The sequence below is a fragment of the Ostrea edulis genome, chromosome 3, assembly GCF_947568905.1.
Source record: "Ostrea edulis chromosome 3, xbOstEdul1.1, whole genome shotgun sequence".
NCBI classification, from domain to species: domain Eukaryota; kingdom Metazoa; phylum Mollusca; class Bivalvia; order Ostreida; family Ostreidae; genus Ostrea; species Ostrea edulis.
The window spans coordinates 14375282-14447370 of record NC_079166.1 but is presented as its reverse complement, the minus strand read 5'-3'; the positions used below and the strand labels follow the sequence as shown (position 1 = coordinate 14447370).

Sequence of the window (72089 nt, the reverse complement as noted above, 5' to 3'; positions counted from 1 at the left end):
CCTGCTCCTGTTGTTTACTATGTCCTTCTAAATTTCCCATTGCAGTGGGAGTCACCTGTACGTCATGTCTCTTTGCAGACAACACATCCAACCTAAAAGGACAACGTTATTTCGATTTGTACACATTTACATATATATAAGATCTTTTCATATCTATAATGTATGTAAAACTTATACGGTACCAATTTTGATGCACCAGATGCGCATTTCGACAAATTATGTCTCTTCAGTGATGCGCAACCGAAATGTTTGAAATCCGAAATAACTATGACGTTTTAGAGATATTATAGGCAAAAACAGTGTGCCAAAAAGGTGGAGTCAAATTCGTTCAAGGATAAGAGCTATGCGTGAGGGAGATAATCCTTAATTTTGAAATGAATTTCTAAATTTTGCAACAGCAATTAAATATTTTCAAGCTAGTAACGAAGTACTTAGCTACTGGGCTGTAGAGACCCAGGGGTCATAATGTAAAACTTGAATTTTGGTACCAATATATATATATATCCTTTATTACATTTTTCCAAATATCGAATGATATCAAACTAGTTTAGTGTAAGTTTTCCGATAGAAATGTTGTCATCTCTTGAAAGTAGACAACGTAACTTAGATCATTAAAGTCGCAAGTAAAAATAAACATTGTTTTAAGACCGTGGTGAGGAACATAACGATATATAAAGAATTTAGTATACATTATGATTAAGGAATAAAACACAGGATAGAAGACAAAGTCACACTATTTCGGCCGGAGTCTTTTGGACAGACATGTAAATATACACCTTTCTGTATGCATTAATGATGACATATTTCTGATATTGACATTTCATGTACTGCTACTTACGTTGAAGAACTGTTGTCACTTTTTACTGAAAATAAACCATATTTAGTTGAGGCATATGTGGTATGCAAGGTGACGATAACGAACAGTGATCAATCTCATAACTCCTACAAGCAATACAAAATAGATAGTTGGGCAAACACGGACCCCTGGACACACCAGAGGTGGGATCAGGTGCCTAGGAGGAGTAAGCATCCCCTGTTGACCGGTCACACCCGCCGTGAGCCCCATGTCCTGATCAGGTAAACGGAGTTATCCGCAGTCAAATCAGTGTGCCAAGAACGGCTTAACAATCGGTATGAAACACGTCAGACAACATTTGACCCAATGCGAGGTTGTATTGACGAACTAGATGGTATACAATTCATTTCAAGTATTTACAATGCAAAGCATCGGAAATCTAATGTACATCTTTATCGCGATTTGAACACTTGTTGTAATATGTAGTTAAAACATGATCACTAATGGAATTATCACATCTTATTTACAAGGACGTTACATTAATCAATTTTGAATATAGGTTTTAATTATATATAAAAGGGTACGGCTCTTTACGTCCAGCACTGGATGAAAAGAAGTATTGAGGATGTCATTTAATTTTGATAATCACTGATATTGCGTATTTTTGGTACTGATAACTTCTTACAATAACATATTTCTACAGTTGGTAGCAATGATAGTAATTTCTGTTGATACTGCGAGATGTTGATATTTACTGATAAGTACTCGGTAAAATACTGACGCTACCGATAAGTGTAAATCAATGCTACAGCTATTAATTCCCTAATAGTAGATACAAAAATATGCCAGGAACAACGCCGCTATGATATAAGCGGTGTTGTAGAAATACATTTTCCTTTAAAAACATCAGAGAGAGAGAGAGAGAGAGAGAGAGAGAGAGAGAGAGAGAGAGAGAGAGAGAGAGAGAGAGAGAGATACAGATATAAATCTTGCATACAGCTATTTCTCATAGTCTTAGATTTTTCTACCGCATCTTATGTTGTTGTTTGTGTTTTTTTAAAAATTTGATACAAAGTACTTACCTCTTTGTTTTACCTTACAACAGGCAATAACACCCGCTATGAGACTGGCTACACCAACAACCATCATAGCAGTCGCAACATACACATAAGAAACATCACATACAACGTCTGCAGCAGCTGCTAAAATCAAATCATAAAAAGCAAAGTAAATTTTCACTCATTTCTTCAATTACGCCTACTTAAAAATACAATTCACTTAATCAACATTGCTTAATAAACAGTATTAATAATGGTCACTTCATAATCGGTCCAGTCCTACTAAGACACACTCAAGAGTTACTGAACTAAAATGTTTGAAACGTTGATTTGATGTGGTAAAATGTAATCATTTATTGAATCAAAATCAGCAAAGAAAATTTAAGGTTTTAAAGTAAACAAAACAAACAAATAAAAACTCTGATTTCAAAAGCTTCAAAAACCTTTGATTTACTATCTGACGTGTTTCATACCGATTGTTAGGCCGTTCGTGGCACATTGTTTTTGACTACGGATAACTCCGTTTACCTGATCAAGATATAGGGCTCACGGCAGGTGTGACCGGTCGACAGGGGATCCTTACTCCTCCTAGGCACCTGATTCCACCTCTGGTGTTTCCAGGGGTCCGTGTTTGCCCGACTATCTATTTTGCATTATTTATAGGAGTTATGAGATTGATCACTGTTCGTTACCTTCACCTTTCACTGTGTTAAATTCTTTGAGAGAGCAATATTTTGATGCTACAGTTTTGTAGAGTAAAAGTGTCATTACTTTCATTACATGAAAAATTCAACACAAGGAACAACGCCTAATCTCACAATTCCCTTAAAGAATACAAAATTAAGAGTAGAGTAACCACGGACCCCTAGACGCACCAGAGGTGGAATCAGGTGCGAAGGAGGAGAAAGAATCCCTTGTTCACTGGTGACACCCGCCGTTTACCCTATTCCACTGGTGACACCCGCCGTTTACCCTATTTAAACGGAGTAATCCGCAGTCAAGATTGATATGGAAAGCAGAGCCGAACAATGGGACTGAAATACGTCAGAGAGCATTTCATCTAATGGCAGACTGTATTTTAAATCATTATAACGGCCATATAATTTATACAAATCCTGGCATTAGGCGAGACTATTGAAACCCCAGTGGCATAACTTGTTTGTCAGTTGCCAGCCTCAATTTAAAATCTGATCATACGCAGGAAATTTCTTGATGAGAGACATAAACACTATCTGTTGAATATGGAGAAGATGAAGTCTCCCCGTAAGTCATAAAGTTGTTGTTTATTTTTTCATTTATTTTAATAAAATATCTAAGTATGAAGCATAGTGTAGGCCTCTGTAGTATCTATTATTTCTTGTTCACTGGAATATATCGAATCGACCTATAAATGAAATGAGTATAGTTAGTATATAAAATGTAGTCGATATGTTTAAATGTCGAGTTGAAGGTCGTGGCAAGAGATTTATTTTTTCCCATGCAGAAGCTTTTTGATAATTAATGCCTCGTATAAATAAAGTAACAGGTCAAAATTGGACCACAATGGGAATTCCAACAGACTGTTGGAAGATCTGATCACAAAGGCTAGACTACGTAGGTATTTATGTTGCTGATTTGGGAGAGGTTTTATGTTCTCAAATTTCTAAATGCTCTTTGACTTTTTTTAAAAGGTTAGTTTTACCTGGCTAAAGTTTGTTATCTCCATATATTTAGCAAAAGAAATTTCCTCTAAAAAGTATATAGAAATAACCTCAATCATTTCAACTCCACTCAGGTGAGATGTACTTTTGTAGAATACTTACATGTGATCGAATTAAAACTAGTGTTTGTCATCTTTTCCATCGGGTCTTCATTAAAGACAGCAGAACCGCGAAGAGCTCCAGATCCACATGTTTCGGAATAGTTTGTTTCGCAGATAATTTCTACATTTCTATCACTTTTCAGCAATTGATAGAGAACGACACTCGTCAGCTTCCTGCCTAATGATGTGTTGAAAGCCTCACCATTCGGTCTCTCTTGAAGAGGGAGGCTGACATATCGTGTGTCATTTTCTTTTCTGATGCACCATCGTATATCCTGAAACATGTCTTGATTAATAGGACAGTCAAACGATAATTTTTCATATTACCATGACTTGTGTAGTTTACCAATTTCCAAATGCAAGTTTTAAACCTGTATTTACTAATTTTGTTTTTTCCATGGTTCTGTGTGACGATTTTATTCTATTTTGTAAATTACATATATTTAAATCTAGATTAGAGCCTCGTGGGAATGCCACTTGTTATATGTATCTGTACCTTCGCTAAGAAGATTAACATTTATGTTCTGTTGCACGTGTAAGAATAAAGAAGAGAAGCTTTTCCTTATATTGATTTCAATTTTTTTTTACATTATTTAAAAGATCATTAGAGTTAGTTTCATGATAGATATATCTAGCTTATACAACATACATCAAGGAATTTGTCAGATTTGTCGACCATATCGACTATATCATTTTCTTTTAAATGAATAATTGCAAATGTCACAGTCCTGATTGCACATCAAAAGACGATTGTTGCTCATACGCGTTTCGACAAAATCGCATTCGATCTTCTCTGTTGACCATTTTTAACGTTGTGCGATATGGAGCAAACGAAACGAACGACATATATGATCTATTGTTCATGAATTGTGTTCATATTTACTGGTATACATAGTAGTATCATAAGCTTTGAAATTTCTTCATCTTCTTAAAATAACCAGTCATCATGAAATTAGAAAAAAGCTATAAAGATACCAAAGAAACATTGTTTTGACTGCGACATTGTACTAAATGTACAAAAAATGTATTTCATTTTGGGAGCTTCTTCATATGAATGACAAATTCTCAAGAGGGACGTTAAACAATATACAATCCATCAACTAATCATTTATGGGGAAACATTAGCTTGATGTCAAAACTATCGTAACCATTGTATTTGTTTATGTTGTTGCTTGTTAGCATGTTGGATTCTTTTGACTTCAGATACAAAAATTTAGACTTTTTGGTTTTTCGGGCATCTGATCAATATGGATATTTTCTTCTTCGTGTAACCTATAGATACATGTATGTAGTCGCCAATTTCTCATTGCAATTTGTAATCCATTTCCTTTTTTGTATACAATAACATGTATTCATGTATATAGTCAGGTTTTTACATAGCCCTTGCAACCCGACCTGACCAGGAGGTACAGGGTTTTAAGAATTCCAGTTCTTTTACTCACATATTCACACGGACAAACTTTCATGCTAAACAAAGGCTAGAAGTAAAGAAAGTAGAAAAAATTGACAATATACTCTGGCTGAGTTCAGAAATATCATGCTATAATAATCAACAATCTGATGTATGTAGTAATGCCTAGGTTGGTATCCAAAAATACTTCTTTATACAAATTTTGATCATTTACCTCACTTCTTAAGAATTTGTTTCTAACAAATACATATAATACTAAAAGGAAACATTTTAGCATATTTTGTTGCAACATAGTTTACGTTATATTTGAATTAATGTTTCAAATAATTTCCACTTCTTTTCAAACTGATCTGTACAAATATTTTTCTTTGTAATTTATTTTTCTACTTTTTATACATTAGTCCAGATGGCTTTAACTTTATTCAATGACAATTGTCTTTACATTTGAAGAAGTCTATACAATGTTTCAAATGGTAATTTAGAAAGTTTACCATTTCAATTTTTAACATCCAAGGATAAAAGTTTTTTTTATCAGTTATGATATTAAATGAAAATATTTCATTAGACCAACGTTGCATATTTCTTTAATAAATACTGACTTTTTCCACAATCATACATAATGTGTTCCAATGATTCTATCTCCTTTAAACAAAAGTGCATAGATCGTTGTCTGATTTCTCAATCATTTTCAAAAAGGTATTTGTAATTAAAATTATATGATTCACTCGATATAAGTGTTTCATACCGATCGTTAGGCCGTTCTTGGCACACTGATTTTGACTACGGATACCTTCGTTTACCTGATCAGGATATAGGGCTCACGGCGGGTGTGACCGGTCGACAGGGGATCCTTACTCCTACTAGGCACCTGATCCCACCTCTGGTGTGTCCAGGGGTCCGTGTTTGCCCAACTATCTATTTTGTATTGCTTGTAGGAGTTATGAGATTGTTCACTGTTCGTTATCTTCACCTTTCATATTGTAACCAATGTAATTTACTATATTTCGTTTTCATAAAAAACATCCTTATGAATTGCTCTCCATTCTTGATATTGTTATCAGATTGATCACTGTTCGTTATCTTCACCTTGCATTTCAAATTGTTTATCCCATTTTTTGTTCAGTTGGTTTATCTTTGCTAGAATTCAATAATCTGTAAATTTTTCTATTGTTGGTTTTATTGCCTAGTCATGTTATAATGTGTAAGGGAACAATCAGTTCTTCTTTAATCAGTCGATCATTATTAAGATATCTCATCATTTTCTTTACTGCTTGTGTTACTCCAAGAAAGTTTTAATGTTATAATATTTTGAATTGAGCATAAGTCATTATATTCCCTTCCTCATCCAGTAACGAGCTTGTTAAATGAATATTGTTTTTACAGAATTTTTTCTCTTTTCTTGAAAACTCAAACCTTGGTAACTTACTGATAAAATGTTACCTCATTCATTGTAGATGTAAGTTATACCGTACAGATACAAGTTAACAAACAATTAAAACTTCAGTCGGAGTACGAAAGACACACACAGAAACACAGAAAAAAAGTTTCCAAAACATAACCAAGAAACAAAAATAAACAGTGTGGTGGTTGATTTTGATGTGCAAAAATTATTTGTAATCCATTTCAACATTCATAGCAATTAATATCGCAATAAAAATGTTGGCGTCCTTTTCGTAAAACAGAAAACTACAGTAGAGAACAATTAACAATGCCGTATGATATTTACCGCAACATCTGTTGAATTGTCTAGATTAGTCATTGCATCACAAGTCATGGAAAGGAGTACTCTATCTTCTGACTCATCGGTTGTGACAGTCTCTGGACCATGGATATAGCTTTCTGCTTTAATTAGTTAAAATAGATAAATAAACTAGAAACATATCTACCAGTCATCAACATCTAGACATACTGAAGCGTACTACTATACCCCTAAAGCATTCATCGCTCCGTGAAACGTACTACTATACTCCTAAAGCATTCATCGCTCCGTGAGACGTACTACTATACTCCTAAAGCATTCATCGCTCCATGAAGCGTACTACTATACTCTCAAAGCATTCATCGCTCCGTGAAGCGTACTACTATACTCCCAAAGCATTCATCGCTCCGTGAGGCGTACTACTATACTCCCAAAGCATTCATCGCTCCGTGCAAACCATTAAATATGTCATGCAAACTGTCCACGGTTCCGTGAAAGCCGTTTCGTGAATTTTTACCATTTCTATCAGGGGTTATTTTTGATAGTTTGCTTTTATATTTTCATATTTATTTCAAATACAGATATAACGAATCACCTTCTGCTCTCTTGGGCATGTGGGTGACCATATCATATATATTACAGAAAATGAGATGTGTAAAATTAATGATAAACTAGACGTCCATTTCTTACGTTTTAGTGAGATTTGTAAAGTGAATACAATATCTTGTCACATTTATTACCAGGGCAAAAAAGCGTAATCAGATCCCACAAAAGACGTATATGTATAACCCGCATGCTTACATTATATTTTTTAAATGTTAATGCTATATATGTACATTTAGTAATTAATTGGACATAACCTTAGGAATATAAAGCATTGAACTTTGTCTATTAACAATGATAACTTTCATTCATATGTCGATTCCATATATCCCTGTGGGCTTGAAATAAAAGACACCACAGAGTTGTCCACTTCTGCTTTATACTTAGATATTTTATTGAAAGCAGACATTAACGGCAAACTGACATTTGTATTTGAATACTTGGTTTGTGAATGGTCTGTGAACAGTAAGTCTATATTCTTGCCAGTGACGCATCCTTTCGAACACAGATATGTGAAGTTCCAAATATTTGCTCAGTTTGTCTGGTTATTTTCACATTAAATGATCACAATCTAAACATTCGTGTCCCTGAGGTATACACTGTGACCTTCAATTCGACATTTCGATATATTGATGACGTTTTGTCTTTTAACAATTATATTAATTTTCATTCATATGTCGATTTGATATATCCCTGTGAGCTCGAAATAAAGGACACCACAGAGTCGACCACTTCTGCTTCATACTTAGATATTGTATTGAAAGTAGACATTAACGGCAAACTGACAACTCAACTGTATGGCAAACAGGATGATTTCAGCTTCTCCATCGTCAACTTCCCATATTCATGTAGCAATGTTCCATTATCACCTGCATATGGTGTTTATATATCTCAACTGATTCGATACGCAAGAGCTTGTTCTGGGCATAGTCAGTTTTTAAATCGAGGCAAGCTACTGACAAACAAGTTGATGGTACAGCGGTTTCAACAGTCTTGATTGGAGTCAGCATTTCACAAATTCAATGGTCGTTATAACGATCTATTCATCAATACAACCTCTCAGTGAGTCAAATGCTGTCTTACATGTTTCATACCGATTGTTAGGCCGTTCCTGGCACACTAGTTTTGACTACGTATAACTCCGTTTACCTGATTAAGATATAGGGCTCGCGGCGGATGTGACCGGTCGACAGGGGATGCTTACTTCTCATAGACAGCTGATCCCACCTCTGGTGTGCCCAGGGGTCCAGGTTTGCCCAACTATCTGTTTTGTATTGCTTATAAGAGTTATGAGATTGATCACTGTTCGTTACCTTCACCTTTCATTGGTTATAAGTTATACACTTTCTACCAATACAAATTGCGACTTCAGACCGAAATTTCTGGAAACTAACTTCGATTTAAGTCTGAGATTTTGCTAAAATTTTGACTACTCAAATAAAAGAAAACTAAAACTCGAGTTTGAGACTTTTTGGGAAAACCAAGCCAGCTTTGTTTGATAAATGCAGGCCGGAACACATTTGTTTGTATATTATGCTACAATAACAAAAACACTGTAATCCTTCCGTGTTATTTCCGCTGTAGAAATAATTGGCTTTCGAATTAAAATGTTTCTCACAAACAACGGTCAAATATAGGTCAATACAAAATAATGAGCAAACCATTTCAAACTATAGCTTACGTTTTATAGAGATTCATAGTATGAAGCCCGTATACGTCCTTTGTCAAAATCAAAAACATTAAAACGGAAAAAATACTGATTCTATGCTTTTTGTGCTATAAGTCAATTAATGAAATACAGTGTATATTGATTTACATTTTTAAAAATTCAATCAAAGTTACAGGTGGAAATAATCACATCATTTAAAGAATCCTACAATCTAAACTTTTGAGGCTATTTGACTTTATGATTTCTTTCAACAGAATTTTTCTATAGTTGGCTGTACAACAGCAATAACTAGGTTCAAATCAAATCCATTCATATTGAACAGGTGTTATTGCATGTAAATACATATATGTTAATCTAGTTGCTATCATGCCATACTATAAAAATCAATTGGAATGAAATACCTTGCATGCGGAAAATAGTTGAATGCAAGGTGAAGATAACGAACAGTGATCAATCTCATAATTCCTACAAGCAATACAAAATAGATAGCTGGGCAAACACGGACCCCTGGACACACCAGAGGTGGGATCAGGTGCCTAGGAGGAGTAAGCATCCCCTGTTGACCGGTCACACCCGCCGTGAGCCCTATATCTTGATCAGGTAAACGGAGTTATCCGCAGTCAAAATCAGTGCGCCAAGAACGGCTTAACAATCGGTATGAAACACGTCAAACAGCATTTGACCCAATGCGAGGTTGTATTGACGAACTAGATCGTTATAATGACCATAGAATTTGCGAAATGCTGACTTCAATCGAGACTGTTGAAACCCCTGTATCTAACGAGTTGATATGGTGTATTTATTCGCGAGGCTTGCAATTATATATGTTCTATTTATCTCATACGTCTTCTCGCTTGATTTTGAGATGATTCCCATGTGAGAAGTGAAGTCCATGTCCTAATTTCAAAATAAGTTTAATTTCTATCACTAATAATTGTAGCCTTAAACAAGCCATCGTTAGGGGAAAAAATAACAGCCTTTTACCAAACATATAATCGTGTGGGAATAATTCTTATTCAATGGTCCAGCAACATCCCCCATGTATATTAAAATGTTGAGTTCTATGATGGACCATATGTTGCGCGTTGTTGCTGTCGGAAGTTCCGATCGTGAAATTCATTATGATATTTCGTAATATCAAATGGGAACTGTGATCGGGATTTCTGAAATTAGAATATTTACCTGTACATTTGTACATTTTTTGCAGCTATGCCATCTCTCATCAACCTAGCATGTATAATAAGGTCATAATAAGTAATCTACATAAGAAATTTAGAAATCCATCTATTTTTTATGCTTCTAATGTGTGATCTGTGATTTTGTTTTTTCTGTGTAATTATTAGTTTTCTCCTTAGAACATTTGTGCCAATAGCGTTTTAACTTATTATTTTTTCATGTTGTTTTAGAAATCTGATATTTTATGTGTGTTTACTAACCGGAGAGTTTGATGTTTGTATTTTTAATAATCTATGAAAAGTATCTAAAAAGCAATAAAAAATATTTGAAAAGGATGCGTTTTCAAACATTGTTGAGTGCTTTTTAGATACTTTTCATAGAGCTCTACAAATAAAAAACAACTTTAGGTATCGATTTTAATAATAATGTTTGATTTTGATAATTTTACAGATGTAAGATTTTACTGTCATTCCATCTGTGTTTTATTGGACATTCCTCATCTCTACCCCTGTAAAGCGCCATAGAGTAATTTGTTTTATATAAGGTGCTATATCAATTTTATTTATTTATCATTATTATTATTACATACCCTTTTCTGTTTTTAATCTGATATATTTTCGAGGCGTTTTCCCTCTCCAACGTATGTATCTACGCTCTGTTCCACATCGGAATTCTGAGTACGAATGCTCCTCTTCCTTCAAGTATAGGAAAACAGAAACCTGTTGCTGGACGGTGCATTCATTGTCCCAGTTCTTCAATACGTTCACCGTTGGGAGATTTTGTAAATGAAGGATTCCATTCCTTCGGGATAATGTTAATTTCTACAACAAGCCCAACAACAAAACAAACGTTTAAAACATACATCAAAGGACAATTCTTTATTTATTTTTTTATCAAGCGTTGTCTTCAATTCCTAGATCTTGATTTCTGTTCCATCATCTTTGTGGATGTATTTAATAAATATTATCAGCAGTATAATGCATTTTCTCCACAACACTAAGACGTTTTCATGAAAAAAGTAAAATTTATGAATAGAGATTAATCCCATAAATCCCATAATGAAATTCAATACAGAATTGAAAATAGGGCAAACACGGAAACCTGGAAACACCAGAGGTGGGATTGGGGGCTTGGGGGGTGTAAACATCCTTGTTGAAATGTCTTATCGCGAGGCATATTCACTGAACAGGTAAACGGACTAATCCGTAGTGAAAATCAGTGTGTAATCGACTTTAACAATTGGTATGAAACATTTCAGACAACATTCTGCCTAATGACAGGTTGTATATATTTTTATTAATTGAAATCAAATTAAGCTTAATACTAACGTTTTGTGTCTTCTGAGCACATAGTGTTGAGAAGCATATGACATTTCTCTGACAATATCAGCTGTACGATGTACCGCCTAAATTTGGACACTGAATAAGGAGACGTCTATAAAACATGTTTTAAAAGATCAGAGCTTCATAAGTTACATGAAATACCTTAAAGGATCGTCCTGTCACCATAGAAACGTTCCCAATGCATATCAATTTAACCAAAGCTCCAGGAAGAAATGTCTGAGTAGAACTGTAGTTATCAGCTCCCTTATAGCGAGTGTAGAATGACCCCACAGATGTTGTATCTGTAACGTATTTAAAGATACAGAGTACGCTCTCTCTCTCTCTCTCTCTCTCTCTCTCTCTCTCTCTCTCTCTCTTTCTTTCTTTCTTTCTTTATGTGTGTGTGTTTGCGCATCCCATGTCTTTATCAAAAGACATATATTACATGGAAGGTGAAGATTACGAACAGTATCAATCTCATACCTCCTAAAACAATACAGAATAGAAAGCAGCCTACTGACAAACAAGTTAATGGTGCAGGGGTTCCAAAAGTCTCGTTTAAAGTCAGCATTTCGCAAATTCTATGGTCGTTATAACGATCTAGTTTGCCAATACAACCTATCATTGGGTCAAATGCTGTCTGACGTGTTTCATACCGATTGTTAGGTCGTTCTTGGCACATTGATTTTGACTACGTATAACTCCGTTTACCTGATCAATGTATAGGGCTTACGGCGGGTGTGACCGGTCGACAGGGGATGCTTACTCCTCCTAGGCACCTTATCCCGCCTCTGGTATATCCAGGGGTTCGTGTTTATCCAACTCTCTATTTTGCATTGCTTATAGGAGTTATGAGATTGATCACTGTTCGTTACCTTCACCTTTCATCTTTACACATTTAACTTGTTTGTGTTAATTATTCATAACACAAGCAGTCATGTAACTTACATATTGTATATATTTCATGGGATGGTAACTTTTGTTACGATGTGGAACAATTAAGAATGTCATGGTGTTATGAGGTGATGAATGATTACAATGTATTATTAAACATGATGTAATATACATGTAATGTTCCTGAAACCTAGTTCCTGAGTACCTACTATTGTTGTCTAGGCTTTTATATAAATATCTTTATCATACATACTTTTACATGTTTTACTGTTTACACTATGCCTATCGGGGCCATTGAATGGCAGCAAATCATCTGTATCTTTTAATGCCCATACTTCGCTAAACAATTCTTATTTATAACTTCCAAGCTTATATTGTTCCTATCTAATGCTACTATAAAAAATAGTTCGGGGGGGGGGGGGGTGACCGTCACGAAATAACAAATAATGGTCGTTGTCAAAAAAAGTTAGGACCATGCTCCCGTATTCATTCTGATTGGTCCCGTGGGGATGCAGGTTAGAATAGGTTCTCAGTACCCGTTGCTTGTCCTAGAAGCCGACTGAATGGGGCGGTAAACGAGGCCCTGTGTTACAGCAGGTATGGCACGACAATGATCCCTCCCTGCTCAAAGGCCATAAGCGCTGAGCATAGGCCGAAATTTTGCAGCTCTTCACCGGCAGTGGTGGCGTCTCCATATGAGTGAAATAGTCTCGAGAGGGACGTTAAACAATATTCAATCAATCAATCAATCATTCTGATTGTACATGCCTGTATATACATATATAACTTATTTAGAGTTTTAAAAATAAGAGCACATATAAATAAAGCTTTCAAATTGACCGATGCATTAAATAAATACAGTAAAAATAATCATAGAGACATTTTTACCATCATCGGCACTGAATTTACAATACTTGTGAAGAAATATGATTTGATCAACAACCGTTAAGGAATGACGGCGAAAACGATCTATATTGTATGAAATACTTACCAAGAAATCTTATTTGCATCCCTCTGGATTCAGTTGCATTGTTTAGAAAGTCTATAACTGAACACGTAAGTCTCGCAGTTCCTTTACATTCCAAGTTTACAAGTATTGCACTACATGTAGAATCGTCTAATTCACTATCCACTGGACATGTAGTTAGATCCACCTGTGTTCCGTTGGTCAAGTGTTGACGAATAACAATGTTTGCAGAGACGAGTCCCATCTTTAGTAAGAACAATGGACCACGTGAACGAACAATACATGTTATTACGTCATTTTGGTAAACGTATGGTCTGCTGGTCCGGAAATGTATCACTAAATCAAAGAAGAAATATGAATTTTTGATAGTGTATTTCTACGAGTTTATAACTACCGAAAAGGTGGATTTGTTCGCAAGTGTAAGTGGCGATTTCTTAGCTATTAGGTATACAATTAATTATAATGGAATATATTTTGACGGGCATGGGATTCCAAAACATAAAAAGTGATAAGCAGTGTAACGTTAAAACTTTTATGTGAAACAATGATATAAAAAAAACCTGTAATTTATTTATCTCAAAGCTGATGGGTGCGACACGAGTTCCTTTGACATAAAACAATTGCTATATAGAGTGATTTTTCTTGCAAATATTCTTAATGTGATTGCATAGACATTTGGGTGCTAACTTAACTATCAAGAGTTTGACGGCATGATACCAAACTGCTAATATCAGCCATAATTATCAATCTTGAAGTTAAAAAAAAAAAGCCATGCAGTATAATTTGTTAGACCAAAAATCATGATTCTTGCCTTACATACATGTACAATGTAATAAAATATGCCTACAAAACTTACGGAATTGTCCATATAGGCCGGTCATTAATGCGAAAGTAATCACAACGGTGGATGATATACTGAACATGGTGTACAGAATACCAACTAATCACAACAAGAAACATGAACAATCTATTTCTGAAAGTTTCTATTAATCACTTCATATGACACATACATGTAGGAAGTGAGTGTAGGTCATGTATGACATTAAGTACTACTGTTACGTTGGAGGCTTGCGTCGCTATTTATTGCACATATGGCGGAACATTCGCCAGGCATTGCGTCGCTATTTATTGCACATATGGCGGAACATTCGCCAGGCATTGCGTCGCTATTTATTGCACATATGGCGGAACATTCGCCAGGCATTGCGTCGCTATTTATTGCACATATGGCGGAACATTCCCCAGGCATTGCGTCGCTATTTATTGCACATATGGCGAAACATTCGCCAGGCATTGCGTCGCTATTTATTGCACATATGGCGGAACATTCGCCAGGCATTGCGTCGCTATTTATTGCACATATGGTGGAACATTCCCCAGGCATTGCGTCGCTATTTATTGCACATATGGCGGAACATTCGCCAGGCATTGCGTCGCTATTTATTGCACATATGGCGGAACATTCCCCAGGCATTGCGTCGCTATTTATTGCACATATGGCGGAACATTCGCCAGGCATTGCGTCGCTATTTATTGCACATATGGCGGAACATTCCCCAGGCATTGCGTCGCTATTTATTGCACACATGGCGGAACATTCGCCAGGCATTGCGTCGTTATTTATTGCACATATGGCGGAACATTCGCCAGGCATTGCGTCGTTGTCTATTGCACATATGGCGGAACATTCGCCAGGCATTGCGTCGCTATTTATTGCACATATGGCGGAACATTCCCCAAACATTTCTGCATAGCCTGATTTGCCCAATGCGTCGTAGGTGTGAAGAATGCATTGGTGCAAATGGCGGTCACACGCTATTAAACTTGTCAAACTTTTTTGCAACCCCATTATTTTCAATTGCTGTTCATGTCAACCATAATGGACATAATCCGTGATTTGATGTTTGAATTGAAAGACAATGCATTAATGATATACATAATAAATAAAATAAATGTTTATTCGGTATATACATACATACAGAAATATCAAGGATGATCCATGAAAGCTCGAAAGCTTATTTCCAATGGGGTCCTTTAATACCACATAATATTTTGTATATGAATCTATAAATAAAATTATTAAACTACAGTTTCTTTCGTTTTTTCCTTTTTCTGCTAGCATTATATGGATGAAATTATATAACGTTATATGCTATTTTATCCATATGGATCATTTCATCTGTCGAAAAAAGACACTCACCTGAGGTACATTATTGGGACGATGGCGCGTATGTCATACCCATTGTTAGGCTATTCTTTATTTACTGATTTTGACTACAGATTACGGATTGGGACGATGGCGTGTGTCAACCCATTGTTAGGCTATTCTTTATTTACTGATTTGGACTACGGATTACCCAGATCAAAGTATAGGATCATGGCACGGGAAATGCTAGTCCGAAAAATCTGACGTTTTCCTGGCTTTTGTTTTATGATTTTGATATTTACCGTGCCGGGAAAACGTCAGAACCGGCGCCATTACGTCAACTGGAAATTCGCCGCCTCCAGTTGGAGGCGGTATTCTCGGGCCGATTTTAAATACTTGCGAGCCAAATTCAATGTTAAACTCTTAATTAATCAATAAAACGATGTTTCTTGTACTTATAAATATCGATTTTATGGTTTCTTTCATCAGATAAATAGCCTCATGAAAACATTTTAACAAACTGTCGAGCTTTGTTTTAAGTCACGCTCAAATGACAACGAAAATTCAGTTGACTGCAATTGTGTGCTTCTGTTATCGAATTCTCAGGTGATATTTTCTTTTGATCGATATTAGTGAGAACAAGAGGCATCGTTTTATTGATTAATTATGATTTTAACATTGAGTTCGACTCCAAAGTATTTAAAGTCGGCCCGAGAATGCTGCCTCCAACTGGAAGCGGCGAATTTCCAGTTTACGTAATGGCGCCGGTTCTGACGTTTCCCGGCACGGTAAATATCAAAATCATAAGAAACGTCAGATAATTAGGACTAGGGAAATGCGTACTGCGCATGGACATCTGATCCTCCTGCTGGTGGTTTCTGGTGTCCATGTCTTATTTTCGTATTCTTTATAGAAATTATGAGATTGATCTTTATGGGGTTTTTTTTTTTTTTTTTGTATCTCGTCTCCTTTTGTTTCTTTATTGTTGATTGCATGATATTTCTCTACAGAATGAATGTCATATAAAGGACATATTTGAATTTCATTTCGTGTTTCTTTTTATCAGCTAGAGTTGGACCGAGGAAAAATTAAGTTTCCGCGAGGCGTGAAATACGGTTGCTTGATATTGTTGTTTCGTATGAACGCTATTTCTAGAGCACTTGAGTTTCACATTAAATATCAAGTGATTATGAGTCACACTCAGAAAATTTCTCATTGTTTTGAAACTTCCTGGTCTACAATCAGTGTTACAAATCTGTTAACAAATATGAAATATGCCATTCTTATTCACTGCAAATTACCATCCGTATCTTGCAGTCTCCTATATCCCAATTATAAAAAATAAACTAACCTATACCAATCCTCCATACGTTATAATGATAATTATCATAAAGTGCAAGGATTGCTCTTCAAACTACACATTGTCCTAAGTGGAGATATTTTTCATAGAAAAAGTACAAACATTCAAAGTAAACGAATGCTAACTTCCGCCCCGGGTTAATGCTACATGCAACAAGGAAAGTGAACATCACATCAGTACCGGAAGTGAGTCTAGAGAATTATAACGATACTGTTCTCATCCCATAACCTGGGAGTCGCACACAGTACTTGTACTTAGTTTTGCATTTCATTTCCCGAAAATCGTTCTTCTTCTTCCGCAATCAAGAAAAGACGTCCTCATAATTGTAATGAAAATCGTACGGAAGCATATTAGGGCCGCGGCAGAATCTTTTTTTAGTTTGTTATAACAAATTAATCATTTGCTATAACAAATCATTGATTTGTTATTTCAAATTACTAATTTGTTATTTAAGGAATGACTTTAATTCTGGGGCAAGTTATACGAGTATAACCTGGTTTGGGTTAGTTTACGCTTTTTTATAAACCGTATACTGACCCCAACCAGGTCATACTCGTATAACTTTCCCCAGAATTAAAGTCATTCCTTATAATTTAATGCAGGAGACAAAGATGCTAACCTTCGTTTATCAAAATGTACATAAACTCGGAAAAATACAAGTCAACTGAGCCGCGCAATGATTCACTTAGCAACGACGAAGCGTCTACATGTAGCTATAGAAGGTCGCCATCTTAACTCGTTGTCAATTTGTCTTAGTTCAACAGAGCCTTGCCTATTTATTGAATTATTGTATCGAAAGTGAAGTTTGTCATGACAGAATGTATGTGTAGACTATGCATGCCATGCGTATTTCGCTGCCCTTTAGAGATCAACTTTGAAGTCGCTCATCTCCGACAGATTGAGAAAATACGGGAAATTGCATTGTTAAGGCCTAGATCTACCCAAAGTAACTTTTCAAATATCAGAAAATGCAATAATTTGCGGCTTTTAACTCCGAAAATTTCTACTACATGAAAATTTACCCTTTCATACAAAGTTGTCACTAATAGTACAATCCAACACAAGAAAATATGTAAGCAAGTGACAAATCGCGATCCACATGTCAATGTGACTGACGTCATGTGGTAAAATGTGACATATGATGTTTTTGTTTGCTTTGTTGAAAGGCGGATCAGCAATCAACCCCCCCCAGGACAATTCTTACTTGGTAAATCATTAATTTGAATATAGTATCTTTGTTTTAATGTATTTTAAAATTATTCGATCACCATACAGAAATCTGTAACTTTTCTTTCCTGTGAATCTGTGAGTAAAAGTATTTCATAACCCGAAAACTTACCAAATCATAGTTTGATTATTCCAATGGAAGTTCACAGAAAAATAAAGTAAAATAAAACCTAAACTGTGAATCTACGAGTACCAAAATCATTCATGATCTGGGATTTGTCAAGCTAAAGTGGATGCAATATACATTGTCGTACAATGAATTAAAAATACAGCAACCCAAAAACAAGATTCCATTAATTTATTTACATCAAACAGCCACCATGGTCACTGATTTCACACTTTGGTCTATACACTGACTGACGTAAGAAAATATTCTGTTCTCATCAGTTACTCTGCTCGGGCTCAAAGGTATAGTGAATAGTTCTTTTAATTTCTGATGGATCCTTGTATGTAGATCTACTTATGTCATAGGTGTAAGGGTATTGTTTTGGCATCTGTAAAATAAAATTGAATTTCTTTGTCAATATCTGGATTGCAAGTGTGTCAAAAAATTGTATAATACGGTAATACCACATCATATATATAAACGTCTACATGTATATCTGTGCCTTGTAAACTTTTAATTCCGAGATAAATTCACTGTATACCTACATGTATTTATACACTTATTCATTAGGATTTCTTCAGAATTTGCTCCGGTAAATGTGGCCTGAGTTACAAAGTAGCTATTTGTAACTGAACCTATGATTTTAATGAAAACTAAGTCACTCTAGCATGGTGCGAAAAAGCACAGAGATTAGTTACTTGATGGCATTGCTAAGTCAGAAAAAATTCCAAGAAGCATGACTCTATTTTACAGTCAGCATACCCTACACTTCATGTACTGGTTCAGAAAAACCATAGATTCCCAATGATGGACTCTCATCTACACTGTAGAATTACAAACTATGAAGAGTTTCCCTCTCCCTCATCAAATGTGTTTTTATAACAAGCAATGAGAGTATCTATATAGAAAATGGTGGAACCAGAATGCAAAATTTTGAAATAATGATAAATAGGGATATATACACTAGACAACATATCACCATGTAATCAATACAGAAATATACTACATACCACCATGTAATACATACAGAAATATCCTACATACCACCATGTGATCAATACAAAAATATACTACACACCGCCATGTGATAAATACAGAAATATCCTACATACCACCATGTAATACATACAGAAATATCCTACATACCACCATGTGATCAATACAAAAATATACTACACACCGCCATGTGATAAATACAGAAATATACTACATACCACCATGTGATCAATACAAAAATATACTACACACCACCATGTGATAAATACAGAAGTATACTACATACCACCATGTGATACATACAGAAATATCCTACATACCACCATGTGATAAATACAGAAATATCCTACATACCACAATGTGATAAATACAGAAATACACTACATACCACCATGAGATAAATACAGAAATATCCAACATACTGTCATGTGATCAATACAGAAATATCTTACATACCACCATGTGATCAATACAGAAATATCCTACATACCACCATGTGATCAATACAGAAATATCTTACATACCACCATGTGATTAATACAGAAATATCCTACATACCACCATGTGATTAATACAGAAATATCTTACATACCACCATGTGATTAATACAGAAATATCCTACATACCACCATGTGATTAATACAGAAATATCCTACATACCACCATGTGATCAATACAGAAATACACTACATACCGCCATGTGATAAATACAGAAATATCCTACATATCACCATGTAATCAATACAGAAATATCCTACATACCACCATGTGATCAATACAGAAATATCTTACATACCACCATGTGATAAATACAGAAATACACTACACACCACCATGTGATAAATACAGAAATACACTACATACCGCCATGTGATAAATACAGAAATATCCTACATATCACCATGTAATCAATACAGAAATATCCTACATACCACCATGTAATAAATACAGAAATATCCTACATACCACCATGTGATAAATACAGAAATACACTACACACCACCATGTGATCAATACAGAAATACACTACATACCGCCATGTGATAAATACAGAAATATCCTACATATCACCATGTAATCAATACAGAAATATCCTACATACCACCATGAAATAAATACAGAAATATCCTACATACCACAATGTGATAAATACAGAAATATCTTACATACCACCATGTAATAAATACAGAAATATCCTACATACCACCATGTGATCAATACAGAAATATCTTACATACCACCATGTGATAAATACAGAAATACACTACACACCACCATGTGATCAATACAGAAATATCCTACAAACCACCATGTGATCAATACAGAAATATCCTACATACCACAATGTGATAAATACAGAAATATCTTACAAACCACCATGTGATAAATACAAAAATATACTACATACCACCATGTGATCAATACAGAAATATCCTACATATCACCATGTGATCAATACAGAAGTATACTACATACCACCATGTGATAAATACAGAAATATCCTACATACCACCATGTAATAAATACAGAAATATCCTACATACCACCATGTAATACATACAGAAATATCCTACATACCACCATGTAATACATACAGAAATATCCTACATACCACCATGTGATCAATACAGAAATATCCTACATACCACCATGTGATAAATACAGAAATACACTACATACCACCATGTGATAAATACAGAAATATCCAACATACCACAATGTAATAAATACAGAAATATCCTACATACCACCATGTGATAAATACAGAAATACACTACATACCACCATGTGATAAATACAGAAATATCCTCCATACCGCCATGTGATAAATACACAAATACACTACCTACCACCATGTGATAAATACAGAAGTATACTACATACCGCCATGTGATAAATAAGAAATATCCTACATACCACCATGATGTAAATACAGAAATACACTACATACTGCCATGAGATAAATACAGAAATATCCTATATACCGCCATGTGATAAATACAGAAATACACTACATACCACCATGTGATAAATACAGAAATGTACTACACACCACCATGTGATGAATACAGAAATATCCTATATACCGACATGTAATAAATACAGAAATATCCTACATACCACCATGTGATAAATACAGAAATATCCTATATACCGCCATGTGATAAATACAGAAATATCCTACATACCACCATGTGATAAATACAGAAATATCCTACATACCGACATGTGATCAATACAGAAATATACTACATATCACCATGTGATAAATACAGAAATATCCTACATACCACCATGTGATAAATAAAGCAGGGTTTGACATTAACTTTTTTGGGCACTAGACCAATCGGGCTACTTAAAATGATTTTTGCTAGACCTGACCTTACATCCACTAGCCCTGACCAACCTTCCAGAAAAAATCTTATAAGATTCTCCATATCTAAATACATGTACTTAATTTAAATGAAAAACGTTAAGTTTGCATGAACTAAAATGCATTTAATTGTCTCAAAAAAATCTTTAATCTCGTCATTCAATTTGATGCTTTTACTTTCAACCCTTTTTTCAGTTTCTTTAAATTTTTACCGGCACGGAAATTCTTTAATCCATTTAGAATAAATTGACCTCAATATTTTTTTTTAAATTTCTATTTCATAAGCCCTGCTTTGTTTCTACCCAACGTTTTCCTTTTTTTTCTTTCTTGAGACATCTTTTGCTTTCATTGAGGACAAGATTTCATATTTGATTATATAGACATTCCCGCACATATGTTTAATAAACACTTTCTTATATTCAATTCAAATGAACTGTTTTGGACTTTTGGTGTTTTTTTTAATGAAAATGAATTCAATAATTCTATTTAACCAAAACATAACTTTACACACATTAGCAATGTGTAGATGTCGTAGAACATCACTTACGACCGCGACTTATTAGAACTAAAGATAGAGATTATGTCATCATGCGGTTCAAAATTGCTCGCAAACTCTTTACATTTATTTTTTTATGAATAAAATATCTTATGATTTAAAGTAAAGTTTCTTAAATTTGTTTATATTTTTAACACAACCAGTCGGACTAGTTAATAAACATTTTACCCGACCGGACCTATCATTTAGTAGTCTCGGTCGGTCGGACATGCCTTAGTGTCAAACCCTGTAAAGAAACATAATACTACATACCACAAAGAGATGAATACAGAAATATCCTACATACCACCACATGATCAATAAAGAAATATAATACTACATACCACCATGTGATGAATACAGAAATACACTACATACCACCATGTAATATATACAGAAATATCCTACATACCGCCATGTGATAAATACAGAAATATCCTACATATCGCCATGTGATAAATACAGAAATATCCTACACACCACCATGTGATGAATACAGAAATATCCTATATACCACCATGTGATAAATACAGAAATACACTACATACCACAATGTGATCAATACAGAAATATCCTACATACCACCATGTGATAAATACAGAAATATCTTACATACCACCATGTGATCAATACAGAAATACATTACATACCACCATGTAATAAATACAGAAATATCCTACATACCGCCATGTGATAAATACAGAAATACACTACATACCACCATGTGATACATACAGAAATATACTACATACCACCATGTGATAAATACAGAAATATCCTACATACCACCATGTGATAAATACAGAAATATCTTACATACCACCATGTGATAAACACAGAAATATCCTACATACCGCCTCTTCGTGACGTGGTATATATTTGTTGCACAGGTACTCTGCAAGGGCATAAAATCCAAAGACAGAGATCAGGAACATGATCATGTCACCCCTACAAAACACGGGCGAAAAAATAAATATAGAGAATATAGATATAAATAGCAATCATAGAACATGTCACTCCTACAAAACACGGGCGAAAAAATAAATATATAGAATATAGATATAAATAGCAATCATAGAACATGTCACTCCTACAAAACACGGGCGAAAAAATAAATATAGAGAATATAGATATAAATAGCAATCATAGAACATGTCACCCCTACAAAACACGGGCGAAAAAATAAATATAGAGAATATAGATATAAATAGCAATCATAGAACATGTCACCCCTACAAAACACGGGCGAAAAAATAAATATAGAGAATATAGATATAAATAGCAATCATAGAACATGTCACTCCTACAAAACACGGGCGAAAAAATAAATATAGAGAATATAGATATAAATAGCAATCATAGAACATGTCACTCCTACAAAACACGGGCGAAAAAATAAATATAGAGAATATAGATATAAATAACAATCATAGAACATGTCACTCCAACAAAACACGGGCGAAAAAATAAATATAGAGAATATAGATATAAATAGCAATCATAGAACATGTCACTCCTACAAAACACGGGCGAAAAAATAAATATAGAGAATATAGATATAAATAGCAATCATAGAACATGTCACTCCTACAAAACACGGGCGAAAAAATAAATATAGAGAATATAGATATAAATAGCAATCATAGAACATGTCACTCCTACAAAACATGGGCGAATAAATAAACAAAAAGAATATAGATATAAATAATTTCATATAATAAAAGGACTAAAATTCTCCCTACACTTTAAAATCATTTTGTAGTGAACTTTTATACAACAAAAGGCTGATTTATGAATACGTCAGCCAATATAAACATCTTACTCTGTGTGGGGGTGATAACTCCGCCCATAATCCACTCTGTCCGTCCAATCAAATTCAAGGGGCAGCTACAATAAACAAAGGGTCAAAGAATTAGAAATTAAATAGTTTTAAAAATATTGCATATCTTGTATCAATGAGCACACATTACTTTCAAAGTTTAGTTGTGAATACAACAGTTTTTTATATATAGGATACTTACAGTGTTATAGTTGCATGATTAGTCGTTGACCTAAGATGGTACATAGGTGGTGACTGGTCAATTTACTGACCACGTAAAAGCCAAAATAGTTCAATTACAAATCATGTAATGAATATGTCTTACCAAATGCATTTTTCATTGAGCATTAAGGAATGAGAAATAAAACTCCCACAATTTTGAGAAATTGTATAAGATACACAGTGACCTGAAACAACTATGACATCAAACATGTGTGATGTGAGAAACTGTGTAGCTTAGGGGTGAGATCAAAAGATTTATGTCGGATAAAAATCAATATTCAAATAGTTAGGGAGGGAGATATAAAAACTCTCATAAGTTTCTGTCATCCAATATCTATTACACTTCAGTGGAAACAGATAAAAAGACAAGCAACTGTTAAATATCACATAATAATATTACATTTTAATGAACATTTAAAATAATTTTACTGCACATAAACAGTTGAAACGGTATACCATGGAATACAGAGTGTTATTTATACTTGTGTGTTTTTCCTTGTTAATAGATTTCTTTTAATATTCATCATATTTAGCTTTAAGGGGGAGGGGGTCTTGGTTAAAGCTATGTCAATTTAGTTTTTTGTCAGACATTGAACTTTTGACCCCCCTTTCTGTGTGTATGCATTTAGTGTACTGTCTGCATTCAGATTTAACAGTTGCAAATTAATTTCTTTGACAGGAAATTTCAACTGTATTACTGAACAGTCCCAATGTAAATGTGAGAAGGGAAATAACTCATATATTAACCATATTAACCATGTCTTAAGACTACTTGGTATTACTGACAGGGCATGGAACATCTGTGATCTTCACGTGATCGATGTAAAGCAATAATAACATTACAAATTTACTGAAGGTAAGATATTACTATACAGACACACTGAAATGTTAATGGTATATGTATTGAACCTAGGAATACCATAATGGATGTTGTCCATAGTTGATTATTTCATAGCATTATTACCAGAATATTTAATGAATAGTTGGAAAAAGCATTAGCAGTGTTGTTTCTGCCTAATTAATGTTACAGGTACATAGGAAATACATATTTAAGTACATGTCTATATACATAATCGCATTACAATATACCTGCCCTCATACATTAACATTTTCACAAGCACACGTCGGACTGATAGGGTATAATTGCAACCAGTCCACAGAAAAATTTACCAGTCCATCAGAGTTTTCCAGAAATAATTATACATATTTCGTTAATGTCATTAAAATGAAATAATGAAATTTAACTAGATATGCCACAGACAATATTGTAACACTTATGTGAGTTTATATAATTTACTAATCAGGTTCATTTAATATCTACAGAGGAATGCCAATTGCATGTTTAAGATTCCATATTAAGTATGTTTTCCAAAATAATGTTTTAGAAAATTGATCAGTCCCATTTGACTGCATGACTAAAACAAATATCAGTCAGTCCGCCAGACTTTTAACCAGCCAGCGACTGACGGGCTTACGTTAATTTTGAGCCCTGTTGCACATAAAAATTGGTTGTCTATCAAAACATGCCATATAATTATCAGAAATTAAGAGGGTGCATTATTTAGTCTTCAATTCTTTCTCTGAAGTTACTTTTTGTAATGTAGCTTGTTTTGCCTTGCTCGATATACAATACGTCCATTGGATGGGACGCTAAACGATGTACCGCGTCAAGGATCACAACCTCCTTGGCACGCAAAAGATCGTTTCCCTAATTTTTGAAAAAAAAGTAGGCTCACTGGGGGCTGTCAGGGAAACTCAAATACCCACAACCAAACATAATTCAATCAGTTAACCACCATAAAATGGCTGAAATATTGCCAAAACAGCTTAAAACCATAATCAATCCATCAACTCAGTATACAAAATAACTAATAAAAAAATACCATCACCAGTCATGTACAACCAAACGTTCTCTTACTGGTTCATTGAAGTTCTTCTTAAGTCTGTAATCATCAAACTGCTCATAATCGGATCTAAGATCCATTCCGATCGCTTCCACATGGGGGTAGTCGCCGGTGCCCCACCCTAGTTCTGGATCGTACGGCTTGTAGTCCTCCGGCTGCATCCCATACTTCTTCGCTGCGGCTCTTCTCTCCTCCTCTGTTTTAGGGTATGGACCTGGGAGAAAGTCTTTTTCCCATACAGCACCTAAAAAAAACCAATTTCTTATTCATTGCTGTGGTTTGATTTTGTTATGCATATTTTTGTTGTATTCAATTCTCAGAAGTGAATAAAAGTGGGTTTACAATATCTACATAAATAGTGACCAACTACTTCTGTTGCTTGTTACACAACAGAATCTTTCTTTCCCTTGGTCATTTTATGTCGGTGAAGTAAACTTGTCATGATTAATCCTGGGTCACCTGAAGTATATGATCTTGGTAAAATAAATAAATGTTTATTCGGTATATATATACATACATACATACCAAAGATAACCCATGAAAGCTCGAAAGCTTATTTCCAATGGGGTCTTTGCTGCACGGATGTTTGTGCTAGGGGGTCATTTATGTGGGAGGAAACCGGAGTAACCGGAGGAAACCCACGTGTCCGAGCGGGCGACCACCATACCCTCTCACATACAACCACTGCCGATCACGGGGATCGAACTCGGGTTGCAGCGGTGAGAAGCGAGAGCGCTACCCCTGCACTACCCGGACACCCAGTAGTGCCTTCGTTTCCTTTGTAGGACCATGCAACCATAGACAAATATAAAAGAACTAGTGTACTACATTTACACTTAATCATCAGAGTCCGTGGGGGTTCAATTTATATGGGTAGTCTAGTGTTACAAATTTCAACAAAAATAGAATGTTTTAATGTGCAGACACCATATCCAAAAAATCAACGCAAAGAAACTGTGAAATTCTCTTAATCCACATATTAAACTAGCCTAAACAAATTTCAAAGTATACAGAAGAGGGGAAAATATACTTTTTTCTGTGATGTAAAAACATTAATTTGAGTTTTATAGTGGGTCCCATCAGCCATCACTTAAAATATTTTCGAATGCGAGTTGGGTCACCCAGTAAAATAATGAAATTGCAGGTCCCCCAGCCATGCTTGTTTCCGCATGGTAACTGTACTTTTCATCCATATAAGTAATATGTTGTATGTGTGACCGTTGAGACGAGCGAAGCCCATTAACATCTTGCAACACGACTTATAGACATTTTATTCTCCTCTTCATTTAACGTGGGAAATATAACGCGGTGAATGTAAACAGCTTCATTGTGACGTCATACATGCATTAGTTGCAATGTTTTCTTTTTCTTTCAAACCAAGCAAAAACAAAACGTTTGAAGCTATGATAAAGCTTGTCTGGAATTTAAAAATGTGTATGGTACTTTCTAAACAATCTAATTATTTCAATTACGGGATTGTCAATGAAGTATACCGCAGTGACGGCGACATTTTTCCAGAAGCATTACGGGTAACACTCATTTTTTATCAGCTGATGACGAGCAAATCACATGAGACTCATGTGTAATTATTGGAGCGAGGTCGTCGAGCTTTGCTCGCTATAATATCTTAGTATAAAAAAATCATTGGATGATGATTGATGAATCAGAAAAACATTAACAGGTCAATCATAATGGTAATATTACAGCATCTGGTACGATGAGTGTCTTTGGCTAATAACCCAGTTTGACAATTATCGTGATGTTATTCTGGGTCCATTGCACAAATTGGAATGTTATCCTTTCATATGAATGGTAATTGTATGCATTGTTTCAGCTTTTTACATGTTTACAACCTGACAAAATTCAATGATTGGTTATTAATTTCTGTACGATTACATTGAAATATAGCAGCTGAGACTTGAACATTTGTGAGTCAGGCTTGCCAGGTTTCTGACGTCGGCATGTGAACACAAATCCCACTTAAGTTTTATTATACGAGACTCGAGGAAACTCGAACTAATCAACAAGTCCGCCTAAAGAACTCAATTACTCTGGTTTGCAGCAGAGGTTTGTAACAGTACAATAACGAAATGTAACATTGTACCTGCAAGACTCCTAGGTGTAGTAGAAATGCACCTCTGAACAACAGAATGTGGCTGTAAACGACGAATAACTCGACTAAGGCCCACAGCGGCCATTGTGACCTCTCTTGCGGTTGCCAAGAGGTTTCATCCTTCAAGTAATTCGGTCCATATCTTATAGCAGCAACAATTTGTTTTCCGTGAGAATGCATCAGCATTACATTGTAATCCATGTTATAATAAAAATAAAAGAAACAACGAGGCAAGCATATCATTTCGTCATTGGGTTGGAGTTAGTAGGGTGATTAGAAATAAAGTGAGTAAAATCGGCACTTGGTCATTTTGGCTCTTACTAAAAATCAGAGTACTGAAAGTAATCATGGTGGAAAGTAATCATCGCAAGCTCGGTCCGTCTACGCGCCAAAAAACTCGGTCGTCATATTTTCCCATACAAAGTCTATAACCTATAAATATGACACAACGTTCGTACAACAATTGTGATGCGACATTTCTAGTTGCATAATCAAGCAGAATTGTTTAAGGATTGATTCTAAAAATATATATCATAAAGGTACATGTATTTTGATTGCATGCTAATAACCAATAATCAATGTTCTTATGAAATATATTTACTGCGAAGGAAAACAAGCAATATGAGAGGGAATATTTCAGCATAATTGTAGTTCTTCTAAGTCCCGGCCATACACACATTCGTTCATCTGTAATATGTACGTATATTATGTAGCAAACAGCGATTTTCGTCTCGTCTCGTAGACTTTTTTCCAAGGGACTAGGATTGCGGGTTCGCGAGCTTGACACTACTGATACATTGTACGCACTGCTTTATGTTTGGATGTAAGAAAAGATTTCTTTGTGGGTATTCTTCCACGATAGCCACATCATTTAAGTTGATTACGCGCTGTTTTCGTTGAAAGCAAACGCAGAACTATTTCTTTTTAAACTGAGCTGTTGTTAAAAACGTTTCGTCTAATCATCCTTCTGAGTGCATTGCCATCCCCCCCCCCCCCCCCCCACCCGAACAGATTGTTTACCGGGTCTTCCATTTAAGCAAGCAAAGATAACGGGCAGTGATCAATCTAATAAATCCTATAAAAGACACAAAATCAGGAGAAGGATAAACAAGGACCCCTGGACACACCTAAGGTGGGATCTGGTGCTTAGGAGGAGTAAACACCCCCTGTTGAACGGTCACACCGATATTTACGAAATACCTAAAATTTTAGACTTCCTTAAGCGTGATATTTGAAAATTCATGAACTACTCGCCATACACGTGTATCATCGTAAGTTAGTTAAATATATAATATAAACATAGAGTTCCTTAAGGTAGTCACACAGATCTTGAAATTTCATTGTACCGATAATCAAAATGTATAAGTAGCTGATTTCCATAAGAGCGATATCTGAAAATTGGTGGCGTATCAAAACACCCTCTATCACTTCTTGTCATATGTATAGTTGTAAATGCGTCAGATATCTAATACAAACACAAAGTTCCCTACGGTATTCACACAAATGTTGAAATTTCAGGGTAACTCGAATCAAATTGTAAAAGTAGCAGATATCTCAAAATGGATGATATATCAAATGAATGAAGGTCTGAATTCAATCCGTATCATTTTCAAAGTAAACACTCAGGTGAAAAAGTTTATTCGTATTTTGAATTACTACGTTATGTAATTGGGGAAAATTGAGCATGAAATTTCATACGACTTTTCGTCCTCTTTAGAAATAAATTTAACCTGATAGATAATAATTTTCAAACTCGGTAACCTTTATCTGGTAGCTGGCTATCAGTAATTATAACTTTTATATTTTGTAGGAGCTGGCTACGAGTAGCTAACTTTTCTTACTTTTAGTAGCTGGCTACTAGTAGCTCACTTTTCTCTTTTCAAGTAGCTAGTTACTAGTAGCCAACTTTACCAATCTCATGTTGGAAGTGAATACAATAGTCGCACGGGCGATTCTCGACTATCGACCATTGAATACAGGTATATTTTCATTGAGTACAGGTATATTTTCATTGAGTATATTTTCATTGGGTACAGGTATATTTTCATTGGGTACAGGTATATTTTCATTGAGTACAGGTATATTTTCATTGGGTACAGGTATATTTTCATTGAGTACAGGTATATTTTCATTGAGTACAGGTATATTTTCAACAAAGGTACATACTGAATTGCATTATCGAATACAAAATTATTGCTCTGTTTTCAAAAATGGAGTAAGGAGTACATGTAACTTTGGTGTAGCAATTCGTTTTTTCCCTGTGTATAATTTCAGCACCCCTCTTTGGTCACGTTCGATATATATTGATATATTAGCTCTTGTTAACAGAGGTTATTTGTGTTTGGTGCCTTGCTGACTTCTATATAATTAATCATATGTTAAATTTCAATATTTCCTCCGACACATTGTATGTTAAAAAAAAAAGCATTTTGAAAAGTTACGCATGTATCAATATCTTGCCTGACATTAACTGCAGAACTGTACATTTAAATGTAGCTTTCCGGGAAAATGATTATTATTGATACCGGACTGTTTGATCTCTCTCTCTCTCTCTCTCTCTCTCTCTCTCTCTCTCTCTCTCTCAAATCCCACATACCTTCAGGCTATGCTTTGTTTGGTTTTTTTTTTTTTCACTAAATAATGTATTAATTGTATTTCTGATCTACCAATATGTGCACACACACACACACACAAAAAGAAATACCGGACTGTCATGTTACGCTTTCCCGGATAGTCACAGTTCTGCAGCTAGCCTGACATCAACCTGTGGTAAACAAAATATTTTTTTCATCTTAATGAAAGGTGAAGATAACGAACAGTGATCAATCTCATAACTCCTACAGGCAATACAAAATAGATAGTTGGGCAAACACGGACCCCTGGACATACCAGAGGTGGGATCAGGCGCCTAGGAGGAGTAAGCATCCCCTGTTGAAATGTCTGAAGCCGGACAATTCATGACAGCTATGTTAACTCTATTACTATAGTATTTTCCCCGATACTGTAATTACTGCAAATGTAGATACGTTACCATGATTACGTAGGTTACCAGTGGACATTTCTACATGTATTTATTGATCTCGGTATTTACCGTTGTTGGTTTGTCTGCTTTCCATGATATCACCGCCCCATTTATTTGCCCTTTACGACTAGCAAGGGGTATCGAGGACCTATTCTAACCCGGATACCCACGGGATTCATTGACAGTGTAGCTGAAAACGATGGCACGTCATATCAATATTTATTCCTCTATAAAGATATCGCATATACTGTACTTTATGAGGTATATTCTACTTTTGATGTGATATCTAATAATTTTTATAAGATATCTGATATAAATTACAGTTTATAAGATATCGCTTAAAATGTATAAGATACCGTATAAACTATATAAGATATCTCATAGACTTTATAAGATATCTTGTATATTAAACAAGATGTCATCAATTTTATGAGATATCTTATAAAGATAGAAGATATCTTATATTTTTCCCTTGAGATATTTTATAAAAATATAAGATATCTTATACATGTATGTTTTATAAGGTATCTCATAATCTTTATAACATATCTTATATATTTCATAAGATATCTCATAAATGAATTTTATAAGATATTTCATAAACTTTATGAGATATTTTATATACTATGTATTAAGATATCTCATATATTTCATGAGATATTTTATTTTACTGTTCGTTATCTTCACCTTTCATCTTATAAAGGATATAAAATATTTGATCTCTTATAACGTTTATAAGGTATTGTAGCAGGTCTGGTGTTCGTATAGTCTGTACTTCGCGTTGTGTTTGTTTTATTTTATTTTGATAGTGGCGACTCCGAAACGACCCAACTACACTATGATTTTAAACTTGAAAATAAATTCAAATGAAATGAAAATAAGAGAAATAACACTTTACGAATTTATTACCAGTATGAATGTGACAAAGACAAACTCCTAAAGCCTAGAACTTAGCCTAGAAACTATCAAGGAATATCCCAACCCAAAGGTAATATAATAATTTAGTAAGTAAAAAGGGCAAAGTATTAGGACAAAAACGGACGAACAAGACGTGATTCCAGTATAGGAAGATTGGAAGGAGAAAAGTAGCTAGCAAGGCCAGCTGTCTCGCTTCCACGAATTGTTCGCTGCATGGCTTTATATAGCAAATTAAACAATAGAAACTGTCATTAAAGTTATTGGCCAAAAGATAAAGTGGGCGTGGTCAAATACAACGGGTGAATAATTTACATCGGGATCGAAATTCAGAAATAAAAGTAAAAGTAAAACCCAAACTACCACATTATCTTATAAAATTTATGAGATACCTTTAAAGAGGTATAAATGTAAAAACGGCGTACCATAGAAAACAGTTATTTCGAAAGCATTTGGCTAACATGAATTTTAAGTATGAATATTATGAAGATTTTCTCAATTTTTGGAAGTTTTGTGAAGTTTTAAGTCCAAATTCCATGACACCTTATACATGCATAACGTTGTCTAAGAAAAACAGGCGAAAGTGAAATTTGAGATAATTATGCAATTTCCTTATCTTTAACATTTAAATATGTCCGCGTGTAGAGTACTTGTGAATTTATTTTGCTTTCATACTTTAAACATTTTCTAGGTTACGTGTCATAAGGCAAATACTTCCTAAAGGTACAAAGTCAGAATTTAAAGTAGTTCGGGTTGTATGCCTTCTCCAATAGTTCTAATTGTTTCCTTTATTCGTCTATTACATTTTCAATAACTAGAATAATCCACGTGAATATTTCACAGGTATGGTACATGAAAATGCGAAGATAACGGACAATGACCAACCTTACAAATATTCTATAAAAATATAAATCTGAAACAAGGGCAAACACGAATCCCCAGATACACCAGGGGTGGCATCAAGTGCCTAGGAGAAGCAAGTATTCACTGTCGACAAGTACCAACCGATATGAGCCCTATATCTTTTGATAAGGTAAACCGTATTCAAAATCTCCATGTTAAGAGCGATAACAACTGGTATGAAACACGTTAAGCAAAATTTGACCTAATGAAGGTAGCAAAAAAAAAAATTCAATTGCACATTTGTAATTTATCAAGCATTCCAAATGTGTAGTAGTAATAATGAAATAGGGGCACCATAAACAGGTGTAAATTTTGTTGAAGATATCTGACAAGAAATTCGATGGAGCAATATAATCTCTCGCTGTGACCTTCAATTCGACTTTTAGATATATCGATGACGTTTTGTCTATTAACAATGATAGCTTTCATTCATATGTCGATTTGATATATCCCTGTGAGCTCGAAATAAAGGATACCACAGAGTCGTCCACTTCTGCTTCATACTTAGATATTTAATTGAAAGTAGACATTAACGGCAAACTGACAACTCAACTGTATGACAAACGGGATGATTTCAGCTTCTCCATCGTCAACTTCCCACATTTATGTAGCAATATTCCATTATCACCTGCATATGGTGTTTATATATCTCAACTAATTCGATATGCAAGAGCTTGTTCTGCGTGTGATTAGTTTCTAAATTGAGGCAAGCTACTGACAAACAAGTTGATAGTACAGGGGTTTAACAGTATCGATTAAAGTCAGGATTTCGCAAATTCTGTGTTATTTATAACGATCTAGTTTGCCAATACAACCTATCATTGGGTCAAATGCTGTCTGACGTGTTTCATACCAATTGTTAGGCCGTTCCTGGCACACTGATTTTGAGTACGGATAACTCCGTTTTCCTGATCAGGATATAGGACCCACGGCGGGTGTGACCGGTCGAAAGGGGAGCTTACTTCTCCTAGACACCCAGATCCCACCTTTGGTTTTCGCTATTACGTCTTTTGTAATGAACAAGCATTTGCTGTGGATGCAATTAATGATATTTCAATTGCTTGAATATGTTTTTTATTTGAGAAACTGTATATAGAACTTTCTCGATGCAGAAAGATTAAAAACATAGTTTAAATGATATCGGGTTAAATTGTATCTAAGCAATATACGTTTCATGTTTAGTCAAATAATTGTATCATCACAGTATTTAAGACCCTGAGGCAGCATGAGTGGTATTATGAATTAAGAAAATCCCTAGCTTTATTATATCTAACATTATGGCACTGTTGTAATATACTAACTCATTGTTACATTGATCATCATACAATATGAATACTGTATAACCTATATATTTAAATGTCAACTATGACAATATTACTCTGACATGCAATGAAATGTATGTATTCAATGAATGTACATCTAAATTAGTTAATATGTACCCTGCGTGGTACTTTAGTAAAAACTTTGTTATATATTGAGGGAGCTTAGTTAGGGCCCCATCCTTGGCAGCTGCCCTATTATATTAGTTAGTTATTTTAAAATTGATATCGACTAGGTTCTGGGAAATAAATGAATATATATATATATATATATATATATATATATATATATATATATATATATATACTAGTTTAATTTACAATGCGGCGTTGCATGACAGATAACTGTAAACACCGTTTTTTAACAGTGTAAACATAACACCAATGCATACTAAGTGGTTTCCGGGTAGAATTTGTCCACCCTCTTAACCCTGCATACGTGCAAAGTAAACGAGAAGTGATTGTTCGCGAAGATATCATAATTTTATCAACAAATATCGCTCTGATCTGTTCAGGTAATCTACGAGTATTGATTAGATACCAGGGCGGAAGGTATACCGGTCATATGTGGTGCACTGCTGTAAATTCTTATTATGGTAGGAAGCAGCATGTCGAATTTACGTGGACTCTTTCTTTTGGGATGTATTCTCTGTTGTTTGAAAGGTAATTGCAAAGTGTGATCCTTCCTCTTACAGACAAGCCATACTATAATATCATCGTTTATAGCTGTTTTAGTGCAAGTTTCCTGGGCAGGTATTTTACATGTAGAATTTAAAAACAAATTCACCCCCTGTCAGTTGCGAAAATAAAAAAATGTGTGTATAAGTAGAATATCAAATCTCTGTATAGTACAGTACATTAGCCAATATTATCGTTTGAAGGGTAAAAATGCAGTCCTATACATTTACGATGTTTAATGTGTAAAACAGGATAGTTCTTAGATTCCATTGCGATATATAGGCATTTAATATCTATGCCAAATCTTATTTTCATTCATGATAATGATACTATGTTTCCCATTATTATTTGAATTTATTCATCAATTTTACTCTAAAACTTGTGGAATTTTAATTGTTTTTGTATGAGGGAAATGGAACCTATTTTTTGCTTTCTTGTAATATTATGTTTTACGTTAGTTTTTGAAAATACACCCTTTCAAGTCTTATTGACGCATTTGGCGATTTGAATTGTTAGATTTATTATTGACCTGCATTTTTGCAATCCTCGAATGTCTTGTCGAAGATAAAGCTATTTAAAACAGTTATCGATTTTTTGGGGGTGCTTTGGGTTTTAAAACAAATATGTCCCTGCACAAAACATACCACAATTGATACCAAAGATTAGAAACACAATTTCGCTTTCAGATATAAAATGTATGGCATTGATTTATGAAGTTGCTGCGTTCGATTGTTATCATGCGATACTTATTTGGTTGAAATGCAAAAAGAAACCTACAATCTTTTGTGTCCAAGAAATTTTGTACAAAAGCCTATTAGGACATTTCAAAGAAAAATGTGTGATAGTGAGAATTAAAGGCGTAATAAGGCGCAAGGGCGGATCCAGGGTGGGGGTGGGGTCCGAACATCCCCACTTTTTTCGGACATAAAAGGTTTAAGACTTATTAAATTTTAACGAGACTTTGAATCAAAATGATATGAAAGGTGGATACTTGCATATGATTGCATCATTTAAATTTATCATCACCAGTATATCATTTAATTCTATGATAAATTAGATGACACACTGATATATATATATATATATATATATATATATATATATATATATATATATATTATATATATATGCTTCTTAAACAATATATATATATATATATATATATATATATATATATATATATATATATATATCGTTTAAGAAGCAGGCAATTTGAAAGTGAAAAAGAAGTGCCAGGAAATGCTCAGAATGCATGATTTTGTACTATTTGCCCCAGACCCCAGCCTATTGGGGATAACCATTTAATCGAACTTTTTTGATTATTTCATTGCAAAATCAGGTCCGAGTATGTGATCAGATCAACTAAGACTTGGCTCCCCAAGTAGTAGGTAGCGTAAGCATTTTCATGTATAAACTGACTCCAGATCTACCCCTGGGATGTTATGTACACAAGCAAACCGTCTGAATTGGGGTAAGGGTAGAGGTTGTGATAGGTACTTTAAAAAAAGAAGTGCTAACCCCCCCCCCCCCTTCCCTTCACAAATTCCTGGATCCGCCTATAACGCAGATCTAAAAGACGTAAAGACGCAAAAGAAAGGCTTTAAAAGCGTATTAGCTGGAAAGAAAGGCGTAATAACGCAAATCAAACGCATATTTAAGGTGCAATGAAGCGGATTTACGAGACATAATAACGCAAAACTAACATGTACGAGAATACCAAGATAAAAACTGACTTCTCTGCACACCCCTTTAATTCATATTGAATTTACAAGTGGCGCATTTGAATGCAAGAGATATTTGATTTAAAAATTTATGAAAAAGGGTGTAGTGTTAGCTAAATATTTAAAGTAATTCGAACGCGCGTAGCTAGTATATTTGCATTGTTTATTGTCTTCAAATGAATTGATGATATGAACAATTGAATTTATGTGTGTTTTAATTAAATGGAAAAGAGCAATAATTCAACTAATGCGCACATCAATTCAATTAATGCGCGCAATAATTGAATTATTGCTCTCTTCAATTAAGGTAGCTCCATCGTCAGATGACATATTAATGGTTGAAAGTGGAAAAATTGTATTAATATCCACTCAATAAAGTTTTTGAAATGTAATTGATAAACAAAGAAAATGCGTATGTTACCACATTTCTGTAAGGTGTCAGACATAGCAACACAGAAATGTAGGTCAACATCAGAAAATCAGAATCATAGAAATTGAGAAAAACTTGTTCAAATGACAAATTCAAAATACCAACAGTTTAAAAAACTTCAAATTTATGAATATGTATAAATCAATTGCGGATATTAGGGAAATAATTGACAACATGTAGTGTAGGAAATACCAGCATAGGAGTTATTGTCCTTGACATCATTTTTCTAATAATACATGTACATAGATGGAAAAAATAAACCTTTTCACTATCAATAGTTTATCAAATATCTTATCTTATCCAGGGAATAACATTTTTCTAAACGACATATTTCTATCATGAACAAAGTTGTATTTGATTTACCTTAGATAAATGATATCATAAATTCAATTAGTGCGCGCAATAATTACTTTTGAGAGAGCAACTATCTAATTAGAGGTACGTGAAAGGTGAAGATAACGAACAGTGATCAATCTCATAACTCCTATATGCAATACAAAATAGATAGTTGGGCAAACACGGACCCCTGAACACACCAAAGGTGGGATCAGGTGCCTAGTAGGAGTAAACATTCCCTGTCGACCGGTCACACCCGCCGTGAGCCCTATATCTTGATCATGTATCTACAAAATATCCAAAATTAAATTGATAATGTTTTAATAGAATTGTTGCTCTTAGGTTTGCTTTAGAAAGCATTTGATTCACAAAACACCCTTAAATTTGATTTGTCAGTCCCCATAAATTTACACAATGCGCATGTCACGCAACGCCTATCTTGCTGGAACACCATGAACAAGTTAACTCATTTCGACACCATTTTGATTCCGGTGACTTTAAAATAAAACAGGTTCAATCAATAATGATAAGAACTTCTTTTTTCTGAAAATCATCCAGACTGTTATGCTTAAGCTACTGATAATGTCTGTGAAATTAAGGAAGATTTTTCTCGCATTTCGGAGGATTGGGGCTTGATGGGGAACAGTTTTCGTGTCGGTTACAAGACCTGAGTGACATCATTCCAGGAGAGAGGACGCTCGCACTTTGTTTTATCGCTTTTTAATCTTTTAAGTGTTCTATTAGACTTTCTTAATTCTATGAAAGGTCTTTGATATACGTAAGCCTACATTTTTCATCTACTAAAATCTTAAATCAATATTGTGCGAGTGTCTGTGATTGTCTCATATTTGATAATTTGATAATCCTTAAAGAACAAAAGTATTTATCTTTTATAGCAGTTTTTACAAAGATATGCTTTATAACAAACCATTTTTGTCAGTTAAAGCAATGATACTGTATTATGTAATAACATTAAAATTTCATTTGATAAATGGCGTGCTGTAGACTTCTCTGTCACTAGTTAGATGATAAATGAACTCCCCAAGTCTCTACAACACTAAGCAGGTTAGAGGTATTGCAATTCTGATATACAGATGAATGCAAATACTAACGATAAAAGACAAATAAATTAGTGTCTGTTTGACATGGAAATCTTACATTTCAACCACGTGAATTAAGATTTGATCGACAATATGTGTTACTTGTTTTACAAACATGACCATCACAAGATGTTAGTATTACGCTTGTACATGTCCATTACCGAGGCAGAAAACAGAATTAAGTTATAAGACCTCTACAAACTACATGAAGCTGTGTTATCCAGATGACAAATGGTACAATGTTTTCTACCATTTCAGAATTACTTTATCATTGTTATTGAAAATTCATGCACATACTACATGTATTGGATACTCAAAACACTAGTCTATTTGACATCCCTACCATAAAAATAATTTAATGTAAAACAAAGTATCTTTTTTCTCAACTGTAACGTCATTTTGTATGTCCTATTGAAGATTATGAAATACAATAAAAACTTCAAATCTTTCCACTTTAAATCAAGTTAAGGCTACATTTAAGGTGATTACATGCAGATTTAGAACAAAATGCATACAGTAAAACTACCATTGTTCATTCAGCATGTTCACGTGTTCACTATGATGTCCATCGCTTGCTACTGAGGAAAACCAAATGTAGTATTTTTATTTTATTTAGGTTCACTTACAGTTAGTTTGACTATCACGACAAATCCTGTAAACACTACCACTACCACTACTACAACTGCTACTACAACTACTGCAACTCCCACAACTACCACAACTCCCTCAACTACTATAACTTTTACAACTACTAAAACTCCCACAACTACCACAGTTCCTACAATTTCCACAGCTCCTTCATCTCTGACAATTCCCACAGTTCCCACAACTACCACAACTCCCACAACTACCACAACTCCCACAACTACCTCAACTCCCACAACTACTACAACTCCCACAACTACTACAACTCCCACAACTACTACAACTCCCACAACTACTACAACTCCCACAACTACTACAACTCCCACAACTACTACAACTCCCACAACTACCACACCTCCCACAACTACTGCAGCTACTGCAAATCCCACAACTGCCACAACTGCCACAACTCCCACAACTACTACAACTCCCACAACTACCACAACTCCCACAACTACTACAACTCCCACAACTACCACAACTCCTACAAATATTACAACTCCCACAACTACTACAACTCCTACAACTACTACAACTCCCACAACTACCACAACTCCCACAACTACTACAACTCCCACAACTACTACAACTCCCACAACTACTACAACTCCCACAACTACTACAACTCCCACAACTACTACAACTCCCACACCTCCCACAACTACTGCAGCTACTGCAAATCCCACAACTGCCACAACTGCCACAACTCCCACAACTACTACAACTCCCACAACTACCACAACTCCCACAACTACTACAACTCCCACAACTACCACAACTCCTACAAATATTACAACTCCCACAACTACTACAACTCCTACAACTACTACAACTCCCACAACTACCACAACTCCCACAACTACCACAACTACTGCAACTACTGCAAATACTACAACCCCCACAACTACTACATCTCCTACAACTACTACGACTCCCACAACTACCACAACTCCCACAACTACCACAACTCCCACAACTACTACAACTCCCACAACTACCACAACTCCCACAACTACTGCAACTACTGCAAATCCCACAACTCCCACAACTACTATAACTTCTACAACTACTGGGGCTCCTATTCCTAAAACTACTACAACTCCTACAATTCCTACAACTACTGCAACTCTTATAACTTCTTCAACTCCTACAATTACTATAACTACTGTAACTACCACAACTCCCACAACTACCCCAACTACCACAACTTCCACAACTACTGCAACTTCCACAACTATCACAACTCCCACAACTACTATAACTTCTACAACTACTGGGGCTCCTATTCCTTCAACTACCACAACTCCTACAACTACTGCAACTTCCACAACTACTGCAACTCCCACAATTCCTACAACTACTGCAACTCTTATAACTTCTTCAACTCCTACAATTACTATAATTACTGCAACTCCCACAACTACTGTGACTCCTACAACTACTGTAACAACCGACGAATATCTAACGACTACATCGGAAACACCACGGGAAACAACGGTGACTGAGGTTACAACTGCTGAAATTATAACGACGTCACAGATACCCACAACTCTACCAGGTAAACGTACATTCAACATCACGACAATCCTTATTTCAACAATTGTGTATTACTATGGTATAATCCAAGGTTTTCTACACCATTATATTTTTTTGCTTAATCTTGATACATATATTATGCAGTAGTAGTAATCTTATAATCGCAATTTCTAATCATAAACTAAAATCTAAAATACCCCAATAATACTATGTATAGTTAGCTTTCATGCATGAAAAAGTGGAGATAACAAACAGTGATCAATAAGTCTTATATGAGAGTGAACAAACACGGACCCCTGGACACACCAGAGATGAGGTCAGGTGCTCAGGAGGAGTAAGCATCCCATTTTGACACTGGCCGTGAGACCTATATCTTAATCGGGTAAACGGAGTAATGTGTAGTCAAAATCAGTGTGTAAAGAACGATCTAACAATTGGTACGAAACACGTCAGACAGCATTTGACCTATTGGCAGGTTGTATCGTTATAACGACCGTAAAATTTGCCAAATGCTGTCTTTAAACGAGACTGTTGAGACTCCTGTAACATCAACTTATTTGTTGGTAACCTTCAATCAATGAAGGGAGAGATGTACACACAATGAACATAAATTGTTTTTCTCATATAACCATACTTTTTTTCTTTCAGATATTGTAAATCTAGATGTATTGATAGAACACTCGCCGATTATTGAAGAACTTGAGCACGGCTTCGTTATGTGTTCCTTCAATTCTACACAGAATTTCTCGATTGGAACAGTCAACTTTACTTGGTATAAGAATGGAGTGAAACTGCAAAATTCATCAATTTTGTCGATCTCCTCAAATTGTGACTTCATATATTGTTCTTCAGCTATAGATTTTCGTCCAATCAGCATTCTTGTGGAAGGCAAGTATCTACATTAATATTATTTTATCCATTCCCGAAAGTATGCAAAGTAGTCCAGATAAATCATAGAGTGATAGAAACAACTAGAACAACGGCTTATATTTCACGAATTTATTGCTTTATCATTTCTAAGTATTGTGATGTCTGTATCATATATAATTCACCTATTTACTTTCATCAAAATATTCTAGATATTGTATAGAGGATTTCTATACCTAGGCAATGTTTGATTTAAAGTGCGAGACGTAAAATAGTGTGTCTGTAAAAACCAGAACCTGACAAGTTTGCATCCTAAAAGTAATTTGTAATCTTAATTTGCATAACCAAAATTCATAATTCTGTTTTGTATGGCAAATAATGTCATTTTATATCAGTTCAAAATATTTAGCGAGCGTTTGGATAATACGGGAAAGAAACTAGAAAAACGTAAAATGACGACATCCAACGAAATTACAGCGTAGGAGAAACAAACATCAATATTCGCAAAACTGTTTTCATCTTGACACCTCCAAGAGACATGCATATAACCCGGCGACAAAGAACATAGCCAAAATTCAGGCTAGGTCTAATGTTCATTCATTGCAATTAGAAACTCAGATTTACAACGTCTGAAGAACGACCTTATCCCACCTACCCAATACCCATACGGTGCATTGCTGTTAATCTTTTTAAATTATCTATTTTGAGGAGATATTATGAAATATGTTATATTTGTTCTCTACACACAATATAAATCGTTTGCATAAAAATAACAATTTTTCAAACTTCCCAATGTGTACATAAATAATAGAATATATAGAACGTCGTAATCAATGACGTCGTAGCAGTGTAAGAAAGAAAAAAATCTCATGTGGCTTTCAAACATGGGCAAATATTTCTCTTACACTAGGGATTAAGTGAAAAATAATTGTTCTACAACTTAGAACAATAATTATGTTATGATCAGATAAGGAATTTAAAATCCTCATTTTCAAGTAAAATTTGGAAGAACTCTCAATTTGTTTAGACATAAAATTAGAGCATTTCAAGGATATTGTTTTTTATTCAGATAAGAGGTACATGTATCTGTAAACAATATATTTAGAGCACTTGCAGTGTATGAATGAGTTGTAGTTTTGTTAGTCTGATCGATAACTACTTCGTTCTCTTTTGTTAAGGACTATATACTTGTAACGTGGAAGCAGACGTTCCTGGAATATATTATAACGGAACAGCAGAAATGAATATAGAATTGAAACAGATGCCTGTTCTGGTGATGCGGCCTATCAGCACAGTTGTAGCGGAGACCGAATCAGTTGATATCAACTGCCACATCAGAAATGTGGAGGAAGCATATTTTGATTCAAATGACACCATGCTAAAGTTGTGCTTTGCCAACGGGACGGAAATACATAGGTTTACCGGAGACATGTACAATCAGTCTTATCGATTTGATGGACGTTTCAGCGAGAATTTTACGTGTGGGCTCGGAAACTGTACTCAATTTGGGGTATCCTCCAGAATTACTGTGACGGGAAAAGGTAAAGAGCGATCACATATGAATTCAGTACTGTTAAACAATAAAATAAAGATTGATTAATGAAAAATGGTGTTTTATCAGGCAATAAACAGTTTGATAAACAAATATATATTATTTATGTATGGAGGATTTTTATTTTTTCCATACTGTTTTTTTTTTTTTTTTACAACTTTCACATAATTATTGAAATTGACCTGAATTCTGTAATGCCATCTTTATATTTGCTACTCAAAACTTCATAATAATGGGAACCAGATTATGCAATACGGTACTCTAAATAATGCATTTCATGATTTGCAGAGACCACGTTATGCCCTTCAGTCAATATATGGCCCAGTACACTTTCAGAACACGACGCCACGGCCCCTTGTCCTTCCGGATATACAGGTATTGTCTTTTTTATCGTAAACATTCTGATGAAGTGTGCAGTAAGACAAAAATAGTCATGGAAATAAGACATTGGGTAAATCTCTCTGATTGATTATGTATTTATTCAAACATTCTAGAAATTGAAATGCATAGTCACAGTTGTCCTAATTATTTTTCTTGCATTCATAATTATAGTTTGGTTGTCGTTACATGTTTTGAAATATATCAAAATCATCAAATCATTATAGAATTGTGATGAAAAATTTGACAGTTTACAAAGGTTAGTTTAGGCCTGTAAAGGCGTTCTATGGGATACATACGGTAATCACTTTGAGTGTATATAACAGCATGACCAGGATTACCCAGATGTAAAGTCCCAACGAATAGTCGTCAGTTAGTTAAGTACACCGCAATGTAAACATCCATTATGACAATTAATTTAGGCAACACGCTCGACACCCTGTTTACAGGTATTTCAAATGAACTGCAAACCCATGATATTTGGAATAGTCTCTGCCATTGGAACACGTGGATTCAAATTGGTAAATTATGCCGATCAGTTATCAGGATGCGCAATTTTTAGTAGCTATTCGAGTAAAAAAGAATTAGTCGAGCGTCGATGGTATCGAAGAATTGTCGAATATTCGTTGACATCCCTAGAATTAAGGTTTAGAATCTGGATGAGGTTTTTTGGTTTTTGGTTGATATGAAAACGTGGTAATAGTTTTAAAGGGAAATGTTACACCAGAGAAATTTTATGTAGATGAAAAGAGAATATGTACACCAATATTTTGAAATTGAAAATTTGAAAATACCTTATGATGTTAAAAAAAATAATGCAGTTAAATCGGAAAGGAGTTTGCTGATACTGACTTTTGTTCATCCACGTTTTAAAAGGAAGTCAATCATTATGACGATGTAGAATAGTTCCTAAAGGTTTAAGGTTTGCGGTAGATTTAGATTCATCGTCATAATAGCTGACTTCCTTTTAAAACATTCCTTTTTGAATGAGTAGAATTTCCTTTGCCGGTCCCCGGAAGTTTATACAATGCGCAAGCAGCGCGACCCATATCCTGGTTGCTATGCAAAAGTAAACATTTCGACACCATTTCATTTTCGGCGACTTGCAATAAAACAGGTCGGTGCTAGTAACATCTGTAAAAGATAGAGCTAGTTTTCTTGATTTTTGAAGGATTAGGACTGGATTTGAAACTTGTATTTTCGTGTCCGTTTCAAAACGAGAAATGGATTGGCGGATTATTTTAGAAATACTTTCCTCACACAATATTGTGCAAAGTAATGTTATATCATACTGTGTTCCGTGTGCTGGCAAAGCTTTTTAAGTGCCCTCCAAGTTGACTCTGTCGTATTTGTGTGGGCACTGGAGTTCGGAGATCTACAAAACTAACCCTGTGGCTCACAGTTAAACGATTGAATCCTTCTTCACTGAGGGAGCTATATACGCTCTTCAACAAACGCTTATAATAATGGTGCCCGGCTTTACATGTGTCTCTTAATTATAGTCACCGAGGTATCCGCAGTGCTGTCCGCCACACTGACAAAAACAGCATATTGAATATCAATGCCTCCAAATACCAACACTCCGTCCACAAGTCTTCCTTTGTGATATGTCTATTCCCCCAATTTCGATTCATCAATTTTAACAGTCCTCCAATGTGTTACTGCCGTATTTTTCCAAATAAACTTCACACACTTTTCGTCCAAAATTATACCAGTCCGTTATTAGTTGTTTTTTAAAGAAATATCCAGTTCGTGAATGACAAAATCTTGAGCACACTTATAAACACAAAAACTGTGATAAAAATGACTTTTTCCAATGTTAAATTGTGATTTTCAAACCAGGATGACTTTTTAATCGATAATTTCTTGATACATTTTTGTTGTTACAGCTCCAAACGTGGCTGCTGTAAGATGAGTCCTTTTGCAATCCAAATACTTCAAAACCACAAGATTTACAGATTCAGAATAAGACCAATTATGCTCTCCAAAGAATCACATATTTTCACAAGGTCTTCACTGGCATATTTGTGTACATTGAGGTTACACATGTCAAATTATTAAAGTCGTTAATGTAGAATTGGCTTGTGTGAAATCAATAACGGATAAAATTTTGAAAAATCATGTAAATATCATTGATTATTTATCACTTTTAAAATTCCACTTTATAACATGACATAATGTCAAAGAATTCAAATTCTGAGCAAAAAAAATAAAAAAAACAACAAAAAAAAAACACGTGGAAAACCACTTATTTTTTAAATTTGCCAATCGCTAAAACGATGGCATATTATAAAGAAGGCGCATTCGAAGTACTGTTTTGCGCGTTTTATTGGGACCAGCAAAGTGGAATATTTCCCTATTTACCTTATCCACCCACCTGCGTTTGATTTCATCAGTTATTATATGTATTGTGATTTAGTGTTTTATGTATAGATATACGAATTATGAGATAAGACGAGCGAAGACCCTTAATGTCTTGCAACCATTGATTGGCCTATTCATTTAACGCGGAAAATATAACACTGTTGATGTAAACAGTGCATCGGGACTTCATATTTAGCCTTGGTGTGTTTTCTTCCATACCAATCTGTTATCGTATGCGGTGACTTGTCTGTATGAACATATACTATTCTGTACTAGTTACCTCCAGGCCTCCATAACTACAGATAAACATACACACAATAGCAGTTCAAGTTGATGACAGCAGACACTATCAGGTTTCCGTCAGTCACGGAAAGAGATGAATAATAAAAAAAATGAATGATTATATTTAGAGAAAGATAAACGAATGATACGTTGTTTGAATACACACATAGATCAACATGGCATAACTATTCACTTGTTGATATAATTTATTTTATGACCCTTAAGGTAAGATAGTATGTATTTGGGGATGACTTGGCGAAATATTTGTGTATTATGACGTCATATCCTATTTCGAAGCGCGATATATTCGGTAGAAGAGCTAACGTAATAGTAAGTCTTGCAGTATACCATCCTACCATCCGTTATTCGATGTTTTGTTGACAAAGCAGGGGAAACTTACATAATCCACCACGTGTCCTTAAAACGAATTTAGATTAGCAAAACATGATAGTTCCGCAATAACGCTGACATTTTCCCCAGATAACTTCGGGTAATCTTTTATCAAATGAAAAAAGGGCAAATCACGTGACACACAAGAGTAATCATTGCTTCGATCTTGTCTAGTGGTTTTGCTAGCAATTAACATATCTGGTATTTCTTAGATTAACCAAACATCTATTAGTATTATAGGTGACTAACACATTCTTCGTTATTAGCAATGACCTTTCTTTGGTGAAGGTGCCCTGTTGACAAGGCTTCTTAATTATAGGTACACAAAAAAGAACATGTGGCAAAGACGGTAAATGGGGGGAAATAAATGCAGATACGTGTAAGCAAGAGAAGTTAGAGAAGTTAGAAAATGTAAGAGTTAAATCATCTATAATGATAAGGGATATTCGCATCCACTTTTAAAGCTACATGAAATAGTGGTAATGTAAAGAAAAAATCCAGTACCCTTAATGTGATTACTTTTGGTACTGTATACAACTGAATTTATAAACTTTATCTGAAACCATCTTGAAGTAAATACAATGGATTCTGTTCATTAAACTAAAGTTTGTTTCTGCAAATGTTTAAGGCTTTGAACATTTCGCCAAACATCTCCGAATCTATGGTCGAATCATCTCTATCAACTATATCTGATATCGTCAATCAAACGTCCTCGCCTGGGGAAAAGGGCATGGCAAGTGTGGATATCGTACAGAGCGTTAATCTTATAGCCAAGATATCACAGAAAAACATCACATTTACAGATCAGAAGGCTGCTGAGAAAACAGCAGAGGTAAGACATTTGGCGTACATATTCTTATCACATACGTCGTTGACTTTATTTTTGTGGAAAGTCTGGCTGTACGCAGTGTTTATCATAAAATTTATGCACCGTTACATGGTTTCTATATATTCAAGCTTTGCATACCTAAAACGTTAGAATGTGTATTTTTACAGACATTCATGGGTGTTGTCAGTAATCTACTGGGCACAGGAAAAGATCACGTGACAACTAAGAACAAGACACAAGGGAAAGAAGTAACACTGTTCAAGCAAAATTAAATATTAGTCCAAAATTAATACAAAAATCATACACATACATGTGATACTGCAATTTACTCTTCGTACAGTGTAATAGTTTGATAATTTACTTAAATGTCTGAAATTATTTTAAGGTTACGGGTCAAATATTATCGTCTGTGGACGGATTCGCAAAGTCGGTAACGAAAGCTCTTACAGTGAATCAGAGCGTAACAGTGAAGAGGGACAATCTTTGTAAGGCATGATACTGGTAATAGTGCTTCTTTGTTACAATAGTAAATGACAGATAGAGGATAATTAAACAAGTAAACTTATTTTATTTGTCAGTGTTGAACATCGAACGGATTCCAAAACAGAAAATAGTATTTCCGAAAGAAACAGAAAATGCAGTTGACGATGGTACAAAGTTCACGTTACCAGAAGATGCACTGGGAGACATAACAGGTGTTACTTTTTACTATAATCTCATTAGAGAGAAAGTAGTAATTCTGAATTCTTACTTTCAAAATGATTGGAAATAATTGAGTGTGGAATTAATTAATGGAATGCTTGCTTATTGAACTGTTACTGGTAAATAGGCAAGGCGTTTTCCAGCTATTTTAAATTATCATTATCTTTACCTTTTAATGCTTTGTTAAAAACGTTAGCCCCTGTGCTTTTGAAGACAACCGCGCAGAATGCTACAACTAAGTATTTACTGGTTCAATGTTCATTCCATTGGTGCAAACATATTACACATCTGTTTCTGAACCCTATGCAGTTGAAAAAGTTCCTGTCAATTCAAATTTTGAAAGGGTTTTGACAGGGATTGTATTTTGTGGCGGAAGGATTGGTCAATCAAAAAGTTCTAAATGTGCGTGATATTACATTTTCTGTTTCATTCAACATATCATCTATCTTTTTACTTCAATATGTTTATTTCAGTTTTATAATATGATACAAATAGTTGAGACTTGGAACTAGTTCAAATAATGTAATTTATCAATTTGGTTGACATATTTTTCCAAATAGAACATTGATTCTTTAAAAAAACACACCTTTAAATTCATTAATATCAAGTGCAAACCCCTTTAATACACATTCGAAGTACACTTATTAAGTTTTGTTGAATGTAATCTAAATTAGAAAGAATTATCTGTTCACTGCTTTGAAGGAGAAACTTAACACGTACTGTGCGACCACATATGCCAGAAGTGGTGTAAATCAAATGTGGATTCTAAAATATTCTACAGAACTTTTAGTAAACTTGAAATCGAAAAATTTTCTCAAATCAACAACATCAAAACATTTGACTTTTCAACACTCTACACGACCATTCCCCACGATAAATTAAAGACTAAACTTTTTTAAATCATAGACTTTGGCTTCTTCAACAAAAATGGAAAATGCAAATATTGCTATCTATTGATCAGTCATCCAAAGAATTACTTTGTTAAACGTCACTCTGATTACACGCACAGGCAATCTGAAGTTGAAATAAAAAATATGCTGGAGTTTCTCATTGTCAATATCTTCGTTGTCGTTGGTGATCAGGTCTTCCAACAGTCTGTTGGAATTCTCATGGGCACCATAGGTACTCTTCTGTTAGCTGCCATGTTTTTAAATTTCTATGAAGCAGAATGTATTCAAAAACTTCTACGTGAGAAGAAACAATTTCTTGTTGTGGCCTTCAATTCGACATTTAGATATATCGACGACGACGTCGACACCATTCTCTATATTCATATGAAACAGAATTTATTCAAAATCGTCTACGTGAGAAGAGAAAATATCTTGTTGTCACCTTCAATTCGACATTTACACATATTGACGAAGTTTTGTCTATTAACAATAATAACTTTCATTCATATTTAGATTCGATAAATCCCCGTGAACTCGAAATAAAAGACTCCACTGAGCCGTCCACTCCGGCTTCATACTTAGATATTTTATTGAAAGTAGATATTAACGGCAAACTAACAACTCCATTTTATGACAAATGGGATGATTTCAGCTTCTCCACCGTCAACTTCCCATATTTATGTAGCAATAATCCATGATACCCTGCATATAGCGTTTATGTAAGCGAGCAGTCTTGATTCGGTTTGATGGTGTTTATTTTTATAGCATTGACCTATAAGCAAAATAAATAACAATTGTATTAGACAAAAAGGACAAGTTCATAATTTAGATAAACTGTTGACAATAAGTTACCAATAATACAGCTTACATTTATAATAGAAAAATATGTTTTGTAAGAAATGGACCTCTGAACTTACAAACAAATTCTGAATATATACTAAGACAACTTTAACTGCAAAAATACAATAAAGCATAAGCGTTGCAATTAAGAATAAGAGTCATTTACAAAAATATTGTAGTAAGGTAAGACCTAAGTAAATATGATTCTTACGTACCACAAGATGCACCTGATTGAAGCTGGATAGCTAGATTTTCGAAGTAAAATGTACACTGCTCTGATTTACTCAGTTTGAACGGTAACTTATAGTTAAAGGTGAATCATGACTATTGGGTAATACTTAATGACGAATGAAATTTAGCGTTACAAAACTATTAACTCAATCCAATGCGCATAAGAAAAACAACTCAATCCGATGCGCAGTAGAAGTCCCACTCAATCCGAAATTTACTATACTTTTCAAAAATGTAATCAAACGAAAAATGAATAAATACATAAGAAATCAATAAGAATAGATTTGTACTACCACATTTATATCTCTCAACTGATTCGATACCCAAGAGCTTCTTCTGCGTATGTTCAGTTTTAAATCAAAGCAGGTTACTGACAAACAAGGTGATGTTGATGGGGTACAACAGTCTCATTTAAAGTCAGCATTTCGCAAACTCTATGGTTGTTATTACGATCTAGTTTGCCAATACAAACTATCATTGGGTAAAATACTGTCTGACGTGTTTCATACCGATTGTTAGACCGTTCCTAGCACACTGATGTGTGACTACGGATAACTCCGTTTACCTGATCAAGATATAGGATTCACCGCGGGTGTGACCGGTCGACAGGGTTGCTTACTCCTCCTAGGCACCTGGTATATCCAGGGATCCGTGTTGGCCCAACTATCTATTTTGTATTGTTTATAGGAGTTATGAGATTAATCAATGCTCATTATCTTCATCTTTTATCTAAGCTATGATAGATCTAATACTGCATGAAGAGGTGTAAACAATCTCAGAATTCCTATATTGTATATAAAATCAGGTGTTGGTTCCCCACTATCGTTTCAGATGTTGCATTTACAGCTGTAAAATATGATAATTTTGGATCAGAGTTTGATACGGCAGGAAGTAGCAGGTAAGGTTTCAAGATTTATGTGTTTTGTTGAATTTTGATGTGGCATAATTTAATAACAATTGTTTTCAAATGCGTTCCAATTCACCCCAAAATACTTGTATAAAATGTACGTAAATGTATCATTCAATAAAAAGCACTAGCCATTAGGTGTGGAAGCCTATAAATTATTCAGTTAATATGATAGCCTTTGTTTATATTATCATCTCTAGAATATAAAATTTGGTATCATTTTCTAAGCATAATAAAAATCAGAATTGAAATGTCGGGCGTGTAAACTGGGAACATATGTGAACTTGTGAGTCTCCATTATCTGTTGAACAAAATGCAGATTTTTCTTGGACCATAAAGTCATTCAAATATCTAGCCCCGAAAGTATCAATGGAGCATTTCAAGGGGTTGGGAGAAGTATGGAAGGTGAATATAACGTACAGTGATCAATCCCATAACTCCAATAAGCAATACAACATGGATAGTTGGTCACGGATCTCTGGATACACCAGAGGTGGGATCGAGTGCCTAGGAGGGGAAACATTCTCTATCAACCGGTCACACCCACCGTGAGCTCTGTATCTTAAACGGAGTCATCCGTAGTCAAAATCAGTGTGCCAAGAGCAGCTGCATAACAATATACTGAATCCCAAACTCTCCACATGGGAAGCCGTGGTGACATGTACTATTTTTTTGCATTCTATTTGTATCAAAAGAACATGTCAAATGTTTATACGAAATGTAGTGAATCACAGACCCATGATTTGGGTAGACTTGAAAGGTAATTGGGTTTTATTTTGTATTGTAAGTGATAACAACATCAGTTGACAGGATATAACTTAAAAAAATTGTATCATCACATTCCTTTGTCTGAATTTCTAAGTTTGTATGCAATGTAATTTTCCTTTATCCTCATTCTTATTAATTTCTTTCCATAGGAATTCATCACTAGGCTCTAGCGTTTTATCACTAACTCTGGAAAATGTGAAAGAAATTATGAAAAATATCTCACTCACTTTCGAGCAAAATTCCAGAAATGTAAGTTAATTTTACCAAATAAAATTCCAGATCCTCGCCACTATTGTCCAAATGATTATATATATATATATATATATATATATATATATATATATAGATAGATAGATAGATAGATAGATAGATAGATAGATAGATAGATTGAGAGTATCACAATTACTTACAGGCATCAGTAAATACCACGTCAGAGTGTGTCTTCCTAAATAAACCAGAACAGTAAGTTATACATATTTTCTTAAAGTATTATATACTTGATAATGTTTTGTCATGTGATATGGATATCCACTCAACGAAATGCATTGCTATAACGTCTGGAACATAAAGTAATATACTCAAAGAAGTTTGATATAAACCATTATCATTACCATGCCATCTTTTTCTAGTGCTCAAATATGTACTAAATTTTTCGATTTTTTTATACCAATCTATTGGGCTACAACGACTCACAAATGATAATCCATTTACCAACCTTTCAACTGATAAATCGAAAAAATACTCACGTCTCATTGTTGTTTTATACAGCTCTTGGAACAATACCGGATGCAGTGTTCTTCATTCCAACAGTTCATATACGACTTGTACGTGTAGCCATTTGACCAGCTTTGCTATATTGATGAGTGTAGACTTTGGTGAAGATAATAAGGTACACTGCATGAATACTGGTAAAAATAACAATACGAAAATTAAAGAAGAAGGTCATGGAAACATCTATTAATTTCCGGTGTCCAGGATCTGTAAATTCCTACTATTTATTTTTGTATTGAAAGCGATAATTTAGCTCTAACTCCACACAGAGTGAATTCTCTTGTACTACTTTCCCTTACGAATAATACTATTGGCGTTGTAGCGTAACGGACTATACTGAGGTGACTGGAAAATTTAGCTTTGTATAGTTTTATTCCATGTAATCAGAGTTTGTCGTATTTACATTCTCATTGTTGTACGGTTTATTTTGTTCATTTTCTACATTCAAACCTAGTCTCGCTTTTCCCAGAGTCTCACTCTCGAGACTTTGTACATGCGAGAGTCTGATATTTTGATTTTGAGACCAATAGACCAAAACAATTACAACTGATAAGGATATTTGCGTGTTTTTCTTTGTTCGTTGCAAAGCAAACAGAGATATTTTATTGAATGTTGACTTTTAGTGTTAAAAACGGAAGGTCTTTCACTTGAAAATTTAAATTTTGCCGTTGTAAACAAATTCTGATAGTTGCTTCGAACTTTAGTTCCTTCACGTTACTCTATCACCCAATCAGAAACAGTACCGATTTCTCGGTAAGCCTCGATTTGAAACCATCAAACAAAAAAGGAATCTTACCAGACTCTACCTTGTGCAGTCTCGAGAGCGAGAGTGTGTGGGAAAGCAAGACTACATTCATACCGTATCTTAAAAATTGAAATAGCTATTTTCATCAAGTTAAATACATTCTATATGTGAATATTCTGAAACTACTTAATACAATTTTATATGATATAAAGTGTGTACAATACCCTTAACTTGCCAGGACTACGATGAATGACTAATGTAGGAAAAGACAAGCTTCTAAATGGTGTGCTTGTTATAGGTAACAGGGGATGCTTACTCCAGTAGTCGCGACCGAGTTTGTATCAATAAATATTCTTGTTATATATTCTTAAACTGTACCTCAATGCTTAAAAAGTTTTAAAGAACTATACAAATTGATCTGTTTCGAAATATTGCACAATGTTCCCAACAGTTATGATGTCACAACCTACCATAACGTAGCTGAGTCATCTTGTCAGTGATATCATATCAAGCAAAAAAATCCAAACTACTTTTACATGATATGCATGAGTCAATGTTTTGTCTATCCTTAGTGTGGGGATTCTGAATAAGAGATTATCTAAAATGATATCATGCACGACAAATCCCCATGATATATTCTTTGATTTTTTTTCCATAGACACCACCACCGGATGATCAAAGGCTGACTATGATTTCTAATATCGGATGCAGTTGCTCCATCGTTGGCTCGTTGGCAACGATTTTTATTTACCTTTATTTTTGGAGGTTAATATCTAGTTAGATTTTTGCTGATTGATAAAATAATTATTTTTCGAAATTGAGTTGCATTTATTGCTATTTTCCTATAATCTAAGATTTGGTGTAATCACTATTACAGTGATATGATTATATGAGGACTTTTCATTTCTGTTGCAGATATATGAAATCACGGCGTTCCGTCTTGATTATCAACCTTTGTCTGGCTATGTTTATCGCTTACATGTTGTTTCTGTCAGCAAAGGACAAAACCGAAAACCATGTATGTATCTAGAAATCCACACAAGTATTCACACATTACTCACATGTTTCAGTTGTTTCAACAATTTCGTATAAAGACGATCTTTTCGCAAATTATATGGGAATTTTATAGGTCATGAAGTCGAATGTTGTGTGGCGTATTTCATGAAAATATTGCTAGCTCCTTTTTTGCACAATGATGTCGGCTAAAAATTTACTTAATCAAGATATAGCCCAGTTGATGGGTATGACTGGTCAACAGGGGTGCTTACTGCTTTTAGACACCTGATCCCACCTCTTGAATTTCTAGTGACATATGTTTTGCTTATGCTTGATTAAGGAAACAGAGTAATCCGTTTTCAAAATCAGTATGTAAAGAAAAGTGTAACAATTGACATGAAACACATCAGGCAGCATTCGACTTATTTATGAGTAGCTAGTCCAAAATATCTTACGTGTTCCTGGCTTTTTTATGATTTTGATATTTACCGTACCAGGAAAACGTCAGAACCGGTGCCATTCCGTGAACTGGAAATTCGCCGCCTCCATCTGGAGGCGGCATTCTCGGGCTGATTTTAAATACTTTGGAGTCGACTTCAATGTTAAACTCATAATTAATCAATAAAACAATGCTTCTTGTACTTGCTAATATCGATTAAAAGAAAACATCACTACATAATTCGATAACAGAAGCACACAATTGTAGTCAATCGAATTTTCGCTGTCATTTGAGCGAACAAGTCACGTGACAAAAAACAAAGGTTGACAGTTTGTAAAAAATGTTTTCATGAGGCTATCTATGTGATGAAAAAATCCAACAAATCGATATTAGTAAGCACAAAAAGCATGGTTTTATTGAATAATCATGAGTTTAACATTGAATTTTGCTCGCAAGTATTTAAAATTGGCCCAAGAATGCTGCCTCCACCTGGAGGCGGCGAATTTCCAGTTTACGTAATGGCGCCGGTTCTGACGTTTTCCTTGCATGGTAAATATCAAAATCATAAAAAGGCCTGGAAAACGTCAGATATTTCGGACTACTGAGTAGCATGTCTTAGTTTAATAAATAATCACACGCTTAACATACTATTGCGGATCGAATCAGTGGGGAGACATAAACACCATATGCTGGTGATTGCTAATTATTGCTAGATGGAAATGGGAGGTTGACGATGGAGAAGCTGAAGTTACCCCGTGTGTCATAAAGTTGTGCCGTTTATTAGATTTATAAAATATCTGAATATATGAAGCATATTTGGTATATTTTCTTTGGCGTCTTTGTTGATCTTAGAATCGTCTTTCAATTGTTAGTAGTATATTTCCTCCTCTTATTTACCTGTATTTGACCTAGAAATGAAAATGTACACATACATACTCTATAATATTTCAGATTGGATGTGTCGTTATTGCTGCCCTTCTGCATTACTTCTTCCTGGCTATGTTTTGCATCATGTTGGCGCTTGGGATCGATCTTGCAGTAGCTGTACTTGATGTGTTCAACTCCAGATCAAGTTCTGCCTTTCTACTGCTATTAGGCTGGGGTGAAGTATTTGTTTTAAAAGAACGATGTGTGATAACGGCTTCTTTCGACCCATATAAAGCGTATAGTTTTAAACTTCAAAGACAAAGTAAATGTTTCATGTCACGAAACAAAACTTACCCAGTGTATTTTTACATAATTTTTATCTGAAATTTATAGTGTTTTGAGATAGATTTGTGATATAATTATAAAAGAGTACCATTGGTTGTGCTTGATATTTTCAAACGAAAACATCAAGAAAATAATCATTTTGTATCAAAATACCGAATAAAGCAGTTTATAATGAAAGGCGAAGATAACGAATACTGATCAATCACATAACTCCTATAAGCAATACAAAGTAGAGATTTCGGCAAACACGGTCCCCTGGACACACCAAAGGCGGAGCCAGGTTCCTAGGAGGAGTAAGCATCCCCTGTCGACCGGTCACACCCGCCGTGAACCCTGTATCGTGATCAGGGAAACTGAGTTATCCGTAGTCAAAATCAGTGTGCAAAGAACGACCTAACAATCGGTATGAAACACGTCAGTCAGTATTTGACCCAACGATAGGCTGTATGGTCAAACTACATTACTGTATGTTGTATTTCCGGTTCTACGTCATTTCGATCAAATTGAAATAGAACTGTATTGTATGAAGATTATTGCACAAAATACACTTAAGCTTAGGTTAATATAAACTTTATCATATATATATATATATATATATATATATATAGATAGATAGATAGATAGATAGATAGATAGATAGATAGATATTTGGATTGATCGAATGATTGAATATTGTTTAACGTCCCTGTCGACAATATATCACTAATATGGAGACGTCGCCACTGCTGGTGAAGGGCTGCAAAACTTTACGCCTATGCTCGGTGCTTATGCCGATTGAGCAGGGAGGGATCTTTACCGTGCCACACCTGCTGTGACACGGGACCTCGGTTTTTCCGGTCTCGTCCAAAGGACCGCCCCATATAGTTGCCTCGTACGACAAGCAAGGGGGTACTGAGGGCATATTCTAACCGACATCCTCACAGCACTTATCTTTTGGAAGAAAATCAATCATAATTCATAACTTGCAAATACATCATTATAATGCTTTTACATTTTGAAGATCTTTTACACTGGATTTATGGTTTCATATTACATGTGGTGATATCCATAGAAAACAAGAACATCTCAAACATTTTTAACACACTGATTATAACAGGTCTACCAGCTGTTATTGTGGCAGTAACCTTGGGGGTAACAGAAACGCGTGGATTTGGAAATACGGAAGTGTGAGTATTGCATGTTTTCACGTATGGATAAGATGGATTGATTGAATATTGTTTTAAGGAACGAATTCTAAATGTAAGCATTCGTTTAATTGTGTAAATGAACATATGCATGTTTGATAAATAAATGTGGTCACTAATGATTTATATATTAAAACCAAACTACTTGATGTGATAAAAGCAATGTTTTATTATTAGTTGCTGGCTCGCGAGGACAACACGATACGGATTCATTGTTCCAGCACTGGTTATTATTCTGGTAAATGCTACTGCTACTTCAGAGACCCGAGTTATGTAATGTACTGTAGTAATTTATGTAATGTAAGTGATAACTACTACTTCAGAAAACCGAGTTATGTAATGTACTGTAGTAATGTATGTAATGTAAGTCATTATCTATATAGAAAAATAGGCTTTAAGTCGTGAAAATCAGTATTTATTTTGATGTCTGAACCAACGACTGAAAAAGTTTAAAATTTCCCGATGATTGTCTCTCTATGTCGATATGCTTGTCTGTCCAATATAAACATTGTTACATCTTCATTGTTTTTATCTCTCGAATTACTGAGCGAAAGACAGTCAATCAGTGAATCGTAGCGCAATGTAATGTTGATTTATATATGATATACATATTTTTAAAACAATCTTATTCACATGGAAGGTCATTCCCACTTCCAGTGGAGATATTCGTATTTCAAAAGTGGAAACATGATACGATCTGAAACATCCTCTCAAGAAGTGAGCTGGAAAACGTGACGTGTGAAAGCATGATTCCGATATTGTTGTAGCATGAATTGACAAGAAATTGTTTGCTTTTCTCGCTCTTTGTCCTTTTTATTTTATTTCCATCACACCGTTAAAATCCTTTCTTCCAGATAAATTTTGCCATTCTTGTTGTGGCAATGAGAGCTTTGTTCTCTTCATCATTTATGATAAAGAAATCAATCAGAGATAAAGCGAGGTAAGTGATGGTCAGTATTGGGAAACCTTGAATGTGTGGAATCGTCTCTGATACAATTCCATATGATACAATTCCATGTGATACAATTCCATGTGATACAATATTGATGTAATAATCATACATGTTTATTTGAAGTTTGCAATATTTGTCAAGAAAGGTTAAGATAACGAACAGTGATCAATCTCATAACTCCTATAAGGAATGTAAAACAAAGAGTTGGGCAAACACGGACCCCTAGACACACCAAAGGTGGGATCAGGTGACTGGGAGGAGTAAGCATTCCTGCCGACCGGTCAAACCTTCCTATCATACACATATAATCTATGAATTAGTTATGATATCAAAGCAGAGGGGTCAGTTTTATGTTGCATTGAATCATACGAATTTATTTCGCAGATTAGGCCCATGTGTAATATTATTAAGTAGACAACCATCAAGAATGTACCTGTTGATTAAAATATATTTTAGTATTGTAATGGAGTAGTATTGATGTTACAGGAGCGGAATACGAGGAACATGTGCGTTATTACCTGTCCTTGGATTAACCTGGGTATTCGGAATTCTCTACATAGATGAAAATACGATTATTTTCGGGTATCTGTTTGCTGTATTTAATTCATTACAGGTAGGTCATACATTATAAGGCTTCCAGATTACAAACATTTATATGTTGCAGTTTTCAACGTTTGATGGGTTATATCTATGGATATCAACGAATGTAAACAAATAAGACCATCCTAAATAGGAATGACTGTCTAGGCAAACGTAATGTGGATTTTGAAGAAATCGTGAAATTGAGCAAGAAGGTCATGTATTACATAAGTGATTAATTACGTCTTGTTTTACATTTTAACAGGGACTGTTCATTTTCCTATTCCATGTCCTGTTAAACAATCAGGTAGGATTCACATTTGATACAAATATACACTGTATATCAATACGCACATGCATACACCATAAAGAAATAAAAAAAACTGTCGCTCCTTTACACATGCTTAAAAATGGTCGTGGGTTGTGAATAGATGCTTTGGAAATGAATTATGTTCTCTCTTGGAACTTCAAACACATAGATCTATCGTCGAAGATAAAGATAAAGATTTTAGGCAGCATTTGTTCATTGTTCACAAACCTACGGTATACACATATAATGATCAGTTATAAATTATGTAATTAAAAACTCTATAAAAATTTTCACTGATTCTTGAATATCTTGGGATGTACTTGGAATGTTTGGACGAACGTTTATGCAAATAAATAATACAGTATAGAATGTCATTATTTCACTACTTTTCAATCACCAAAATTGGATATCCTTTACTGATTATTACACGTCCTTCTTTATTATACACAACAGGGGCACCTACATGTTTGGAGGGTCCATGGTTTGTACTAGTAGATCAGGTAGTTTGTATTTTACTGGTATATTATTTTGTAGGTTCGAAAAGCAATATCAAGAAAAATACAGAAATATGAATCAAGAACACTAACAACAAAATCATCGAAACATAAGTCTGTAAGTAACTAAGCTGACAAAATATATCTGATGAAGAACGGAAACGAAAGATACATGCAAATTATGACTAGCATTGTTGATTTGTTGATTTGTGTTTCCTTAAAACCAATTATATATATATATATATATATATATATATATATGTGTGTGTGTGTGTGTGTGTGTATAAACACTTAAGTAAACACAAGAACACGCGGGATGTACCACTTACCTTAATCGCTCTACTGCTGCTCTTTTCAATTCAGGAATCCAAATCAAATTCTAAAGATCTGCACAGTGATGATGAGGTTAAAGGTAATTACGGGAAAATTTCTATTCCTTTTGTTTTGCTGTTCCTGCTATCCATCAGCTAAATATGTGTGTGTTGCAAATAATTGGAATTTTTATCAAATTATAGAGTCCCAAAACAACTCCGGCGTGGTTCTTCTTCCAAGAATCAATCTGTCGGTGAGTACAAGATCTTCCAATTAAGTAAGAAAGTCGATGTTAGTTTTGGAATGGTGTACGTATGTGTATTAATATTTCTGTTTACATTTTCACAGAATCCAGTTCGCCGAACAACATACACATCATTTTAACTTCTCAATGGCTATGTTCTTCATTTGTTGTCAATTTCCTGAAGGATACATACATCTGTATTGTTGTGACATGAACTACTTGTAAGCAGATTTTTTAAAGATAAAATTGCTTAGTGGACAAAGCGTGTATTTGCATGAATGTCGAATACTGTTCCTATAATGTAAAACCTATACGGTACCAATTTTGATGCACCAGATGCGTATTTCGACAAATAATGTCTCTTCAGTGATGCTCAACCGAAATGTTTGAAATCCGAAATAACTATGAAGTTTTGGAGCTAAATATAGCCAAAAACAGCGTGCCAAAAAAGTGGAGCCAAATTCGTCCAAGTATAAGAGCTATGCATGAGGGAGATAATCCTTAATTTTGAAATGAATTTCTAAATTTTATAACAGCAATTAAATATACATCCACATTTTCAAGCTAGTAACGAAGTACTTAGCTACTGGGCTGTAGAGACCCTCGGGGACTAACAGTCCACCAGTAGAGGCCTCGACCCAGGGGTCATAATGTAAAACTTATACGGTACCAATTTTAACGTCTGAACCCTCACCTATTCTACATGTCTGTTTAAGGTCTATGTTGTAATTCCTCATCAGATGCTTTGTTTATATGGATACCTCTGATGAATGTAACAAGTAAATCAAGTACCATATTTGTTTTTTAATTATTCAATTATTTATCTAGTTTGTATAGCATGTTTTGTTGCATTTTGTATTTAGAAAAAATCACACATTTATTTTTGCATAATACTGTTGTCTTGTTAAAACATTGTATAAATTGATAGATAACTCACATTTCAATGCGAATTGAAAATTTATTTCGTCATGTTTCCGCAATTCTAGCGTTAAGAAGGGAGTATTTTACTGGCTACATAATTGTGATTATGTCATTTTTAAACTAAATCACGAAAAGGCGATTTCCATAGGCATAACAATTATGAAGTCCTACATGTACTGTCAATTTAAATGTGCAGGATATTTTTAGCTACGATTTACAGTGCAGTACAAATAAGTACTCTATACGTTTATTATTGTGTTATGAATGTAGTTTGGTTAATGTAGGTAACTAATGTACTTGTAGTGACCTTGTACTCAGATGAAGACTTGCATAGGCTCCGATCGCTGCCAAATTTGATTATGTCTCTCATAATCTAATCCATTTAAACTAAATTCGTGTTGAAAATTACGTTTTTGTAGTCATTTTGTCATAGTGGAATGGTATGAAGCCTGTTGTTAATTCAAGTAGTATATCGTCCACGTCAAGTGACATTCGGTTGATGACACATGTATCATTGTACTACCAATGCACAGTACATTTTCAAATGACAATGATATCACTGTTGCCTGACAACATAAGTGCTGCAACAGCTCTGGGGTAAACAGTTACAATAAACAATGCCATAATAAAATAAATAAATAAAATAAATATTTATTCAGTATATACATACATACAAACATACATACATAAGTACCAAGAATAACCCATGAAAACTCGAAAGCTTATTTCCAATGGGGTCCTTTTGATGGACGGATGTTTGCGCTAGGGGGTCATTTATGTGGGAGGAAATCGGAGTACCCGGAGGAAACCCACCTGTCCGAGCGGGCGACCGCCATACTCTCTCACATACAACCACTGCCGATCACGGGGATCGAACTCGGGTCTCAGCGTTGAGAAGCGAGAGCGCTACCTCTATGCTACCAGGACACCCTAATTTCAATGAAGCCGGAATAAACAGAATGATATCAATCACGATCTCGTGTATTATATTAGTAAATAAGATTGGTGGAATTTCCGATAATAAACAATGCTATATACATTTGTATGTCGTGCCTAATTCCTGAACAAGTACTTAAATTGTTATAGTAAACATACATTTGATAACACTTATTTTTCAAAATAAGAAATGTTAATAAAAAAAATGATTAAGAGGGGAGGAACAATATTCACTTTTAAACTTTGAATGTATCCACGATATAAACTAGTATTCATGTTCAGATATATTTGTGTAGTTACAAAGTACACAGATAAAAAAATATATATACTTTATCTTTACATAGATCAACATAACCCAAAATAAATTCGATCTTCACCGATCCATTATTACTGAAATTATCACATGAGAATCAGTTTCAGATGACAAATATAAAAGTCTGACCTAGACATAAACTGAAATATGTCATATTTTTTCTTCAAATTAGGAAACTTATTTCTGTTCATTTAAACAATTTTTGTTAATGGTATCGCATTTTGGTCTTCCGAATATTCACAGGATGTGATTGAAGTACAATTCAACTTGTAATGGAAAGTTTCCTTCATTTAAAAACCATATAAATCTATAGATTCACAAACGTTTGGGAAGAAAGTGTAAGGTCATCAACGTTGTTTTAATCATGAAACGTTGAACAAGAGCGTGCTGTTAGCTCAGAAAGGACAACTAACTCTATGTGTTTGCAGTGACAAAGCATCACGGATAACAACACCTAGAGTCTACATCCTTTTGGAAATTATTCAACCTGCCTGTAACTTCGAATGAGCCAACCTTTTACTTTGTCCCATCTAGCCACCTTAGATTCATGTATATACACACATGTCCTAAAAGATATTAAGTTCCGAAATAGTAAAGGAACTACATATATTTATGATATCACACAGATTTGAATGAATGAAGAAGTTTGACTTGTTTTCTGTATCGCCACGTTGATTGTCAAGGTGTACGGCGGGTGGTTATTACCGTATGCTTTTATATCTAAAATATCCCGTTCGTCTCAAATCCTGCATGTAAGTAATACGTAAGCATAAAAACTTCATCTGAATACGGGAAAGAGAGGTATGCGATCAAAGATACTGAGAAGGTGTATGGACTTCACAGGATTTAATCCAGTGACTGCTCTACCTGTAATCATAGTTCTTTTGTCAATAGTAAAATTGTGGTGTTTGATTGTATTTGATGTCTTATAACTATTCTTTTGATAACATCAACGACAAATCGCTAGGAGCTATGTAGATTTTATATTAATATCTGATTCACCTGGGAGTATAGCATGTAATATTATGTTCTAAATCGTAACTAAAATAAATTCCACATTTTCTAAGTGGTACGTGGAGTGAGGTAGATTTGACGGACTAATTCGCTATATAAAACCTACATTACAAAAATATCTTAGTGGGGGATGTTTTTCGAATATTTTATTTGCTGATAAAACTTCAAAATAAAAAAAATGCTGAAAATTGATTAAATTTTCAACCCTTGTAATTTTTTTTTCTCAGTGGATTGTAATATCATTCATTATCTATCTTACTAGTATTGCACTCAGCCCGTACATGAAATTATTATTTTAATTATTTATCTGAATAGATACGATATATATTTACATTATTTTCTATTACAAGTCGCATAGGGAGTGACCAAATAAACTGTCTTGATAAAAAAGATAATGCGATGACATACCCACCACCTGAATACGTTTCTATACTACAGTTTACCGGCAATGTTTGTTGAATGTATCACTTAAACCAGATAGAAAGGGTAAGAGAAAAAACTACCGTGCTTAGGTATATTGTCTATTAATTTTATGCTTAATTATCAAACAGTTTTGGAAGTCTTCACCATAATTATTAGATTCGTTCTTTAGATGATTTATTGTTACACCAATCAAAGTTTCTCTACAACAATGCATACATAAAATTTCATATTTGGACACATAAGATAAATTACCAGCATTTCTTTAGCTTAAAATTGACAAAATATCTATCAATCACGTTTAATAAATACACACGCAGTTTTCATTGACAAAGAGTGTTTCAACTACAGGTTGCCCATAGATCAAAGTATCAGAATTAAAAATCTCTTGGAAACTCGATAGACAAATAAATTACTTGAACAACAGTCCAAATTATCGGACGGAGCTACAGGAAGTTATTTCGGGATTACTTCAACTTGGACAACAGAAGCAAACTTGACCAGAAAAAACCTTTAAGAAGGTTAAGAATTGTTTCTATAAACACAAGTCGTTATTATGATTTGGCGTACTTGTAATAGTCATTTAGTACTTTATTTTAAAAAGTACAAATATGATACAATGTGTGTGTTGATGCTGATAAGGCAGCATAAAATAAATGAATATATACATTAACCAATAGAAGTATCATCTTGATCACAGGGAGTCTGGGGAAAAAAACCAGTACACCCGGAGACACCATTCTATGCAAAATTATGCCTATCAGTCAGTAATTATCGAAGACCGGGATTTGTGGAAGTCTGCAATGCAAATCCACAGTTGATGAAGCTCTCTATTTTGTATTCCTTATAGGAGTTTTGAGATTGATTACTGATCGTTATCTTCACCTTTCATCTTATAAAGGATATAAAATATTTGATCTGTTATAACGTTTATAAGGTATGTTATAAAATTTATTATTTTGAAAGCATTTGGCTAACATGAATTTTAATTATGAATATTATGAACATTTTCTCAATTTTTGGAAGCTCATAATGTAAAACTTATACGGTACCAATTTTGATGCACCAGATGCGCATTTCGACAAATAATGTCTCTTCAGTGATGTTCAACCGAAATGTTTGAAATCCGAAATAACTATAAAGTTTTAGATCTAAATATAGCCAAAAACAGCGTGTCAAACAAGTGAAGCCAAATTCGTCCAAGGATAAGAGCTATGCATGAGGGAGATAATCCTTAATTTTGAAATGAATTTCTAAATTTTATAACAGCAATTAAATATACATCCGTATTTTCAAGCTAGTAACGAAGTACTTAGCTACTGGGCTGTAGAGACCCTCGGGGACTAACAGTCCACCAGCAGAGGCCTCGACCCAGGGGTCATAATGTAAAACTTATACGGTACCAATTTTGATGCACCAGATGCGTATTTCGACAAATAATGTCTCTTCAGTGATGCTCAACCGAAATGTTTGAAATCCGAAATAACTATGAAGTTTCAGATCTAAATATAGCCAAAAACAGCGTGCCAAACATAAAGGATATAAAATATTTTATCTGTTATAACGTTTATAAGGTATCTTATAAAATTTATTATTTCGAAAGCATTTGGCTAACATGAATTTTAATTATGAATATTATGAAGATTTTCTCAATTTTTGGAAGCTCATCATGTGAAATTAAAACATTGTTTGCAAAGTTTAAGTACAAATACCATGACACCTTTTATATGCATAACGTTGTCTAAGAAAAACAGGCAAAAATGAAATTTGAGATAATTATGCAATTTCCTTATCTTTAACATTTAAATATGTCCGTGTGTAGAGTACTTGGGAATTTATTTTGATTTGATACTTTAAACATTTTCTAGGTTTCGTGTCATCAGACAAATACTTCATGAAGGTACAAAGTCAGAATTTAAACGTAGTTCGGGTTGTTTGCCTTCTCCAATAGTTCTAATTGTTTCCTTTATTCGTCTATTACATTTTCAATAACTAGAATAATCCACGTGAATATTTCACAGTTATGGTACATGAAAATGCAGAGATAACGAACCTTACAAATATTCTATAAAAATATAAATCTGAAACAAGGGCAAACACGAATCCCCAGATACACCAGTGGTGGCATCAAGTGCCTATGAGAAGCAACTATTCACTGTCGACAAGTCCCAACCGACATGAGCCCTTATTATTTTGATCAGGTAAACCGTAGTCAAAATCACTATATTATGAGCGATAACAACTGGTATGAAACACATTAAGCAACATTTGACCTAATGATAGGTAGCAAACCAAACATTCAATTGCACATTTGTAATGTATCAAGCATTCCAAATGTGTAGTAGTAATAATGAAATAGGGGCACCATAAAAAGGTGTAAATTTTGTTGACGATATCTGATAAGAAATTCGATGGAACAATATATATATATATATATATATATATATATATATATATATATATACATCTAAACACTTTGTAGATATTTTTGACCGTCTTACCGGTCTTCTTCAGTCGTGTTTAACTGTCATAGCAACGTAAAGCAAGACTACATACATATCAGCACTCATATATATATATATATATTATTACTACAGTAACTTGATCCGAAGAGTCGGATCACGTCTCGTTGACAGGCGCGGATCATCAGATCACACGAGACGCGAAGCGTCGAGTTTGATCTGATGATCCGCGCCTGTCAACGAGACGTGATCCAACTCTTCGGATCAAGTTACTGTAGTAATGATAAATTTAATATATACCCCCTTCCGCATTTTAAATCCACATTTATAAGATCATAAATGTAATCCAAATTATCAAAAACAGACATACCATGAAATTATGTTTTGTGTACGTAGTTTTGTTTTGTGCGGTCAATATTTTCCACATTTATGTTTGTAGCCTTGCGTTACGTTGCTATGACAGATAAACACGACTGAAGAACACGTTCTTTAAAGTATATATTTAAACTACCTGTTTTGTATTACTTATAGGAGTTATGAGATTGATCACTGTTCGTTATTTTCGCCTTCCATATATATCATCAATTACAATCATTATTCTCTCAACTGATTCGATACGCAAGAGCTTGTTCTGCGTGTGGTTAGTTTCTAAATTGAGACAAGCTACTGACAAACAAGTTGATAGTGCAGGGGTTTCAACAGTCTCAATTAAAGTCAGTATTTCGCAAATTCTATGTTCTTTATAACGATCTAGTTTGCCAATACAACCTATCATTAGGTCAAATGCTGCCTGATGTGTTTCATACATGTACCGATTGTTAGACCGTTATTGGCACACTGATTTTGACCACGGATAACTCCGTTCACCTGATCAGGATATAGGATTCACGGCGGGTGTGACCGGTCGACAGGGGATGCTTACTTCTTCTAGACACCCAGATCACACCTTTGGTTTTCTCCATGACGTCTTTTGTAATGAGCAAGCATTTGTTGTGGATGCAGTTAATGGTATTTCAATTTCCTGAATATGTTTTTATTTGAGAAGCTGTATATAGAACTTTCGTGATGCAGAAAGACTAAAAACATAGTTTAAATGATATCGGGTTAAATTGTATCTAAACAATATACGTTTCATGTTTAGTCAAATAATTGTTTCATCACAGTATTTCATACCAGTTTAATTTACAATGCGGCATTGCATGACAGATAACTAAACACCCTTTTCAACAGTGTAAACATAACACCAATACATACTAAGTGGTTTCCGGGTGGAATTTGTCCACCCTCTTAATCCAGCATACGTGCAAAGTAAACGAGAAATAAGATTGTTCGCGAAGATACCATAATTGTATCAACAATTGTCGCTCTGATTTGTTTACCTATATACGAGTATTGATTAGATATCCGGGCACAAGGTATATTGGTCATATGTGGTGCACTACTTTAAATTCTTATTATGGTAGAAAGCAACATGTCGAATTTACGTGGACTCTTTCTGTTTGGATGTGTTCTCTGTTGTTTGAAAGGTAATTACGAAGTGTGAATCCTCGTTTTTTATACAAAGCATAATATAATATCATCCTTTATAACTGTTGCAGTGGGTAGGTATTTCACATGTAGAATTTAAAAACAAAATTCATCCCCGGTCACTTGCGAATATAAAAGATGTGCGTATAATATCTTCCCGGTTTTTAAGTGCTTGAATACTGTATTCAAGCACTTAAAAACCGGGAAGACATTGTCATTAAGAAGGCACATAAAGGGTCCACTGCAGTCGTTATGGACAAACAAGATTATATAGCAGAAGCAAACAGACAATTGTCAAATGAATTCTTCTATAGAAAAAAGCAATGTTGACGCTATCATCGAAAAAATGAGATGCAATGAAGAAATAAGTCTTGAAACTTTCACCTGTCTCGTTCCCTCTAACGACAGCACACCTGGACAATTCTACCTTCTACCTAAAATACACAAAGAAGGAATACCAGGCCGTCCAATTGTCAGCGCTATTGGTCATCCAACTGAGAAAATCTCACAGTTTTTGAACATGCACCTACTACCTCATGTAAAAACCATACCGTCCTACCTCAAAGACACGACAGACTACATGAACAAAGCCCCAACTTCGAACTTGCCAGACAACACCCTTCTCGTGTCTATGGACGTTGCATCATTATACACGAATATTCTTGACGATGAAGGCATTGGGACATGCAAGGAAGTCTGGAACAGTAGAAAACACCAAAACCCGTCCACGGACTGCTTGGTTGAACTTTTAGAACATGTACTTAAACGCAATAACTTCATGTTCAATGGGAAACATTACCTCCAAGTAAGTGGTACGGCCATGGGAACTAGAATGGCACCCTCGTATGCTAACATATTTATGGGTAGACTAGAAAAACAACTTTTGCTACAAGTACCCACTAAACCCCTCAGCTGGCTTAGGTTCATCAATGACATCGAAATCAAATGGGTCGAAGGAGGAGAAAGTCTGGACAATTTTGTGTCCTTTGTCAATTCATTTCATCATAGTATTAAGTTCACAGTGGATATTTCAGATACCACCAATACTTTTCTTGATACAAAATCCACTCTTAGAAATGGTGAGATTGAATTTGATCTCCATATCAAACCGACCGACGCCCATTTATATATAATGCCATCCAGCTGTCACCCACATCACATTTTCAAGGGTTTACCGAAAGGCCCAGCAATTCGTGCAAGACGAATTTGTTCCAGTGAGGAATCTATGAACGACAGGGTCAACAATTAAAGTCCCATTTATGCAAACGAGGTTACAAACCGCTATCTGTCACTAATGCCATTGATGAGGTTAAAACAATTGACAGGTCTTCACTGTTGCAGTATAGGGAAAAAACGAAATGCTGTAGAGTACTTCTAGTCAGCACTTACCACCCTACATTGAAGACCTAAACAAAATCCTAAAGGATAACTTCCCGAAACTCTTGGATAATCATAGATTGGCAACATAATTTGGTGAGCCACCAATGGTGTCCTTCAGACGACCCAGGGATATCAAGGATTTGGTGGTAAGGGCCAGATTAGACAACCTCCTACCCGATGGAGGCTTTTCAACTTGCTCTGACAAGCGCTGTTTGCTTTGCAAATTTAGCCATAATTCAGAAACGTTCCAAAGCTTCACTACAGGCAAACCGTATAAAATATTGGGTCAACTCTCCTGTAAAACCAACAACTGCAGATGCCTCATCAATTGTAAACAATGTGGACAACAATATGTTGGGGAAACTACAAACATCAGACTTAGGACTAATAACCATCGATCAACGATCAAAACCAAACGCATGACCGAACCTGTAGGGGAACATTTCAACAAAGAAGGTCACATTTGGCAAGACATGCAAGTGGTTCTTATTTATCATAACCCAATATGGACCGATGCAGAGCGAAAGAGCACAGAACAATCCTGGATGCACCGTTTGAAATCATTCCGTCCAGTTGGAATGAATAATTTGAATGATTTCACGTGCATGAATCCAGGATAAATCCTTAATTAAAATCAGTTTCCATAGCCTAATCGCCAAATTCCACCCGATAAGATATCTTATTTTGTATGATTAATATAAATACAATTCGTTTCCCCGGTTTCAAGGCTCTGACCTTGAGTTTCTTTATTGAACCTTGAGTTATTTAGCCATAACGAGGATTCCCAAAATTGCGATTATTGTTTGACCTTCAATACTTCCTAATTATGTTAGAACATCATAAGAAATCATTACAATTATGAATTTATATAGCTCTCTCTCTCTCTCTCTCTCTCTCTCTCTCTCTCTCTCTCTCTCTCTCTCATATTCTAATCTCGACATTCCGACTTTTTTTAAATAAAAAAAGGAGGGGGAGGGGTGATAATAAGGGGGAAAATATATTGACCTTGAAGACTAGTATTTTATTAATATATCATCTTAAGACCTCTTAACTATGGTAAAACATTATTCTAAATCAACATAAGTTCGGATTCGCACAGCTCTTTATGTTGCGATATCAGAATTTCTAGAATGCGGCTTTAATTTGTCTGACCTTGAAAAATATGTTACCTTGAAAAATAATACTGAATCTTTTTCCTTAGACTTCTCTCCCATTCACCTATTCGATTGTTGATTTTAATGCTAGATCTGTGTCTTTTGATTGACCTTGTTTGTTGTTTAATCGTGTTCTTCTGGCAATCATTATTTTTCGCTGTTCACCATATACGAATCATCAATGGTACGGACTAACTAATATTGTTTTGAACTTAATCACTCCATATCATTATCTCCCCACCATTTTATTCCATAATCACATTGTTTTGTAAGTTTTCCCTCTAAATTTATCTGATTTCTGTGATTTTTCAAGAATAATTTCAAGATTTTGTACTATTTGCCCCAGACCCCGGCCTATTGGGGATTTTTGATTATTTCAATGCAAAATCAGGTCCGAGTATGCGATCAAAACAACTAAGACTTGGCTCCCCAAGTAGTAGGTAGGGTAAGCATTTTCATGTATAGACTGACTCGAGATCTACCTCTGAGATGTTATGTACACAAGCAAACTGTGTGAATTGGGGTAAGGCTAGAGGTTGTGAAAGGTACCTTAAAAGTGAAAGGTACCTTAAAAAAGGAAGTGCTAGCCCCCCCCCCTTTTTTTTCACAAATTCCTGGATCCGCCTATAACGCGGTTTTAAAAGACGTAAAGACGCAAAACAAAGGCTTTAAAAAGCGTATTAGCTGGAAAGAAAGGCGTAATAACGCAAATCAAATGCATATTTAAGGTGCAATGAAGCGGATTTACGAGACATAATAACGCAACACGAATATGTACGAGAATGCCAAGATAAAAACCGACTTCTCTGCACAGCCCTTTAATTCATATTAAATTTACAAGTGGTGCATTTGTATGCAAGAGAGATTTGATTTAAGAATTTATGAAAAAGGGTGTAGTGTTACAATGTAGCTAAATATTTAAAGTAATTCGAACGCGCGCAACTAGTATATTTGAATTGCTTGTTGTCTTCAAATGAATTGATGATATCAACAATTGAATTTATGTGTTTTAATTCAATGGAAAAGAGCAATAATTCAACTGCATTATTGAATTATGCACATCAATTCAATTAATGCGCACAATACTTGAATTATTGCTCTCTTCAATTCAGGTAGCTCCATCCTCAGATGATTTATTAATGGTTGAAAGTGGAAAAACTGTATTAATATCCACTCAATAAATGTAATTGAGAAGCAAAGAAAATGCGTATGTTACCTCATTTCTTTAAGATGTCAGACATAGCAACACAGAAATGTGGGTCAACATCAGAAAATCACACATTTTGGAAAATTAGAATCATAAAAATAGAGAAAAACTTGTTCAAATGACAAATTCAAAATACCAACAGTTTAAAAAACTTCAAATTTATGAATATGTATAAATCAATTTATGATTTATAATTTGATGTGAAACGTACAAAGTATCTTTTTGTTTTCAACCGTGACGTCATTTTATAAATGCATACAGTAAAACTATCATTGTTCATCAGATTTAGATTAAAATGCACAGGATGTTCACGTTCAGCATGTTGTCGTCCATCACTTAGTACCGAGGAAAATCAAATGATACCTATATAACATTGTTATTGCTGAACATAACCCTGGTCTATCTTCATTTCAAATAAATGATCCGGGTTTTCTACATTCATTATGCGTGAATTATATAGATCATTATAAACGCAATCAACATATTTTCATCATCCACGCATCGATGAAGTTATCGGGTAGAATGTTGTCCTCTATTTCAAATCATAAAGGGTATGTCATTGCACCAAAGCTGTTGTCTTGTTATTGCTGGTTTTCATCGATAATATGTTATACATTCCATGATGTTTCATTAATTATTAAACACTAAATTGTCACATATATCAAATGATCCAATCATACTTAGGGCAAATTATTCATTTTAACTATCTCAATT

At 34.6% G+C, this 72089-nt stretch overlaps 3 protein-coding genes across 6 annotated transcripts in view; 1 reads left to right on the top strand and 2 right to left on the bottom strand.

The window, feature by feature from the left end:
- Positions 1-14473, bottom strand: part of LOC125675550 (uncharacterized) — a 16400-nt gene extending 1927 nt beyond the window's left edge. Inside the window, exons 1-9 of one of the 4 annotated variants that reach the window (XM_056160155.1) lie at positions 14253-14473; positions 13421-13732; positions 11698-11837; positions 10803-11034; positions 6793-6908; positions 3657-3930; positions 1879-1998; positions 839-863; positions 1-92 (exon numbers count right to left, since the gene is read on the bottom strand). The exon at positions 1-92 is cut by the window's left edge and continues 1927 nt beyond it. In XM_056160155.1, the coding sequence (XP_056016130.1) occupies positions 1-92; positions 839-863; positions 1879-1998; positions 3657-3930; positions 6793-6908; positions 10803-11034; positions 11698-11837; positions 13421-13732; positions 14253-14319 (1378 nt within the window). In that variant the 5' untranslated portion in view covers positions 14320-14473. The remainder of the gene's footprint in view (positions 93-838; positions 864-1878; positions 1999-3656; positions 3931-6792; positions 6909-10802; positions 11035-11697; positions 11838-13420; positions 13733-14252) is intronic. The other 3 variants (XM_056160157.1, XM_056160156.1, XM_056160158.1) reach the window with 3 other exon arrangements.
- Positions 14474-18412: 3939 nt separating this feature from the next.
- On the bottom strand, positions 18413-28340 carry LOC125675744 (NADH dehydrogenase [ubiquinone] 1 beta subcomplex subunit 8, mitochondrial-like). The gene is made up of 5 exons (XM_048913534.2): positions 28190-28340; positions 26100-26329; positions 23963-24027; positions 22995-23088; positions 18413-18623 (listed from the first exon to the last, which is right to left on the bottom strand). The coding sequence occupies exons 1-5, from the start codon at positions 28281-28283 to the stop codon at positions 18513-18515; spliced, it is 594 nt and encodes a 197-aa protein (XP_048769491.1). The 5' UTR covers positions 28284-28340; the 3' UTR covers positions 18413-18512.
- Positions 28341-34837: 6497 nt separating this feature from the next.
- Positions 34838-60985, top strand: LOC125675206 (uncharacterized). Its single transcript, XM_056159024.1, has 26 exons — positions 34838-35020; positions 39239-40825; positions 41452-41691; positions 42849-43211; positions 43511-43597; positions 46956-47047; positions 47265-47468; positions 47633-47713; positions 47851-47950; positions 48044-48160; positions 50960-51026; positions 51953-52052; positions 52216-52265; positions 52572-52692; positions 53978-54084; positions 54235-54337; positions 55706-55856; positions 57063-57132; positions 57328-57388; positions 58005-58090; positions 58589-58715; positions 58947-58988; positions 59526-59603; positions 59849-59897; positions 60001-60050; positions 60146-60985. Exons 1-26 carry the CDS (start codon positions 34951-34953, stop codon positions 60179-60181), a joined length of 4239 nt encoding a protein of 1412 aa, XP_056014999.1. The 5' UTR covers positions 34838-34950; the 3' UTR covers positions 60182-60985.
- Positions 60986-72089: the final 11104 nt, after the last annotated feature.

Bases quoted from the DNA above. Each gene is read 5' to 3' on its own strand.
- LOC125675744 (XM_048913534.2), bottom strand. From the start codon at position 28,283: ATGGCCGCTGTGGGCCTTAGTCGAGTTATTCGTCGTTTACAGCCACAT. The intron at 24,028-26,099 runs GTAAGAGAACGT...TGTTTATTGTAG, and splicing joins AGAAGAACTTCAATGAACCA to CTGCCCCTTGAATTTGATTG. The intron at 23,089-23,962 runs GTAAGATGTTTA...CGTGTTTTGTAG, and splicing joins AGTTATCACCCCCACACAGA to GGGTGACATGATCATGTTCC.
- LOC125675206 (XM_056159024.1), top strand. From the start codon at position 34,951: ATGGTAGGAAGCAGCATGTCGAATTTACGTGGACTCTTTCTTTTGGGA. The intron at 47,048-47,264 runs GTAAGAGTTAAA...CAAATGTTTAAG, and splicing joins AGTTAGAGAAGTTAGAAAAT to GCTTTGAACATTTCGCCAAA. The intron at 59,604-59,848 runs GTAAGTAACTAA...TTTTCAATTCAG, and splicing joins AATCATCGAAACATAAGTCT to GAATCCAAATCAAATTCTAA.